This window comes from Saccostrea echinata, unplaced genomic scaffold, assembly GCF_033153115.1.
Source record: "Saccostrea echinata isolate AGI-Se365-2 ecotype Australia unplaced genomic scaffold, CSIRO_AGI_Sech_v1 ptg000001l, whole genome shotgun sequence".
NCBI classification, from domain to species: domain Eukaryota; kingdom Metazoa; phylum Mollusca; class Bivalvia; order Ostreida; family Ostreidae; genus Saccostrea; species Saccostrea echinata.
Genome location: NW_026889750.1, coordinates 2081290 through 2153378, shown reverse-complemented (window position 1 = coordinate 2153378; position 72089 = coordinate 2081290). Strand labels below are relative to the sequence as shown.

The 72089-nt window shown below is 32.3% G+C and overlaps 3 protein-coding genes across 6 annotated transcripts; 1 reads left to right on the top strand and 2 right to left on the bottom strand.

Annotated features, from left to right (window-relative positions):
• Positions 1-16081: 16081 nt before the first annotated feature.
• LOC133182885 (transcription factor GATA-4-like) lies at positions 16082-32604 on the bottom strand. Of its 4 annotated transcripts, none has more exons than XM_061317743.1 (7): positions 32416-32603; positions 30594-31503; positions 20717-20889; positions 20144-20254; positions 18674-18799; positions 18376-18478; positions 16084-17387 (listed from the first exon to the last, which is right to left on the bottom strand). In XM_061317743.1, the coding sequence occupies exons 2-7, from the start codon at positions 31330-31332 to the stop codon at positions 17071-17073; spliced, it is 1569 nt and encodes a 522-aa protein (XP_061173727.1). In that variant the 5' UTR covers positions 31333-31503; positions 32416-32603; the 3' UTR covers positions 16084-17070. The 4 variants fall into 4 exon arrangements, with proteins under 4 accessions (XP_061173735.1, XP_061173727.1, XP_061173721.1 ...); XM_061317737.1 differs by having other exon boundaries at positions 32420-32603; XM_061317758.1 differs by lacking the exon at positions 20717-20889 and adding an exon at positions 20941-20996 and having other exon boundaries at positions 16085-17387; positions 32420-32603.
• Positions 32605-49533: 16929 nt separating this feature from the next.
• On the bottom strand, positions 49534-60959 carry LOC133204511 (uncharacterized). Its single transcript, XM_061340592.1, has 2 exons — positions 60851-60959; positions 49534-49975 (listed from the first exon to the last, which is right to left on the bottom strand). Exons 1-2 carry the CDS (start codon positions 60915-60917, stop codon positions 49629-49631), a joined length of 414 nt encoding a protein of 137 aa, XP_061196576.1. The 5' UTR covers positions 60918-60959; the 3' UTR covers positions 49534-49628.
• Positions 60960-65255: 4296 nt separating this feature from the next.
• Positions 65256-71090, top strand: LOC133203525 (solute carrier family 35 member B1-like). The gene is made up of 8 exons (XM_061339630.1): positions 65256-65693; positions 66100-66235; positions 67322-67425; positions 68007-68131; positions 68242-68436; positions 68671-68797; positions 69422-69528; positions 70186-71090. Exons 1-8 carry the CDS (start codon positions 65609-65611, stop codon positions 70384-70386), a joined length of 1080 nt encoding a protein of 359 aa, XP_061195614.1. The 5' UTR covers positions 65256-65608; the 3' UTR covers positions 70387-71090.
• The last annotated feature ends 999 nt before the right edge of the window (positions 71091-72089 follow it).

Sequence of the window (72089 nt, the reverse complement as noted above, 5' to 3'; positions counted from 1 at the left end):
ATATTCATGAAATCTCTTTGTACCTGAAGACTTCCTAATTCGAGCTTTAAAACTTTGAGAACTATACTTTCCTGTTCATAAACGATACTTCAAACTTTGATCACATAGAGGTAAAATGTAAAATTTTGGACGGTATTAATATTTTGAGAGAAAGTCGGAAAGACAAAAAATAAAATAAAAAATTTAAAAAAGTCAACAAAAGAACCAAAGCAAATCCAGGAAACTATAATTCCTTACCTGCTGAAATAGATACAAGTTAAGTATGGTTATAGAAAAGCAAAAGATCCAATGATATGGACATTCAAAAAAATAACACTGTTAAAGTGTGCGCACGTGCCTATGAATGACAAAATTCGTGATGCCTGATTGTGCTTGACATGAACACTTCTAAACTATTTTTATATAAAACTACATTGAAATCATACTGAGGTAGCATGTGCTTTTAAAGAAATATAAAATATGAGTATCTTAAAATTGAAACAAATCATCAAATGCAAAGACATCAAAATACCTACATGGAATATTTCTACATCTGTACATATGCCAGATTCGACGACAAAGACAACAACGCAATCAGCAACTCCAGGAACAACCAAAACAACAAGTTTATTGCCATCTCCGGAGACAATCATGACATCAACAACAGCTGCATCTACTTCATCTATCCCTAAATCTGCATCAACTACGTCGTATTCCTCAGAATTAGTAACATCTACATCAACATCTGCAACAATATCAACAACACCGATTTATAGCACAGATAATGCAGCAACGACCATGCTTTTCAGTTCAAACCCTCCAAGTGCACCTTCAGGTAAAAAGGCTTCATATTTGTGAAATCATATTCCTGTAGCTATATTTTCGTTTTGCGCTAAACTGCATCCTGTTTATAAGTATTGTAAAAGGAGGATAATTTATACTGCATTACAAGTAGAGCTTTTTCAAAAAGCTTTGCCGTCTTAAGCAACAACCTTAAAAAGTAATCACCTATAAGATCGTATTATTCTTGAGCATTTCTTGGCTATGTACCGGTATTTCTTCAACAGCTTTTTACTGACATAAGCCCTACCATGTGAAAGTTTAACCAGAAGTTAGACTGTCTCCGTAAACTCCGACTCTGCTGCCGAGATTAGAAAGACAGTGCAAAACAAAGAAAAAAAGAATAAATACAAGCTGCTAGCATGCAATAAAGAACATTTCTGATTACAATGGAAATATAGAAACGCTTTACAATAATTGTTGTAAAGAAAATATAACGTTTTATTTGTTACCGTATATGATTTACATTAGATTTATTTATTGCAATTTTCCTCTGTTCATTTTGTCAATTTTTTTAGATTGAACATCTTGAAAAATTGGTTAGTCGTACGAGAATTACATCACCAGAAAATTAATTCCTTTGGCTTGAACAGCATTTCAACCAATGAAATAATTGAAAATTTTCAAATCATGCAATTTCTACCAATCACAAAAGAGAGGAAGTGCATAGTCCGAAGACTGTAAAATACTTTAACTCTGTATACTGTCTTCCAAGGAAGGCAGTAATACACAAACCTTGAATATCCGTGTTTTGAGAAACAAGGAAATTCAAAGAATTGTGGTTCCCCTGCTTTTGGTGTCTATTAGTGGTTTAGTTTGCAATGATTTATGGCATTTTGTACATGTAACAGTCTTATTTGTGTGTTCTGTCTTATCTGAACGATTAACTAACTTTGAATTGTAAAAGTTACTGCAAAGATTAAAGTTCTTAAAACTGCATCAAACTTCAAGATCAAGGTCATGTGGTCAAATATCCTAATACAATCAGAAAGGTCTTGTCATAAGTAATGCACATGTGAACAAAATATGAAAGCCCTGTCTCTTCTGCAGAAAAAGCTACGACCAAAGTTAAATTTTTTGTTAAGTAGGTCAAGCTTAAGGTCATGAGGTGAAGAAAAAATGCATTTTAATGAAATCAATAATGGTATATTTTATAGACAATTTCAAGCCTTGTGTAAATACAGACTGAAAATACACTAGGAGTAAATTTCCTGATATGTAAAAGTTAATTTGCACCTTTAGTCTAACAAGATGTAAATTTTGCACTAGGAGTAAAAATACTCACGTGCAAATCTTGCTTAACCCGCACCCCCCCCCCTCAGTTCACACTTAGGTCCTTCTAAAAGGTGTTGTCGTAAATAATGTACTTTAAATATGAAACCCCTATTTTGTCTCATTCAAAAGTTATTACAAATGTAAAAAAAAAAAATTAAAATGACTATTAAAAGGTTAAACTGACATTGTGAAGATGTTCATCAAGAGAATTCTTTTTACCGAATCATATGGATATTTTTGTTTGTTTCCCATATTGTAATAGATACGGTAGTAAGATAAAACGTGCAGTTTTGTAATTCAAACTCTATAATATTCGATGAGTCGCGGATCGATTAATCATTCTTCATCATTCCATATTAATAGATTTGTCTGCAAAAAATTTTCCTCATAAATTTTGAAAATGGCTTATTGTTAAATGGCACTATGCAAAAGACATGTCTAGGTGATTTTGGTATCAACAAATATTTGAGAAATTTAATATTTTAATTCAAAATATCAAAAACTTGTTATTTGAATTTTAAATTTCAGCTCAAAGATCTTAATTTTAAAAATTCTAAACCATTCTAGAAATTTGAATTATTTAGTATTATAATACAAATTCCAGAGATTGTTCATTTATTGATTTGATATATCTAAGAATTGCCCCTTTTTCTATTGGTATTTTATTAATTTAAGCAATCAGGAAGTGTCACTCATGTGGAGATGCTAACAACTCCGTTTCCTGTGACACAAGAACAATTTACTTGGGTAATTTACAAAGTTGCGGATTAGGTGAAGATTTCTGCATGACTGACATCGTTCATGACGGATCTCCCTATCCGAAAACCTACAAGAGGTAATAAGATTTGATAATTTCACGAAGAAAAACGAATTAAACATTTCACCAAAAAATGCATCTCTTCATTTGTTATTAGATCACCAAGCGAGCTTTTCTGATCGAAAAGTGTCAGGCGTCCGTCTGTCTGTCTATCTTGTATGTCTGTAAACTTTCGCATTTTCGACTTCTTCTCAAGAACCACTTGGCAAATCTCAAACTTACAACAAAGCATTCTTCTGTGAAGGGAAATCACGTTTGTTTACATGAAAGGCCAGGTCGTCCTCTTTCAAGGGGTGATAATTAAGATTGTAAAATTAATGGCATCTTCTTCTCATGAACCACTTCTCCAGAAAAGATGAAAATTGTGTGAAAGATTTATTACATAGTGTAGATTCAAGTCTGTTCAAATATTGACCCCTGGGAGTAGGGTGGGGCAACAACAGGGGATAAAAGTTTTGCAAAGGAATATCTAGGAAATATCTTTAAAAATCTTCCCAAGAACAGTGAAGCTAGGATTAGTCATAATTATACAGAAGCATCTTCATGTATTGTAGATTCAGGATTGTTCAAATCAGGACCCCATGTATAGGAAGTGGCAAGAACAGGGGATCTTTTTTACATAGGAATATATACATGTACGAAATGTTTTTAAAAATCTTTTTCTCGTGCAAAGCAAACCTATTATTAGTGATATTAATATACACTGAACCAAACTTCTAAGTGTTCACCTAACATTTTTTAAGTTATGAAGAACAAATGCATACAATAAATAATTTCTTTAATTCATTGTTAATGATGCTTATTTCAGTTCGATGTTGCGTAAATTTCATGTAAGTATCTCGTCAGACTTCAAAGCAAAGTGTCAAGGAAATGATGAACCCTCAAAATGAAAATTCACATAAAATAATTTCTGTGGCGTAAGACCACCACTCGCTCTAATTACTGCAAGACATCCTTTTCTCATGGATTCCATGTACCCCTGAACAGGAGGTTTGCATATCTGCTGCCACACCTACTGCATGGATCTTTCTAAACCGTTGAAATTGTGTGAAGGGGGGGGGGGGGTCTTTGACATTCCTTTTAAAAGTCCCAAATGTGTTCAATGAGATTCAGATCCAGGGATTTAGCAGGCCATTGCATCACACAGAAGCGTCTCGCACTAAAATATACCTCTTTAAGGATGATTCAGACTGTTTAAATTGATACTGGTTTGCCATGAGCACAAATTTGTTGCCATTTTCGTACTATTGAAGTTGCTGATTTAAAGTTTCTAAAGTGGTTCAGGACCATGTAACAATCTTTTAACCTGGTTTTAACCTGGTTGTGACGCAAAACCTTGGCCTCAGACGAAGATCCAGATCACTTCCGGTTTGATTAAATTTTGTCCAAAGCTTTCAAATTGGGATAAATTGGCGATAAAAATATCGCACAACCTATAGAAAAATGTGTTTAAATGGATTTTTATTCACGTTGTTCATTTTTAAAAGTAATATGAAGGACAAATAAACACTAAATTAAAAGTGAGTAAAACGTGTCGTAAGAATGATCCAGATATCAACATTCCAAAGGCTCTCCCTCCTTCCTCAATGGTCATTTTGCCCATGTTTTGTGTTTTTTAGTTAAACCACTTGTTAAAAATTGATAATGGTCACAAAAAGAAGCTGATTACACAAAACATGTGCCGCAAAGTACAGATTTATTGTTTTTAAGCTTCGTCACGGAACATTGGTTTTCATCGGTGATAACAGATTTTCTTTCGACAATTGTTGAGAAGAATCATTGGTTATAATAATTTGAAAATATCATACCATTCTATCATGTAGTTTTTAAATAAATACATTTATTAGAGTGAACACTTAGAAGTTTTGTTAAGTGTAGAAGCATCCTGGGGTAGTCGAATTTGTTCAAATTATGATACCAAGATAGGTGGGTTGATGGGGGAGATGGTAGTCGACAATAGTGGATGAACAGTGGATCAAAGTTTTACATACAGTGTAGGAATATTTAGGAATCTTTTTTTTAAAAATCTTTTTCTTAGGAACAGCAAAACTATGATAAGCCATACTGATACAGAAGCATCCTCAGGTAGAGTTGATTTTACTCTGTTCAAATCATAACCCCCTTTGGTAGGGCAGGCCACAGAAGAAGGTCAGACTTTAACATAGGAATGTAAAGGGGGAAAATCTTTGAAAATCTTCATATGAAAATCAAGCCATGATTAGTCATATTAATAAGGAAGCATCCTGGTGTAGTTTAGATTCCAGTTTGTTCAAATCATCACCCCCAGGAGGTAGGATAGGAGCACCTAAATATTGAAACTTTTCAATACTGAACTGATTTCTGCTTTTCTCTAGCCAGAGTGTTTAGGTGAAACATGTGGCCCATGGGCTTCTTGTAATTTTTAGAAATAGTTTATGCAAATAATTTAAATTAAAATGTGATAGTAACAGGTATTTTGAATTAGGTGTGTAACGGAGGAGGAGTGCCGAAACAAGTGGCTCCACCAGACATCAGATCTGGAATACTGTATCAACTACGGCAGTGTCCCAATGTCAGGACAATACAGCTGCCACTTCTGTTGTGTCTCCGACGGATGTAACGCCGGGCAGGTGCCGGATAAATCCACCTATTATTCTAAAGCCTGAGAACTATTCATAAAAGTATCACCATGTGTTCCTGAAATCTCAATGAAATTATGAAATTGAAAAAAAGCATACGTTTAATTTTGAAAACTTCAAGGCATTAAAATACACATAGTTCGCAAAAATAAAAATTCTTGTTCTGATTTGTGATTAAGTAGAAGGATGCTTCTTCAAAAATAGTTATTAATTTATTTATTTATTTATTTACTGACTGACTGACTGACTGACTTACTTATCTATATATCTAATCTACTTATTAAATATTTTTTTAGTTAGTACGTTATCAGTGGTTTGAAAGAGAGAATAGATCATAATTAATATACCCTGGGTTGTTGTTATTCATGGGTTGATTGCTTCACTGACGTTGTGCAATCCGGTCACTTATAAAAGCGGTCTCGGATTAATTAGCTGCTTTTAACTAGATTTATTTTTAGAAGTTTAACGTGTCTTAGCTAGGAGATTGATTCAAAAGTATAAGGCAGACTAATATTCCACAACTAGTTATATCAAAGTTGTTTAGATTAATTCCAATCTTCCACAGAAACAATTAAACAATGGCATAGCACTGAATCACCCTGATTGTGTAGATTTGTATTTCTTTAAACTTTTCTATTCTAGAGTCATGTCTTACATTATGTTTTTTAATTACGTGAGGTTTAAAAATTTCTCATCAGATACCGATAAAAATTAATGTATGGATTGATATGAGGTCTTTCATCAATTAGTGTTATTTAAACTTTATATATTCATTAATTAATTTATGTATGTCATAGCCTTATACAGAGATCTCCACATTTGAAAATTTAACCATGGAGGAAGCTTCACGAAAGGGAAATGTGATTGAAAGCATGAATGCATGCTGGACTCTCAAAGCTTCATTAACCAATGATTGATTTCATAAAACTTAACCACTGCAAAAACAAAAACAAAATAATTGATTGATTGATTAAGGTTTAACGCCGAGGCAATATTTCAGCCATATTTCGGCGGATAAAAAATTGAAGAAAAAAAATCTACAAAAAATTGAGAAAAAAAACAAAAATTAAACAAAATTAAAATAAATGAAAATTAAACAATAAAAAGGATTATATATATTACTTTACAAAAGTACCAAATGTACCAAATTGAACCAAAACTGTAGGAGTGTTTAAAAAGAATTTCATAACTATTTTTCTTTTTATAATGACCATTGCAACAATGTTCGTCGAATTTTGTTCAGAAACTAAAATACAGAATTGTTCTGGCCTGTTGCATGACAAGTTTTATTTCAATAGGACGAAAACTGACGAAGGAGTAGTATTTTGAAGAAAAAAGTTTACAGACACACAAACGTACGAACACACGAACGAACATTGACATCTTTACATTAAAGGCACTGAGAATCTAACAAAACCCTGAGGAAGTACTGAGATATACTGAGAAAACCTTGAGTGGTACTGAGTCTGCTACTGCGTAGACTGAGGTAGTACTGAGTAGCACTCTTCGGATACTTCAGTTTTTATAAATGCTCTTTATTTCTACGGATGATGCAAGCTGTGATTTGAGATTAGCCATCATCATTAGGTGACGTAAACAATTCTGACTTTTGATAGCATGAAGGGCCAAGGGTTTGTGAGAAGAGTAGCAGATCAGAATCCTTTGCTTGCAAAGATGAGCAAATGCATGTCACATAAATAAGATGAGTGAAAGGATTGTGATGGAAAAGCCACTTATTTGAAAAAGAGATTCCAAGTTCCTTGCATTGTCCTTCTTCTGAGGTTTATTCATGCTTATCAAATGACAAAAATGTTTTAACAAGTGTCACAGTAAAGATAGAGCAGCTGTTAAAAATTAGAAATTGTAAGAGATAATTTTTGTAAGAAAAGTGTAATTTTTCTTTTCTTTTCTTTCTTTTTTTTTTTTTTTTTTTTTTTTTATTGAAAATAATGAAAAAAGTACTTAACTGTATAATTTATAACAAATTTTTGATACTGCTTGCATTCCTTTTTTACCATATTATTTAATAGTATGTGTCACTAAGGTTGAAATACATGAAATCACATCTTAAAAATTTTATTTCAGTTCACAAGTTTTAGATGTATTTTTGGAATGGCAACCAAGATATGCAGAATAAAAAAGATTTAATCATTTTTTTAAATTTCTCTCAGGGTTTTGTTCACCATTTTTTTTACGTCAACTATTAGATGATATATCCATAATAATTGCACCATTTCAAAATTGATATATACTTGCAATTTAAGGCAGAATTATGTACTGATATGCCCTTGACCCCCCTATGAACAGAAGTGTCAAGGTCAGTACTTAATACAATAATGGTTTGTTTTTTTTTAAATACATTTTTTGGCTCATATCTTACTTACAATATCATGGTATACACAAAAAGTGCCTAGAATGAGCGATAACAAACATATACAGCCAAAAAAAAATGAAAATGTTGTTGCTTAGCAACCACTTAAATGTCATTAAACACATATTTGAATTAAAATGGTGTATGGATATTGCAGTTCTGTATGATGCCTTCTTGAGAGTATATTCAGAATTTTCTATTTTAGCATCCATTGTGTAAAATTTTACCAAGAATATTGAAGGCTTGAAAAATTTGACCTTTGACCTCCTAAAATATTTCTAATGAGGTCAAACTTTAAGACAATTCATCTGCTGTATATCCCTTTTAATTTTATGACCTCATATCTGACTTTAAAATGTTCTGGAATGCATAATTGTGTCTAGGACGAGCAAAAAAAAAAAAAAAAAAACGAAAATTACTGCCCTAAAATTGAAAAATAACCCGTTGCTAAGCAACCCCTTTAAAGTCATTATATGCAGAATTGAGAAAGAAATATGTTATTAATGTAGTGCAGTATAATATTCTTTTGTGAGTATATTCTAAATTTCCTCTTTCAACATACATCATTGTAAATTTTTAGCTTGAAGATTAAAAAGTATCGAAAAATTCGATAAAATTTTGCACTTATTTGACCTTTGACCTCCATTTCTACTAATAAGGTCTGTCGTTGGGTACATGTACCTGAATAGTCATGAAATATCATCTCTAAAAAATTCCCTACAAAATGGTATGCAATATGCATAGCTTTCTCCTTGGATTAAAAGGTAAGAAATAATTTGATAATGCTATTTCAATACGTCTCCAAAATCACGTAAAATGCGCCAGTAGAGAAAGGATTAACAAAATTGTGAAATTCATGGTCCCAAGATCAGGGTTTCTAAAGTAAGAGCGGGTCTCTTATGATCATATAATGAAAATGCAACGATATACAACCATACAACAGCAACGTTACTGTTTGAAACGATTGAAAACGTTTCTGACATCGTAAATTTCAAAACGTTTTTCAGAGATCAAAAGTCTAAGCATTTTGGCGGTATATTGGTCTTAAAAAAAAGTATCACAATACGACATTTTTGTATCGCCTGCAGAGCAGAGCGGCACTTAGGGATCACTTTACCCGGAGTCTGTCTGTTTGTCCGTCTGTCAACCCTATATCTCGAGAACTGTAAGTTGTATGGATTTGATATTTTGCTCAAATATTGCTTGGCACTATAGCTTTTTTGAATAACCATTACTGACCTCGTGACCATTGACCTTTGACCTTCTTTTCAAAAACAGTTCATAGTGCCGATATACAGGATATTTTTGACATTTAAGAGGTACATTTGTAAGTCTATGCTATCTAGCATATGCACTGTTTGCCATAAGATATTATGAAAAATACTAGCATTACAATCCACTTGACCTTGACCTTTAACCTACTTTGCAAAAAATACCGCGGGAAGTTTAATTTCAATTATAACTTTTGAATTTTAAGAGGCAGGATATTTTGATTAGCATTTATGCGTGATTATGAAATCGTGCTATTGTACTTTGAAACTGTATGATATTCGGTGGTCTGCGCATATATTTTCACGCAACTCTGTTTCAGACGCGTCACAGTACCCTTGATTGCTGTCACAATTGAATACAATAATCGTCACAGTTAAAAGTGCGTCAAATTGCGCTTAAATATTTCGCTTTTCTTGCATACCTGGTATGTCTGGACCGTGCATATTGAAAGCTCACTAATTCTGGCAATTCTATTAATTTTTCGTGTTTTAATAAATAAATGATTTAATTTAATAAGCAACTGTGTGAAAAAATTTATTGAGAGATATTTTTAATTTCTAAGTATATATTTATCAGTTTTATCTTATTTTATTTTATTTTTTGAGTTTGAAAAACCACTGCAACCAAAAGTAAACACATGTAGTCTTTCTCCTTGAAATTTTTATTTACTAATTTTACTGATAAATATGCATGGAATAGATTAACTTTAAAAAAAATTCTATGAGTCATTTAAATGCAGCCAAGAAGAAATATATTATTTTTTTTACATATTAATTAACTTTGTTTGTAATTTCATTGCATTTAACCCCCCCCCCTCTTTTTCCACGTAAAACAACGTTGTGTGTTAAATAAAATAGAAAAATGGAGATAAAATTCTTTCGTAATGTAAGAAGCATTTAATTTTGAGAAACATATACAATACAACAATCATTTGCTGATATTATGTAAGCCTACTGCGACTTATAAAATATCTTAGATAAAATATTAAGTTCTATTTTTGTGTTTTGATATGCCCCTTTTTCATTACAATAATAGCTACATGTACCCCTAATTTTATTTTTATTTTTTAGTTGAGGAATGGATATTGGATAATATGTGTTAAAAGCACAACATTTCACCATTTATTTTTTTCAATTTGTCAATTCTGTTGTTTATCAGGCAGTTTTAGCATTGAATTGTGTGTAAAACCACGAAAAATGGTCCTTATTTTGAAATTGCCACCATTCCACTAGAATCAAGGCAAGGTAACAAAATTTCAATCTATTTTTTCATAGCATGATACATACAAATATATATCTAAAATTCAAAAATATTTACCGGCCCGTTTTCTTATTTTCCAATTCCAACTGGGCCTCGTTAAATACTATGAAAATACATCTGGATTAGTATTTCATATGGATCATGTATACTGACAATTACAGTAAAGACTGAAATCTCTTTTGAAGGATTGTTGGAAACATGTATTGATAAATGATGAATATTAGTAGTTATTTCTAATTATTTCAATTTAATTATTCATTTGAGGGTTCGGGAACCATATTTTCTTTGATTGTCAGATTCTAATGCAGTCTTATACTATCCATGGATGCCATTTTTTCTTGCAGGCAAATGCAGGAACTAACATGCTAATAGGGAAAATAAGCTGACCACTCTTAGATTTATTTACGTCTTTAAGGAAACTACAAAGCAGGCGACACATGTGTTCCTTTGAACACTCTAGTTTGCCAATGAATCGTAATAGACCGGTAAATCGGTATGATTGCGCAGCCCTAATCAACTCGATTTATCAATATCTATGAATTTTTCAGCAACAAACTTTTCATTTTTCTTAGAATAATAAAAATAGACTCATATCATTCCGAATAGATATGTACGTTGCCGATCAGTACACGATTTAGCTTCTTTGAGGCCACGGATGTCCATGGCCTTACTTATGATATCACTTTCTTAAAATCACAGTATTTATACCGAGGGTATATTATTTTTTAACATACTAGTAAATTGCATGTATGCAAGTTAACTGTCACTTTATAATTTTAAACATATCATAAGTAAATTTAATTAATTTTTTTTATGTATTGTTCTTAATTAACGTTTATATTTATCTTTTTACTCTGTAGCGCTTAAGGTCCCACACAAGGAAATAATTTCACTATATGTTACTATGTAGCTTTAATAAAATTAATTAATTAATTAGACTCTCAGCAGATAATTCATGAAAGAGAAAATAAAGATTAATGCTGAGACAAAAATTTGAGATCAGAAAAAATACGCCTTATGCGGCTTTTAAGAAAGAAAATTGAGTGTAAATATACACGTGGGTTTCACATGTTGACAAACAGCCTACACACCATCCAGGAAGTTGCATCATGCGCATCTAAAAAAAGAGTTCCCTATAATTCAGTGGCACAATTCTGCTAAGAATATGATATTCTAGTACATGAGTCCAAAATTAAAACTGTAGACCTAAAAAAAAAAGTTGCCGAAAATAAAAAAAGAAAAAGAAATTGTCTCTATATATATAGAACTACAATTGAATAAGTTCATTTTGATTGGCTATTTCCTTGCGTAAGACCTTTAAATGCAGTTATCCTTAAAAGAGTGGGTTACAACCCCGTAACCCCCTCCCTTCAAAACTCGCCACTATACATGTAGATACGTTCATACGAATCTCGCATGGTACTTGATTCTAACACAATGTGTTACAATACTTTTTTGTACAGTTCTACATTTTTTGCACACTCAACTTCAAATGTGCTAGCATTGCCAATCAAACTCAGGGAAAAGGTATGTAAATTAGACTGAGAAGCTTTTTTTTTTTCATAATGCAACATTCGTTTTTTTTCTATTGATATTTTTTTTACATAGAACTAGAAAGGAGAAAGTCGATACTATCGTGTATAGACTGGTGTCAATTCTTGGTATACCAAGCACCTCTTTTTTGATGTAAAAAGCTTCATATTGTTTAAAGACTTTGACACTAGCAAACGACAAAGGCATTGGTAAAGATTTGAGCCAATCACTTTTTGTGCCACTGATATCGGAGGTCAGATGTGTATTGATTTCGTTCTTTTGGGTTATTTTTTCACAAATGTAATCTCTTCACATGTATATTTTTATGAGAAGAAGTTTGAAACTTTATTCATAGAAAATAAAAGATATTTACGAGATCGATTTTTTTTCATCAATCTTCCATTTTTCTTCACGAAAATTTATTTGGGTAGGGTTCCTAAAAGTTAACTTTTCTTATAACTTCTGAAGACAAAAAGAAGACTGTAATTTATTTCACGAGTGGGACAGGATTTTTTTATATATATATTTTCACGAGTGCGAAGTCTAACGAGTGAAATAAATTTCATATTCATTACAAAACATTGAATTTTGTAATTATTACATTTTGTTTGATTTCCCTTTGCATCTGTCTTTTCATACGCTATGACCTCATAGTTGAGCGGTTGAGACGTCATAGCGATTGAGAGATTGAAAGACGTTGTAAACATGGATTTCTTTTATAACATATTTGGAGAAACTTTGGCAGTTTTAGTCTCTGTCAGGATGGTTCATTTACTCTCTCTATCTTATAATAGGACAGGGAGTTTTTTTTTTTAAAAAAATACTTTTCGTGAAGGGAAGGAAAATCGAGAGTTTTGCCGCACTTCTGGTATTCTCTCACACTGTGAGAATACAATTTTGATATCCTTTCACACTATGACAGAATATCACTTTTATTCAATAAATAAATTACAGTATTTCACTGTTGAAAATGTAATAAAACAAATCAAAGAATGTCCATATTCTTATCATAAGCTGTGTGATTTACATGTAACCCTTATGAATTTGCCTAACAAGAATTTTCCTACCAAAACCATGCAGTTTGTTTGTTTGGTTTTTTTAATCAGAAATGACACAGGGTCATTATTCTACAGGGTCATTTTTCTACAGTCCACATGGATAGCTAACAAATAAACTATATGACATATTCTTGAGAAATACTGTACACCGTTTTACCTTGAGTACATGATCAAGTGACAGTTGTAATTAATATTTTTTATTATTTTTTCTTATGTTTTTTTAAAACCTGATTAATTATATCATAAAGGTCCTTACTTGAAATGAAAGATGAATTATTTACATGCTCATCTAGTTTGTCAGCGAACAAGTATAATTCATTCCCATGCAGAACGAAAAGAAACGTATTTCCCTTCTCTTTCCCTCCTTCGAGTCTAAATGTGATTTTCAAGTTCAAGCCTCTAATCATTTTTAAATTGCTTATGTGTTGTTGTTTTTTTAACTGAAGGTACCACTACGACAAGTTTGGGAAGGATGAGAAAAAACTCTGAGAATGGCAAATATTTCTATATTTAAGTTAAGTCCCGGGCTATTTCACCATACGGAGGAATGGTTTGTATTTTGCTAAATTGCATATCGGTCATATTGTTTCAATATAGCGAATTTCTGTGCAATATATTGTACAATGTATAAGGAAAAGAGATAAATTGTCACCAATTTAATTAGAATAATTTCTTCCTTTTTCGTTTCTATCTCTTACTGTGTCCTGGATCGAAATATAATTCTTTTGTTTACAAAATGACGAAAAGTTGGTTCCTTTTGAGTTGACAAATCTGAAGCGGAGCTTCATTACATTGATGTAGAGAAATGTGAAGGAGCTGGGGTCATTTTCTGGCAGATTTCTTCATCTTACGCGAATGAGTTGAAGTTGTACCTGTAGTTTCTAAGAATATAACACTAGTTTAAAAATGATCTTGATGCTTTCTTTTGGACTTGACAATCATGTTTAGGCCAGAATTTTTTTTTAAAGAGTGAGTCTTCAAGTGGGGAAAATACTGGGATTTTTACGGCCCGTGAAAAAAAACACTTGATATGAAAAAAAAAATAGAGGGCTTGAATGAAGAGTTGTTCCTCTTTCTATAATGAGAAGAATTAAGATTATCAGAAGCACCCAACGTCAGAAATGACCGTGAAAGCCACCATTTATATTACAATTCCAAGTCACAGTCTGAGATTTCGGGCTTCCATCGAGATATGTACATTGCCATACGAACACTAACAGGGAAATCATTTTCAAAATCTTGTCTATAACTTGTTTATTTATGCATTTTTTCCTGTAATTTTGAGTCAATTTTGTTCAGCTCGTACATGTAGCCTGTTGCTTTTTAACAAGATGAGTTTTTTTCTTTCTTTTTCAAATCTTTCTCTCAAGAACAGAAATGAATAAGAAATTAAAATTAAAATTTGCAAATTAAACTCATCGTGTAGACTAAGTTGAGTCTTTCAGAAGCGTTACAATCTGAGTTCAATCTTTTACGAAGCAATTTTTAAAATGTAAGGTTTTTGAAGTCTTGAAATCTGAAACAGATTTTTTTTTTTTTTTTTTTTGAAAATCTTAATATGGAAAAAATGTAGTATACATCCTGCTGGGAATGCTTTGCTACGATAACGAATATGTAAGATAAATTAAGAAAGACGCCACAGCAAAGTTATGGGGATGGTGCAAACTTACTGAGTACGTATACCGTATGAAGATTTGTATAATATAATATTTACATTCCACATGTATTGTGCTTATAAAGTTTGAGGAAAGCTACGGCATTCAAAACACCATAACACGGACAGGTGATCAAAAGTGTTAAAGTATTCGTTTTATTTTGACGTCAAAAACGTTGAACGCCGTGGAAGTGCAACGTCATAAGCGAAAATCAAAATTCACGCTCACATTGAACAGAAGCTGTTGAAATGGCTCTTCCATTAATTGTAACTTAATTACCCGAAGGATAATGCGGGGATTTTGAATTATATAACACATTTGCAGTCAAAGCAAGGAGTTAAAAATGTAAATATAAGCATTAAATTATTTTTTTTAAAGATATATTCTCATAACTGCAACGGTGTGTGCAAACATATATATATATATATAACGCGCGTTATAATTTATCAATTTGTTTGCACACACCGTTGCAGTTATGAGACTATATCTTAAAAAAAAATAATGATTCAATGCTTAAATATGATACTCGAGTAAGAACTAGACTAAAATGAAAATACTTTATTTCTTTAAATTTACATTTCAAAATATCCCCCCTTAAGATTAATAAGGAAAATGTTCATTTTCTTTTGAGTATGAATAAATCGTAATTGACGTCAAAACTATAGTGCAAACTGTTTTGTATCTGAAATGATAGATGAATACATAAATTTGTGGCAAGTCATTAGATAAATAATGTAAATATAAAATATGAATTTATTTTTTGAAAATTTATAAGGTTCATGAAATACATCGCTTCACGACTGCATGCCGGCTTGAAACGTCGTAGTTCATGTCCTCTTGAATTTTCAAAAATTAAATTCATTTTTAAATGGTATTATTCCTTGACTATGTGAGAAACTAGCATCTGATTCTTTCCAACAAAACAGGGTCCCCCTGTTAATACCTGAACATGCATATTGTAGGCAATTTTGTACAACCCGCTATGTAGAGCTTCACTCCTTTATCATCCTAGCGGTTATATATTATAGCGTCTTTTGTGCTGCTGCTTGTCCAAGAAATACGCTAATATAGGATTTAAAGAAAGAAATATTGAAGCTTTGCTCTAAATGTGCTAATTTATTACTACGCCATTATGTTGATGTGTAACATTGCGCTAAATTTTGGGTGGGCTGATAGTCCTTGAAACTAGGCGATATGGATCCTGAACATATTCCGTCATCTTGAGGTGCTCCCTGGTGATTCACTTAGTTAAGTATACAGACGATTGACAGCCATAGTGATAATAATTTATCAAAGATATTACATGCACGTATATTTAAGAAAAATAACTATTAAGTTCATAACCTTTTTTTCAGCAATAACAACAAAATTCATTCATTTTTTTCTTCTTATTTTGTTTAATCATGTTAAATATGGCAAGAATTGTATTACAAATTTTCTTCAAAGATCAAACACACATCGTAAAACTAAATTGAATTGCAGTAATCAGTGAGTTATCATTTCCGTTTGGCCCCATTTAATCTATTGAATTATACATCTACTTCATTTTACAATTTAAATTTCATGAGGTTTTGATATGCATATTGAATTTTTTACACATAATTCAAAATATCTAACTAGATAATCACAAAAAATACGATAAAATTATAACATCAGAAATATTCTGATTGTCGACTAGCTTTCATAAGGTATGGCAAACCGATTCACGCCCAACTATAGCACCTTTATGTTCACTCACTCGCGTTTACAAACAAACTTGTGTTGAATGTGATCTATACCCTGATAATTACATGTACACTAAGTCACGTGACAGGAAACAGGGAAGGCAAGATCAGTTTAGCTCTCTTTTCGATAAGGCTCAAGTATTGTTTCTGAGTATGATCACCGGGAATGGTACCTGGTGAATGTTTTATTTTTTTAATCGACTGTTGAACATTATGTACACTATTTAACTATGCTATGTAAAGTTTACAGGGATGGATGTTCAATGAAATTTATTTCACATGAACACAGTATGTTTATTGTGAGGTAGTTGTAACGTTTTTCATATTTGATTGACTTTTTCTTGTGGGGTATAAATTTGGTTATTTGCTAATGATTATTAAAATTCATATCTATATAACAAATCCCTCAAATAACAAGCAGTTTCAAATACATGTTGTAGCAGACATGCATTTCAATACAAGTATATACATTTCAAATCTATAGAAAATATGAGACAATCAACAATTTCTAGGCATAATGTATTCCCTAGAACCAACATATGAAAATAATATAATAACGTATAAACCTTCATTTTTTATATTATAATAACTTATAAAAATCTATAGTCAAATGTTGTATAGATTGTATGAATACGTTGTAATGTCTGCGAGATTCGGCTCACTTCCGGTTAATTGGCCCCTACAGTCACAGCACTTAGTGACCCGGATTCAGAATGAAGAGGTCCCCCGTGTCCATGGAGACTATCACTTTCAGTTTTGACCAGAACAGCTTTAGGTGGTGACGGTGATGAATAATGCGGGACGGAAGCTAAGTTCACCGGGCTCCCTAACCCGCTCTCATGATCAACTCCGACGGAAGTGAGGGTTGTCATTGAAGAAGTGTGGCCCATCACATTGGAACTGTTAATGGAACTTGCTAAGGCGTTGTTCTGGTTAGAGGAATTGTTGTTCAAGGTGTTGGGCGAGACGGCTGGTTTTACATCCGCTAATGAAGAGAGAAAACATGTTAGGAAAGCATGGTCACTTAAAACTGTAAACACGATAGCAACACGAGAAACGTGTAAGTGGCTAATCGTAAAGGCGATCTTCAAATCGCTGGTGATGACTTATTAAATAAATATGAAGTTCGGGTGATAAACCAGTGATAAGCATTACAGGAATTCTTGAGTCTGTGGTCAGACTTTCAGCGCCCACTTAGCGAGGAATAGTGTTGACGCAGCTGAGTGCATGTCGTTGGCAAATTAGCAAATAATATTTCATATGTTTGTGAAACTTGAAACTTCAAAAATATTTAACCACATTTGCTCCCAAACCCTTCGAACAGACATATATTTAGATGGGCCAGAATACACATTCAGCATAGAGTTAACAAGCCAATTTATACAATTTCAACTTGTATCGTAACCGGAAACAGACATCGTCAAAGAGAATTAAATCTAATTTTACCAATGCTGTAGCTGAACGAGACCAAAGTTTTGTTTTGAGAAGGTAAATGTACCAAAGTTAATAAATTCAAACTAAAAAATTAACCCCATCTGCTCGATTTCACGTTAATGTAAAAGAGGAATATTAGATCTCTTGCAGTTTTTTGCTGGTTGACTGTTTGTGCACAATAAAGATTCTGAAGCTGTAACAAGTAACGACCTGTAGCCGAGTAAATTAATACTTTTCTTATGGAATCAGAGATTTTTTTTATATCCACTCTATGTCATATCTTCCAAAAGGGGTTTATTTAGTTTTAAACTCTAAAATATCAGACCCATACGAAGTCATACTATTATTATCCACTTATCATTTTTATTAGAAATTTCATATCATGGTCATTTCTATTCTTGTATTGACATACTCAAAACAGGCAAAAGTAAAACGTACTTATTTCTCTCACATGAATTTTTGGGCAGTTAAACATTATATTCACAAGTAAATAATACACAATTTCAAGATTCTAGATCAAGATAGTGAGATGTAGTTACCATTTGATTCCTGTTTACTAGAATTTTTATTCTTGGCAAGATTCTTGGGTTTTCTCTTCCGTGTCTGAATCCCATCTTTCTTCATGGCAAGAGGTCTGTTTACCTGCAAGTTACGATCATTTTATAGTTTCGCACGAAATAGTCCCTCCAATTTGAACAAAATACCGTCTAACTAATTCATTATTTCAGTTTTTACTATTTTCCTGAAGTTTCTCCATCGCCATTAACTTTGACATTTTTCGCCCAACAAAATGGTGAAGTATGGGTTTACAGCCATTTTATTGTTAACTAGACTCACCCCATGTAATTTGTAGTACAGTCCGCATGCGTTACAGACTGGTTCACCTTCGTTGTTGCGACGCCATAATGTAGTCGTTGTCGTGCTGCAGTTGGCGCAAGACAGACCAACCCTTCTGGAGGCTGACTGCAAAAATAAAAAGATCATTTTTATACGGAAAAGTCGTCATATTTCTGAGCATATTATAACAGTTACAAGAACTATTTGGTGTCCGAGACGTTGCTAAACAAACGTTTTCTTTCCTTTTTTAAAATTCCTGTCTCATGCCTTATCAATCTTTTCCCAAGAAGCAGCTGGGTCTGTTGTTCTAAAGAGAATCGATTAAGTAGCCTTTACAAAGAATTGCTTTTAAGGGGAGAGTTTTCAAATTTATTTGAACCAACATACGAAGCGTTTAAGGTTAGGCTAAATATTGATGACAGATGTGGCCAAAAGAATGAGGTTTAACGAAAAGTCCCCTTTGCAACAGAAGCATGGAATAATGAAAGAAACGAGTTTTCCAAAGAACAGTTATTATTATTATTAATTTTATTTATTGATTCGTTTATCTATTTTATTTTGCTTTGTTTAATTTTGTGTTCGTATGTTTAAACTATGATATATTTTTTAAATATCTTTCCAGTAATAATTTAATTTGTTTTTCTAGTGCTGAATTTCTATACTTTTACTTATATTTCTGACAAAATCAATAATTTAAAAGAAAAAGTATATAATTCTAATTTTGATCTTATTCTCAGAGAAAAGCACTGTACATGTATAATATCCAGCATCTGAAGCAAGATAACAGGATTTTCATCATATATTTAGATTTTGGTGATAAAAGAAACCAAGATGTGAACTTGTTCCTTTCAAGAACAGTTAAAAACATGTCGATTCTAGAGTTTTTACTGTGCTTCGTTACATCGAAGGTAATTTGTAGAAGTTTAAGAACTAATTACATGAGTGTTTTTATAACCCAGTAGCTCATTTGTCAGATGGAAAAGAACACCGTCTTTGTTCACAGAGCACGATGTGTATACTTCCCTTCTACCAAAGAACACACTTGTTATGTAACTACTAGCATTTGTTGGATAAATACAAGAAGAAATGTTTATTATAAGAAAAGCCATTTACAAACACGTTTGCATTTTCTGTTCCAGATAAAGTGGTTAACCCAGAGTCGATATGACAGAATCTCGTCAGCCATCGCTGGGAAAAAGACGGAATCCATCAGTGAATTTTATATTGATGCCATTACTTTTAATCACTTTAGAAAGAGACAGCTTCCAAACTTTCATTTTCACCACACACAGCGATGACTGTTCAAGAGTTTTTTTTTTTTCATCGTAAAATGAAAACATCAATACTTTCAATGTCCGAAAAAAACATCGGTGAGAAGTAAGTACAGATTTGAAAAGTTTCAGGTGTCATTTCAAATGTTCTTTTGCAGAAATTATTTTTGAGGTGCAAGTAAGGTGACTGTAAACCTACTCTTGATTTCCCCAGTCCTTTACCACCAGTGGTCCAAGGCCCGAACGCCTGAAGAGTAGGATCAGCTGTTTGATATGGGGGCGTGGCAGGATATGTCTCGCCGAACTCTCCCTACAACACATTGATGGCAGTGCTTAGTTTACGTGCTTGGGGTTGCCTAATTTGTTATTATTGTTAATTAACAATCAATAAAGAAATATAAACATCTAAAACAAAACAAGGAACACAAAGAAAAAAACGCCAAGCAAAATTTCGAAAATGGTGCCGCCCCCGGAAATACCACCCGAGCATTCAGACTAACGCGGTCCGGAAGTCAACAGTTGGTTAGTATTCTAGTAATTTAGTGTGTCAGAAAAAAAATCAAAAATGCAAACGGTTTGTAAAATAAAAAATAAAAGAAGCAAAAATATACTGCAGCTACACGAAAAAGGATGTAGAGAGTGTTTTCCGTTATAAGAGAGGCGAGGAAAAATGGCAGGCATTGAAAATAGCGCGCTTCAACCTACAACGGAATCCATTCTCTACATTCGATATGAATACAGTAGATACAGTTACGAATATTTAAACACTAACCAATCGCCTTTGTGGTTTTATAAGGGGGCGGTTTATCCCATTCATCTTATGATATAATCCACAGGCATTACACAAATAATGACCGGTCCCGTCCCGGCGCCATAAAGGGGTGGATATTGCTCCGCAGTTCACGCATTCCCGACCCTCCAAATCCGCGAAATAGTCCTGTCCATCTAAACAAAGAAAAGAGCTATCTTAATATAGAATGCAGAAGGTATACTTACATAATGTATAGGGCTATATTCCGGATACATCATGCCTGGTATTCCCTTGGTGTGATCTGTGATGCAAAAGAAAAACACGTCATAACACTAATCAAGATTTGACATTTGCTAAGGTGACACATATAATGGAAAAGTCTCAACAACTTTCCTTTATTTTAGATTCGAAAATAAGAGTCTTGTGAATTCCTAATGTTTACTTATCCCATTTTGTTTCTTTTAGATCTATCTTTTGGGATAAAATCTTTTCTTATTATTAATGTTTTAGGGAATATCTAAAGATATCCTGTTAGAAATTTTCCCCATATTTTAATTGAGAAATTTCAAGAGAGCTAAAAGTGCCCCCAAAATGTAAATGTCCAACATAAAAAAGCTTATTAGATTGAGACTTGAAACATCATGCCCTTCGAACCCCTGCCATCAAAGTCTCGTTTCTCTGGTTACCAGTTAACGCAAGGAATTTACGGTCAAGACAAGAGGCATTAAATTACATATTTTATAAGATGATTACAACTCTATTAAACATTTCTTTAACCCTTTACTCTAACGTTAACCGAGGCACATTAGTCTTAGGAAATCTGTCAAGTGATTGGGTCGTGGTCGTTCTACGTCACGACTAGCTCTGTGAACGGCGCCGGGGTAAAAACATACCTGATAACGAACTTATTAAATTGTAAAAATATCAGTGTAAGACACTATATCAAGACAAAATAGGCAGAAACTACATGTTTATTAAAATTCATAGTCACTGTTGAATTAATTTGTTTTACGATGGCGCTCTGTCCTAGTTTCGACTGGCTTTGCAACGAAAAAAAAAAGAAAAAGAAAAAGCAACAGTGCATCAAACACATTAAGAGACCTAATAAACATTTTGCATCTCCAATATTAAAAAAAAATTCAGGTCGCTTAGGTCATCTTTAAAAAATTGTTTGCCCTCTCTCGACCGACTAAAGACTTTTTATACACCTCTAGAAAACGATTTTTGGGGGTGAGGGGGGGTGGGGGTGGGGGGGGGTAAACATTCCGATTTTTTTTCCATCTAGTCAACAACAATTTTTTTTTTTAATTTTACAATCGCAAATACTTGATCATTATAAATAATCTATAATCAAATCCATTTAAAAAAAAATCCCTTACTACATACCCATTTTTTCATCCTGAGTCGGGAAAGGGTCTTATAATGTTTTTTTTTTTTTTTTTTCAAACAGGCAATGTTCTTGCCTTTTTTAGAATTTGTTAAATCTAAGCTGACATCTGTGACATCTGGATAGATTTTAAAAGGTATGCAATGAATTTCCCTAAGAAATTTACTGGAGAAATAACTTTAAATTTTTTGCTGAAGATAAAATTTTCATAATGAATATCATATTCTATACTTATTATTTTTAAAAAAAAATACTTCTTTTGCAGCAAAAAGATTAATTTAACGATTTTATCTTTTGTAATGTGTGTAAATTCACATCTGATAATTTTTGTAAATTTTGGTATTAGTGAGATAAAATTGATTAAGATTCAAAAGTCAATTTTGAATTTTCATTAGATTTCATTCAATACTTAGGAGTGGAGAAATTACCATACTCTTTAAAACAACAGGAAATTCTTCACAAATTGGTCGACAAAATAGATAAAATCGTAGGGTTACGAGCAGGGATGGAAAATTTCAGGGCATATATCATCAAAATCTTTTTCGCAATCGTCAGTTACAGATAACGAAGCAGAGGATACACAGCGAAAAAGTAAATCGGAATCCCTTTCTTATCTCGGAAACATTTTTATATCAACGAGATTTTACGATACTTCAAACCCCAGTGAATACATGTCACTTGGTGCTCACTTGACAACACGCGCAAGCACGCGCGAGATTATCACGAAACTCTGGACGACACGCTGATTTAAATATAAACATTTAATACATATTCTCAATGTGAAATATAGCATCCGTGCCCTTAGCTTTATCTCATTTTTTTTATTTTCATTTTTTTTTCTAAACTAAGATGGGAACTGATAAAATGGATAATTTAGAGCTATCTGATTGTAAGTGATAAGACTTTAAGTAAACGAATTTCAGTATTTTATTCTTAATGAAGCGACAGATAAGATCTAGTGAATCAATACGAGTCGGCTGCTGGTTTGGTTGATAGTTCTAGAGGGGAACTCCGACATCAAACAGACAGGATCAGGTAACGGACTCACATTCTTTAAAATGTTGGAATCAGAAAAAATGGTCATAACTCGTCGTGCCGACTATCCTAATCTTAAGATCTTGTGATGTCATCAATGTATCATATGATATATAGATACCATCTCGGTTCATTCATGAATATTATTCATTCGCCTGCCATGATCCATCATCGTCGCACTTGGGACAAACGGTATCAAAGTCATTTTTTTCACAACCCTTCTATCAATGTTTAGATTTTTAAATACCGATTAAAGCCGATTTGTTTTTGCTACTTGATGTTTTTTGTTCGGGAGTCTCGAGCATTTTATCAATGAAATTACAGAAGAACTGTACGGTGTCTCGGAGAAAGAAAGATGTAACGCGGCCTTCTGTCCACGGTCGTGAAAAGTTAATTCTGTTGAATCCTTTAGGTGATCCTTTGCTTTTAACAGAGATAACCTTCTTGTACAGGATTATTCTAAGTCGAAATCAAATTGATAAACTTGAATGTCAAATTGGCAGATTTAAAAGATAAAGGCAGAAGCAACAGATCATCTCTAAAGCTGGCGTTGCTGCTTTTCCGCTGTACGCGAGGGGGTCGGGACCCTCTAAAGATTGCTTAATGCCTCGTTAACCATTACATTGCGTCATTAAAAGATTCTAGATATTATCTAAGAATTGTTGTTTGTAGTCATTGTTTTAAACATATCAAGTACATCCCCAGTGACTTTTATTCTGTACATTTTAGGACGCTTCCGTTTGTCTCTGTGGATCGTCTTTGGACACATGCACAATAGATTCTCCTGTTGTGTAAGTTAAAAGAACAGAACAGCCAGTCATTAACATTCCGTCACGATTTGGAACCAAAAACCACACTTCCAACAGACGCAAACACACAAACCAAATATTGCTGAATTGAAGCATTTAATAAACCGTCCAGCGGAAATGAGGCCTCATATTAACCATGTAATTTAACTAAAAAATTAAAAAAAAAAAAAAAAAAAGATTGAAATAAAAAAACTGTTAATACCATTATCATTTAGGTACTGTACATAGAAGAAATAGGGTATTCTCTATTACACAGGAGTCTTCGCTTTTCAGAATTTTGTTCATTAAATATTTTTGTCTTCAAATTCACAAAAAAAGTGATGCTACATCGCTCAAATAAAAAAAATTCGATGTTCCCCCTCATCAAACGTGAACTATATAAAAATTGGACCTGATTTCCTTATCTATTTTGATGTAAAATGCTAAGTTTCATCAGATAAGCCTCGCGCTCTAGGAAAGCCCCGCACCTTGCAAAGGTAAATGTCAGCTCTGGGACAGACTCCCATAAAACTCATCCTTCTGGTCCTCCAATAGCAGAGAGCTCAGCGGATCTCTATATTTTATTTATTTTTTTCGAAATGAATTTCTTATCTCTTTTGCATCATTTTTCTTCTTATCAGATTGGTCGGTCGTCTTTGGATATTTCTCAAAAGAGAAATGAGGTACTTTACTTTTCGTTCTGTGGTCGCGGTGTTGCATGCAGTATTTATTTTTATTTACATAGGTTTACGCTACAAAAATTATATAGGCTATAAAAATAATAAATAAATGGATTTTGAATATCAGGATTTCTGTGTCTATGGAATCCGACTACATAACAATATGATTTATGAAATAACAAGAATTCAATAAAGTTGCTCTACCAAACTGAGGTTCATTTGGCTTCATTTTCTGTTGGTAAAGTTCATTCTTTTGCAAATAATTTCAATTATAAAACTACATATATCTGGATTTTATCTGATTAGAAAATTGAATGTGTTTACAGAATTTTGCTTGTAAATATTTTTATCTGATTATTTGCTATTTGATGTTATTGTAACTTTTCAAACAATCGTATCAGTTTTGACAAATAAACTTAGTCTTATCAATTGCCAAAACGCAATGAACGGGTCATCGGGGAGTGAATTTCACGTACAATTTGTAACCGCTTCCTATGTTTGGTTATACCCCTATAAATAACATTTTAGGATAAAATTAATTGGCAAAATATATTCCTACCGTTAGATACATGACGGGCTTCGCGGCAACCTTAGATATTTGTGCTTCAATTTAAGCGATGGTGTAATACTTTAAACCCGAGGAGAATGCTTAAAAATCAATTTATTGAGTTAAACTTGTGTGCATGGCAGGTCTTATCTGACCTCTGGGGTGATTTTTGAATCTCGTGTGTTCTCTCGAGATTTCAATGTTACCTTTGTCTTGATAAAATATACCTACTCCATACCTCCGAATTATCAGATAATCGGTTTATTTGTTAATCTTTTTACTCCACAATATTAGATAAAATGGTTTCCCGGGATCACTCTTTGCAGCCCCGACACTTCAGTAAGATTAAGTGTGGCGATTTTGTCACAAAGAGAGGTAACCTGACAAATTGGTAATAAATGATTTACTGCCATGTAATCATGAGCAAATTATGGAAAAGAACAAGTTTGTACGTCCCTCATATCACATGTTAGTAAAAAACAAAACAATGATTTTATGATAAAGAGATCAACTTTACGAAATTGCGATATTTATTGCGCAAAATATTTATTAAGAAAAATGTATTGCACAATTGTATACTTCACACTGATAATTGACAAGGACTGTCTATGATTGGAGAGAGAGAGAGAGAGAGAGGGAGAGAGAGAGTACAAACAATTAATAAGATTTATTATTAATCTTCAAAATACTTAAATTATTTTATAACTCTAAAGGGCGTCAATTTAAGCGGACCAAATCAAACAGAACCTTTGGTTGTCTGTGGCCACTTATCTGTGTTTGATCTAGAAGATAACACTAGAGGTTTCTTGACATTTTCCCTTAGCTGGGTAGAGAAGGGCTATTTTGTCCCAGGACCGGGTTCGGATTCGTTCAGGTTATCTTTCTCATCATATTTAGGTTACTTCGAGTCATCGTGTCGGTTTCAAGTGCTAATAGTCATGATGGGGCCGTACAATATGGCCAAAAGCCTCAAGCCTTAAGATGAGAATCACGATCTTGTATTCCAAGTCAAACATATACTAGGAAATATAATACCCACCTCTTCTACTTGCCAAGTTCTCTGTTTTATTTTTATTTGTACGAATTATAGAACTATGCGCATTCCCGTGATTTGTGCAGATGGCATGCATCGGGGCCCAATTTTACCAACATCTCCCTTCTGACACAAAACAAGTGTCACTTGTACAAAAATTTGACGAAAACCAGCGTACCCAAACATTTATACTCAGCAACGCAACTAACAACCCAATCAAAGCTCACGTTACCAAAATAATAAATGCAGAAACTCGTCCATAACGAGATTCGGGATTCCGAGAATGGGTGTCTGCTTCCACACGGGTCAATTGTTACTAGATTCGCGTGAAATGTTCAAAATTTTACGCTACATGAGGAAACATTGGGTTGGAATCTGCAGTGAAAACAAAACTTGTTGGGTTTGTCTAGTAATTTCTTGTACCCTATGCTTGGTCAGTTCTGATATATGGGGGAACATGGCTTTATTCTTCAGACATTGACACCATGCATCGCAGCTGTTGGTCGTTAGTACAAAATGCCCAGTTCCTTTAATACAATTGGACAACATGCTGTCTCTCCCCGCAATTAACTCTCCATGTCTCGTTAATAAAATAACTATCATTTTGCATAGGAGTTTTCATTTTACATTCAGATAGTTGTTTTTTTTTTTCCAGTAATTCATGAAGTTGTGATAATCAAAACACGAAAATAAGAATTTTGCTATACTTTTTCTTGCTTTATTTACAAAATCACAAAGAATTCGAAGAAACTCAAGATAATAAATCTCGCAAAATTGATTTCATTTCATTAATTATTTTCATTCATAGCGTATTTTTTAAAAATCAGAAATCAAGTAGTTTTCGTTTGTCGGATATTTTACTCGCATAAAAGAGATATCGCCTCTTGACATTATTAAGGGAGTTAAGAGTGGGTTGTAAATCCTAGTTATACCGCTGTACAACCTTGTGAACAACTTCTAAGTCATGTTTTCCTATACCGAAGAGTACAACCAACAATATAGAGCAATAAACAGCTTTCTTCAGAAATAGAGTTTCGGGGTGTGTTCAGTATAATGTTAAATTATATATATATATATATATATATATATATATATATATATATATATATATATATATATATATATATATATATATATATATATATATATATATATATATATATATATATATATATATATATATATATATATATATACCCCATTGTTAACGCTCAAATTCCATTGTGAAGTTTTTTTTAAATATATTTAAGCATTTGTTTCAAATTAAAGAAAATCTCTACAATTGAACAAAGGAAATAAAATCTCTTGGATAAATTGCAATGTAAAACACAAAGAACAAAATTTATCAAAGAACGAACGAATTTAGACTAGAATAAATCGATTTCCAAATTGGATCGAACTTTCCTTTCACAATAGAAGACAGAAGTCAAACATTTCTGAGTGACAAAGGTTACGAATGGTATGTAAAAGAAAGGTAATTTTTCAACTGTTCCATAATAGATCCAACAGTTGGAAATATAGCTTATTGACTGCTGTGTGTAAGGGATCTGCGTCACTAGTCTTTAAATCACGGAAAAGCCCGCCTGGAAGATAGCTTGATGAATGAACAAATGATAAAGACCAACCAACCCGGGACTAGTGTTTGCTTAAAGACCGACCAGCAAATCATGGGGTGTACGCTCTTTTGAAAGCTCGACTGGAAAAGCAGTCCAAACGACACACGAGGCGTTCTATTCCTAGCAACCCTTTGTTATTACGAGTTTTCATGTTTGCCTGTTTTGTTCTAAGTCGACCAAATACTCCCTAAGTAATATTGACAAATTGTCATAAATTTCCTCCGTCCAATAAAGTTTTGAGGCAGGTATAGCGATACCGGAATGTAACAACGTTGACCACAAGTTCTTGTAAACAATGCTTTCCCCCCAAAAGAAGCTTTAAAATCGTAATATTCCCATCATAATAAATCCCTCCAGTCAAATTTCTCATTAGTTCTTGAAATTACAGAAACAAATATTTCTTATGATTCTAAACTGCTTAACTGAGTAAACAGTGAAAATGCTGAAATAGGTAGTTTTGGGTTTGTCTTGTGAAATAAATTTTCCGAAAAGTGTGAAAGACTGTCAAATAAAGAAATAATGATATTTCTGTGAGCGGCTCTCTAGCTTGCTGGATCTGCAGACTCAATAATTTATGTGTGTTCTATATTGTAAATACGTGTTTCATTTGGCGTTTAATTTCAATTTTAAGATTTGCAGTGTTTATTTTAAATTTTATTTCAAATCCAATAAGACATATCTCCCTGACACTAGAATTTACGACACAATTATATCCTTGTCTTGTTTGGTTTCTCTTCTAATTAAGACGTTCTAGGTCTTTTTTCTATTGAAAGTGTCAATACCTCTAAATGACGCGGCAGAGTTTCATTCCCAATCCCTGGCTAAATATTTCTAAACCTACCCCCCTAACCCGTTTCTCACCGCGTCCTTTATGACAGTTCTATTTTGGTAACGTAGGATTTTGCGGTGGAATCCCTGCGTTGGCAAAATATTAAAGCATCATTTTATTTTGATGGACTTAATGTTCTCCTTAACAAAAACACCTTGTTACGTCCACTGGACAAAGAATTCTACTTTCCTCTGTTTCATGCTCTTGAGGAGATTCCTAGATTTCCACGATTATAGAGCAGATTTTTCCAATATTTCATGCGCATGTTTGTTCTTAGAATTAATCAGTATTTGTTATTCAATGTTTCGTACATTAATTCAAAATTGAACGTGCAAAAATATATTTGGGAGTATGGCTTATATTGTTGAGGAATCATCTCTCGTATTTGTTTAGCATTTAGTCTAGCAATTTTGTCGTGTAATAGTTTCATTCATAGAAATTTTTAAAGGTATTTAATACGTGAAGCTTTCCGACAACCAAATTGTATTAATTCTTAATTGCACAAGTTATATTGTCCTTCCGTTTTATACAATAGTTTCGTGGAATAACTTATCTGTGAAGATATTTAAATTTTTATATTGAAAGTTTGAAACATGCCTTAATATTATTTTCGTTTTTGGTAAGGCATAAAAAATACTCATACTGCATTTCACTTAAGTGTACAAATATGAAATCCAGATTTTCTGTCCTCTTTTTGTAATTTGTATCTACATTCATAATCTTTGCTTATATTTTTTTTTCAAAATTTTTTTTTTTAATTTCTTTAAAAACAAACAAACAAACAAAATTCACTCCGAATTTCATTTGTCTCTTTTATTTATATTTATTTGTTAGTTTATTATTAGCATTCATAATACATTTCTTTTTAAAATTTTCTTATTCTTATTATTTTTTCCTTAAACCCCATTTATTATGATTCACTCATAATTATTCACACTTTTTTTTTTTTAAAAAATTCTCCTCTTTTTTTATTCTATTTTAAACATATTTTTATCTATTCCTTTATTTTTGCCCGATACATTTTTTTTTGGTAGGATCTCTTTGTTCATTTTGTCCATGAGGGTGTTATAATGGGCGTTATTCCCTCAAAAATAATCTTTCCAGGAACATCAAACTACAACTTTAATCACAATCACCATCATTTACTTTCTTTTTTATCAAGCCTATTGCTGTGATAAAATCTATCATTTTATAACCTTTGGTCTACTCGCATGCTTGCAGAGTAAACAAAAATTAAAATTAATAATGAATTTTTTTTTAAAATATCTGCATAAATATGAATATAGTTGATTTAGATATATTCCAAAACTCTGAATCATTAAAAAAAAATTAGAATTACAACAATATATTCCCTGTGTTTTCACAACTATAATTGATAATACTCATAAATTAACTCTATACACACGCTTTGATAAATGTGCCTCTTTCTGATTGGTTATTATTGCAACATTGTTCAAAATAATTATTGAGGCACAATAGGATAGTAATTGTCTATATATCATATTTGTAGCATTTTACCTCACCAAATATGCTTTGTTGTTATTTCCAGATTTTTATATTAATCAAGCAACTTTAAAATTGTACAGAATATCATATAATACTGCTGAATCTGTGAATGGAAATTATGAAATTATCAAGATAACACGTTAATTGTGTAACTCATGATTTGGCCCAATAATTAATGTAAATTTCGACGTATTCGAGAGATGTAATACGAAACAGATACGGACATTGGCCGACAGACATTGACAAGGGCTGAAAGATTTTGCCACTAATTGGACATTATAAGTCCGTGTTTATGCGCATGTATTATATTGGCATTTGTGTATTTACAATCTTCTCACTAAATTCAATAGTTCCTCTAATTATCTTGGGGGAAAGCAAGCAACTATAGAGAATGAAAAATACAGATTCAAAGTAGATAAGAAGATAACGAAAATAGAATCAAAGAAATGGTAGTCAAAAATGTAAAACGATTCCTACCTGCCCCGGGTCTTCTGAGGCCTTGCTGCAGTGCCATGTTGTAGTTCCACGACAACTCGGGGCTCCATGCGGAGTAAGGGCTGATGCCGCTTGGTCGCAGAGAGGGGTTAAATCCAGCCTGGTCTGCCCTCACCGTGGGGGAACTAATGGGAGAGTTAGGCGAAGGAGCGAAGGCGAACCTCGGGGACACGGAGGGATGGGTATTAGGGGTACTGTAGGAAGGGTCAGGTTGCATCCACATAGCGGAACCTCCACTGGGATTAGAAGTTGGCTGTCCAGACGCATACTGCATAGGGAGTACAGCTCTAGTTGTGGGGACGTACACAGGACTGGAACCCGCGTGCATAAAACTATTGGCCCCTGCGGTCTCATGGTAGGTTGGGGCTGTAGCGGTTGGAAGGGACATTGCGTGCATACTGTTCTGAAACATGGTATCTGACTGATGCTGAGAGTTGTCTAGTTTGGAAGACTCACTATCTCCAGCGTTTCGCGTGGTTGAGTTTTCAGTGGCGCTGGGTCGGTCCAGGTGATTAAAAAATACTTCGACTTCTTCGTTTGGCAAGAGTGGGCTGCTCTCCTGGAAATTAAGCATACCCTGCTCCCGGCGAGCAGATGATTCGTCCGAACCGCTAGCGGGGGGATCGGTAGTCTCGTAAGAATGTTCCAAACAATCGACTGGCTCTTGTTTGATATCCGTATACCCTCTTGCACTAACCCAGGAACATTCGGAATATGCCATGAAAATTAGCCATGAAGAGAATTCCCAATTTCGTAGTTTCTACACACGGGTTACTTTCTCCAAATTTGGAAGTTACACACGCTGGTATATCTATAGTCCTGAGATACTGTGCGTAGGAGTGCGCGTGTATGAGGCAGGTGAAAATGGTTGACGTCTGCTGACCAAAAGGTTCTACAAGATAAAAATAAATTCGTGAGGACTGGGACATCAAAATCGTCTTGTTGTAAGACGTCTTTCTTGAAACCTCAAATCAGCTCATTGCCGTTTGATGTTTTTCGGTAAATCGAGTATATTAGCGGTTCTTTGGACTATTGATGTTTATTTTACAATTATAACAAAGACAACAATAAGAAGCCGTTGTTTACAATCACTTACAGAAATCAAACCGAAGAACAAATAACTTAGCCGGATTATGTGATCAGGCTGTCCCTAATTAAACAGATTATTGAAGTAATTTGTAGACGCAGGTGATGCTTTATTAATTAACATTTACTTATATCGAACGTTATAATATTAGAACTGAGGCATTGGCCTGTTTTACATAATTCATAGTTGGAAAAATCTTTAAAAAATTCTCTTCAAATATTTTACTGTAAGGATTGATTTTTAAAATGTGCTTGCTGGAAAATTAGGATTTTTTTAAAAAAAGAAAAATATTGCACAGAATGTGGTAGTACAAGTTTAATTAAAGTTAAAAAATAAAATAAACAATTAACCAAAACTTTGAAGTAAAAGTTTGTTTTACAAAAAATGTGTCCATAAAATTCCTTGAAGTCCTCAAATTAATAATAGTTGATAAAAGTTATTCACAAGTCAATGATAGTTTAATTAACTGATAGCTTAAGAGGAAACATCTCTCAGTGATTATGATATAACACTTGAAACGCTATTATTTTATCATTTTATCAAAATAATAACATTTAAAACCAATATGATAATAAGCCAGCACGATAAATACAATTCGTTTAGAACTAGGGAATCCTATCTTCATTTCGGAACTTTTATCTGTCAACTATCTGTATATCACATAAACGTACCCCAATTATCACAACTCACTAAAAAACCCGATAAAAGGAAACTTACATACCCTCAACGATTTCGGAAAAGTGCCTGTGTCCGGTTTGAATAATACACTTTAGACCATCAGAAGATGAAATGGTCAGTTGTGGATGAAATAGTCACAAAATATGGCTTTAGAAACAGAAAAAATTGCTTCGTTCTTATCACTATCGCTTCGTGCATTTACATTGAATTTAGTGTTTGCATTGGTATCAAGAAAAATCCCGAATGATAACAAAAAGGGGCGGGGTTTAGATTTACATCATGGCAAACTAGCCTATCAGGACCCTATTGCATTGGGGTTCATGTAAACAAGTTACAACGGACATCGAAAACTTATTAGGTGGTTCAAATTATGCACAAAAAATTCTTTAGTAAAATGTAAGAAAAACAAGACCTTAAGTAGGTTGAACATGTCTACCAAGATATGTGTAAAATTCCTCGGAGCTGCCCGTGTATTTTTTATCTGATAAAATCTTGGGGAGTAGAGATTACAATCTGAGAGAAGTTGCGGAGGAGACTTCGGCACACATCTGTATCTATCCTGTAAAAAATCCTGGTGTCATTCCAGCATGTTTTGGTCTAAAATCGTGTTTCAGGTCCTTGCAATATCTCATTAACCCTTACGCAAGAAACAATAAGTTCAAGGCACTGCTTTGAAAGTGTCAATCTTATCTAACTATTGGATAAAAACCTTTTCGTGGGAGAATTCAGGGTTTCATTTTTTATATGGCATTTTTTATTGTTTAATTAAACGGTTAAAAAAAATTCCAGATGCTATAGATTTTACACGTTCTAAATTCCCGACCCATTTTTTATATTTTTCTTTTTAAACCCTAGGTATATATTTTCTCACGAATTCTTACGCAAAATAACGCATTAATTCTAGAAAGCATATTACAAGCTTAGAAAATTGTATTAATGATACATCATAAACCTCTTTTTATTTTTTTCTTCATTTTAAGGAAAAATTATCAACTTATTGATCAGTAACTAATTCAAAGACTAATTTCAAAAGTGTTTGTAATACGTGAATGATATAAAGTGCAAACTTCTACAGAATTTTAACTTTTGCGTCAAGCTCTCTCGGAAGTGAAGAAGAATCAAGAAAAAAAAAATAGAAAATTTGTTGCTTTCGCATAAATCACAAATTTACAATTTTGACGAATTCAAAAGAAAATTATCACCATTATCTCACGAAAACAACGTGAATTTTGATAACGCGTACAAAGTGCTTTCTGTGTGTTCATTTTCAGTTGTAGTTTCATTTTTGATAGCATCTTGTAGTGTAGTTTTTACGAGAATAACAACCTTATTTCCTGGCAGAATTTAGATCGTTGACCAGGTCGGGGATTTATTATGACTGTCAAAATTTAAATTGAAATTTACAATCATATATGGCATATACTGACCACGCTTGAGAATATATCGTAAAACAATAAATCAGTAAGCAATCTACCGGGGACTTTAGGGTTGTCAAGCACCCCACGGCACCAACTCGGACAATAGCATATATTCAAAGTCTCAAATAAATCTCGGGACCCGTGTCAACAGCATTCAAGAAACCCGGACCCTAAGCAAACTGGGGGATAATGAATTTCGTGTTTATATTTCTACCTATGCACTGTAGACGTTTTAGCGTTACCTGGAGATGGAACATGAAACTGATAATACGTTGCTAGGGAAAACACAAAAGATCAACGCTATTAGCGAATCCGCCATTTTATGATCGGCGAATATTTATCTGGCAATAGAATTACGGTTTGCTAATTAATAAACATAATAGGTTTATGCGTCAGCATTATTGGCTATATACTTCCGCTGCTATTCTAAGCCACGGTCGTAAATGCAATAAAAATTGCATAATAATAACATATTAGAATGTGACACATTCCTGTGCCCAAGTTTGATTCTAAGACTCAATTCCGAAGACTAAATTGAACTTTTGGGTGGACTTTAATGCAATAAAATCTTCATTGAATAATAATTATTTAAAAACAGAAAATTTCTAACATCATTCAGAATGCAGATATAAATAATTAAAGTGTAAGATTTTTTTTTATTTTCATCTGAAGTAAAAATATTTTTATTGTTTGACCGTGGTTTGGTCGCCGCACGTGCACACTAAGTAATACATTGAAGGATACGCCTGCTAATGAAGACTGCTAGAAATTTCACACCATCCGAGATTAAAAGACCGACCCTCCCAATGGGGTACCGAATTACCGATAGAAGCCGATTACTTTTCTACATAAAAGTGATATATAACCCCAAGTTTATGTTCATGTAATTTGCAGGAATTTTTGCCAATTTCCAAACACTTCTTATGAGGTAATAGTGACTTTGGAGTGATTGTAGATTGTATTCACAGAATGCATATCCATATCATCAAGGTTTATCAACAAAAATGCATTATCTTCACAGTTTACATGGATTTCAATTCTCTTATTTGTTGATAAGCTAATAGAAACTGATAGGCAACTTTCATGCTTGACGATGTTATAAACATTACATTATAAAAGTGAAATAATGGTAAGTAAACGGTTTAAAACATGAGGTTTTTTTAAAAATAATTATTTGATACGATTTTTTCTACTTCTAAATCTGTATTTTCCTTTTGTTATTCATGCTAAAAGTTAATACTAGAAACATTTAACGTATTGATTAACACCCAATTAAAAAAATTACCTCAAATGTTGTCTGTAGCTAAGCAAGATATTGGAGAATGAAAATTTAACTTTAGAATTGATTTTAATGATGTTTGAACATTTGAAGTTTCCCTTAACTTCCTGTAGTTATGTACAGAGAAGGGAGTAAGAGGGCTCCAGTAATCACACCACCATATTTCACAAAGAACTCAACCGGAGAACATGGAATGTGCTCCTTATTTCTTTTTTATTGTTCTATAATTTTTTTTATTCGTGTTTAATTGGTAGAAATATGATATGGATTAAGAGTTAAGTCCCTTTTACAGAAGGGGTCTCTATTGTTACTTGGATGACGCGGAAGAATTTGTCAGGTGAAGAGGAAACTGAGATAAATAGTTCCCGTACCATCAAGTACTCTTAATCCTATCAACTTTATTGGAAGGGGGAAAAACCAGGAAACTTCCTGGGTTTTCTACACAGATGAACCCTCGGGTATCTAAATTTATAAATTGCTGAGGTAATTGAATTCATGTATATGACTTCTTGACGAGGGAATACCTTAAAGGACTTATTATATGCTCTTAAAAATCGAAATTTTATGAAAAATATCATTTACAACATTGTTTATTTTAAGTATATTTTAATTATTGAGAGATGAAATTCAAATACGGCGATATGCATATATGTACAGCATTTATATGAAAGTTATTTAATTTCATTCCTGAAACTATCTTGTTTAAAGCTTTTAGATCAAACAGCTTTGTCTGATATTGAATACAAAATAAAATGTAATGTAATATTAAAAAAAAAAAACAATGTAATAATTAATGTACACACACGTAAATAAAAGGACAAAGTAAGCACATTTTGTTCGATAAAAATTGAATTGCCATTTCGAATCATGCAGAAATCATTTGAATTTTTTCTATGTTTTTCAGATAAAGTTGTTCAAAGTAATGAATATCAGTAAAAATCAACGGAAATGTTCTAAATAAAACGTAGCAAACGACTTCATCAAAATGTCAAAATTGTATAACAAAGTTGCTATCATACACTAACTACCAATACAAAACTAACTAAGCCAAAAAATAAGTGTCAGAAAATCACCACAGTAAAGCCTGACGTACTTTTTTATTTCGTGTAAATGATAGGAGAATATATATAAAAAAGGTTTTGAAGGGGTATGATTGAGCCTGAGAAATATTCGACATAGCAGTGATGCCTGCCTTCTCAGCTGAAAAGTTAATTAGAGGGACAGGTGCTTTAGAGGGCATCAGACGTGAGAATACGAGGTACTCACCAAAAAAAAAAATCATAGGGTGTAAGTTATCAATGCGATAAATAAATAGACAAATGAATAAATAATTAATAAATAAATAAAGAAATATATAAAGAAAGACACAGAGAAAAAAAAAGAAATAATATAGTTAAATAAGTCCTTTTCCGTAACAAAACCCTTTAGAACTTTAAAAAAAAATGATTAATGCATTCAAACAAACAGAAAGCATTTATGAACCATCCAACCTTGTTCGTCTTTTGCGCAAACACAATGCTCCAAGATATGTACGACTCATATGTACATATATTTCATCTCTGGGACAGTTCTATTACAATATGAAGCTTCATTTGACTTTTGTAAAGCATATTGTCCTTTACAAAAATTCTGATATTTTCTATGCAAATTTGTACAATTCAAATTTTGTATAAGAAACATCAAACTTTTTGTAAAGGACAATATACATGTACATACACTGCAATCTGACTTACATTCGCAATCTATTGTACAAAGTACATCAAGCATCTTCGAAACTTATCTGCTTAAATGATTACTTACAAAATAGTTGTATACTCTACATCTAGATCTCAAAAGCCTACAATTAAGTAGGAATTATTATAGATATTACCTTATTTTTCTAGAAAAAGCTGTTTCCTCAATCAGTTTTGACTAAGTGTGCAAGAACAAGTGTAGAGGAGACAGAGGGAAAAACAACAGAGGCTGTGAATTTATGGACTGTAAATTTTCCTGGTGGTCAGATGAATAATTATTGTCCACATGTCAGTTTGTGTCAATAAGGCGACATTTTACTTTTCTTGGTCTATACGTTTTTCATTCATTTCTTTATCAGTTTCACATTGTTCGTCCGTAAGATAAGTAGGCAAAAACAAACAGACCCTGATATGATTACGTCACGCCGCTGGCCCCGTATCAAGTAACGGACTACAATTCGGTGGGCACCTGCTTCAACTTTCTATTTTCTGTGTAGATACAACTGATATGTATGTAGATAAAACTCATCCTGTTACCCAACGTTTACATATTGTACAACTTGTTGAAAAATGACAGAATTGATGGAGATTTGTATAAACATTTTACAATTTTTGCATGTATACATATTCAGCGATAAAACCTAACAAGTAGTGTTATGTTATGTTTGATGCATATGTCATGTTGTAAATTTTGAATTTACCGGCAAATTCAAAATTTACAACATGACACATATATTGTTATTTGTTAAGGAAGCACCCAAAATGATTGTAGGAAAAACTTGTCATTGCGAGAAACCACTCAAAAATGAAACTAGAGAAGACAATGAAACGATGAAAAAAGGGGGTCAACTCAAGTAAAGGAGTTTATTATGAACCATTTTAAAAGTTATTTTAGATAAGTATAATATAAATAATTATTTATAAAAAAAATATTGTATTGATGACAATGTTAATCCTTTTGAAAAATTTAACGCTCCAAAGATCAATCCCAATGTTTGATAAACAATAAACTTTTCATTAAAAGATTTTTCGCGAGAAAAAAATGTTAGATCTTTTAGAAATTAGTCTCTTTAACATAATTAACTAGTAATTAAATCTTAATTACACCTGATGAAGTACACTGCACATTGAATAAAAAATCGACAAACCCTCACAATTCTCTTCGGATACAAGGAAATGGGTGGCAAAAAGTAAAAACTTTACTTTATCAATGATTTAAATTCTTGATCAAACAAACTCTGGAGCAGATTTTTTTTTATAAGAGTAATATATGTATCATAAAATATCAAACATTTATAAGGGTTATACATGTATCATATAGATTATCAAACATTAATGAAGATTATTCATGTATCACAGATTTTCAAACATTCTTTAGAATATAATTACTGTATTTAACACACTCCCTTTGGAAAATACCAGTAGAGTTATTCACACAGTTTTTATAATTTAATAATTAAAAAGTCATGTCAACATCATTTTAACCATATGACAAAAAATTTGACAGATCTTTGAAAAAGTTTGAATCTGATTTTATAAACAAGAGGATCAAGTTTTTATACATTCCTATTGTCTGATTTGGATAAATGTTGTCTTACAGACACAATAAGTACAGATAAAAAAAGTTTTGGGTCTTTAAAAAAAAATAACTTGAAAGCATTGCGATAGAATTTTACCAGTACCTAGTAGCATATTTCAATATTTAAAACGACATCCATGTAAAAATTACTGTAATTTGATTAATTATTATTGTGATATAATTAATAAGACCTCTTCCCAATTACGTTCTACCATGGCCGTAGGAACCGGGGGGGGGGGGGCACAATAAAAACGTCTGATGACCTTCTTTTTTTTTTTTTTTTGCTTGTCAGGAAATTTTTGGTAGTGCCCCCTCAACTGTCAACTGAAAATGTATGGCTGTGCCCCCCAAACTGAATTTGCTTCCTACGGGCCTGTCTACAATAGACATAATATAGATATCTTTTCTTTTTTTTTAGTTTAAAAGGTAGACACATTTTAGTATTTAAAAATTATTTTTGCTCATTGAAACTCATTCTGTTCTACGTCAAAAATGAAAAAAAAAAGTTCTTGGTTAGTTTTAAACTGCGTACCTCATCCTTAGAAAAGTTTTGTATTCTCTAGATCTACATTTTAAAGTGTAATTTAGAGGATTGTTAATGTTTAAAACTGATTTCCACAAAAACCGTTTCAATCTAAATTATATTCAAAGTACATTTTTTTACTTATAGTTTTATTTCTTAGATACATTTTAGAACTAATTTTGCCTTGCGTGTGTTTCTTTATCTTGATATTCATACCATTTCAAAATAATATTATCTAAAAGACTACATACTGAAAACAGTATGACGTGTTTTTATTCTAAATTTGAGTCTCGAAGAATTTCTATTAGCTTATCTGACAGTTTTTAATGATTGTTGAAACATTTTATGTTTGCAGTTTAGTTCTTAAATTACTTTGTAAAGAAAGCATTTTTTTTTTCTTTTTCATAAATTCAGTGTTCGTGTTGATATACAATTTCAATAAATGTGTCTGCAAAAAAAGGATATGTTGTGTAAAAACGATATTTTTATTTCGAAGACCTAACTGCCATTTTGAATCTTTTCAAGTTAATAAAAAATCTGTAGAGTTAGCGCGGCAAAATATTGTCTTCACAAAATGTTGTCTTCGAAAAATGACTTTGAAATCAGATACAATTTATCTAAAAAAATAAGAAAACATCTTAATATAAAGAATAAATATTTTCATTGAAAGGAGGTAAGAAATGAATTTCAAAAGATCATAGTAATAGAGATGTTTCTGAATATGAAACGAATCCGAATCTGAAAATGAATTTGAAACGAATCTGAATCGGAGGGATCTCGATCCCGATTTGAAAATTAACACATGTATATTATACAGCTGTCCATTGAGACTATGATAACTGAATTTTTTTTTAATTTGGAATATCAATCTGTAACCTCTTTCAAAAGTTTAATGTGTTTGCCCCCCTCCTTCCCCCCTACAAAACCACGACCATATCCTGGAAGTAATTGTACTAGTTCTCCAAAAAAGCCCAACTCTCTCCAGACGTGAAAAACCAATCTGTGTGTTTGGACTTGTGTAATTCTCCTCGACCAACTTGCAAGAGGCCTCTGTTTCCCAAGGAAGGGGGAAGGGGGGAGTTCATATTTGCTTTCTATATTACATATAATTTAATAAATCTGACAAATGGGGGGGGGGGGACTACTTTGACATTGACACCTTCCACCACTTGATCGCTACTGAACGGCCTTTCAGTTTTAGTCGTTGGAATTCATTGTATGACATCAGGCTCGTTAGAACTGGGGAGATGTGTAGCCCACCCCACCCTATCAATTTTGCCATTATATACTACAAAATATAATCAGATCAAAATTATCAAAATTACGGTCGTGTCCCTCATAAATAAAGATTGTAACTTTTCTTTTTTGTCTCGTTTAGAAATTTTTTTTAGTTGCGCCGAATTCCCGTACTGTAATTACATCCTACAGATCCATATTAAATACTACATGTAGTAACAAATTTCTTTTCAATACATACGAAACCTATCAGATTTTTTTATTATTGTATTGATTTCACTAGATATACTTGTTCCTCGAAACAATTTTTTTTCAATTGTCAGTAAATGAAGACACAAGGGGCAGGCAAAAATCTTTGAGATGTAGGGGACAAATTAAACTTTTTACACCTCATTTTAACAAGTTAATCATGGAAATTTTCCGCAAAGTGAAAGGATCACAGAAAACTTTCGACAAAAATTTTGTCTTTGAGAAAATAGCCATGGGGTTGCTGAAGAAGTTATTTATTCGACATAATTTTCAATTACAAATAAATATTTAAATGTACTTGTATGTACACATTCACACAGAATATTTAAAAAAAAAAAAAAAAAGAGTCCAGAACACGATTCTTGCGAGGTAAAATATTTATGTGAGTAGGTGATTAATACAACAATAAACTCTACGAGCAGGTTTTCCCGTTAATTTAAAAGGTACCTGTTCTGTTATCCACTCTATAGAATTTGACTTTTATATCATCCACTTTTTTGGTCATAATTGTTACTTGACATTTTTAAAATGACATATGAAACTTTATTTCGCAAAAGTAATTATGAACTACTTAAATTCAGAAGGAGGAGGCTCAAGCGTTTTTTACTTTTAAATTCCATATACAAATATTTCTTGTCATCGTAAAAGTGAAAAATAAATCACAGAAAAATATTATAATCATATATTACTATAATTATACTTCATATAATTAAGAAATTTTCGTGTGATGATATCTTTTACGGTTTTCAAATCGGGATCGAGATCATTCCGATTCAGATTCGTTTCAAATTCATTTTCAGCTTCTAATTCCGATTTATATTCAGAAACACTTCTAATAGTCAGTTTACATGTACATGTACTTAAGTACAGTATGTATCGTGAATCAGACATGGGGTTAAAGACATTAAATGTAATGCATTACATTATAGTTACATTGGAATTTTTTCATAACAATTAACACTACGCATTCTTTTATGTAGAAGAATAATTGATTGAATTACAATTACTTATTGTTTTGCTAAAGTAAAGAATTTGTTACATTACATTTTAAATAAATGAACTTTTATGAACAAATTATTTATTTTGAATTAACTTTAAGTCATATTGTGAATATTGTACATAGTAAAAAAAAATTAATTGAAAACTAATGGTCATGAATGACATTTTCATGAAAGTAATGCATTACAAAACAATTACTTTTAATATGCAGCGTTCTGGCCTGACAACTTGCCTGTAATTATGAAAAAGTTTTTCATCTAAGGGCAGGTAAAAAAGCGAAGCATAATTAAAAGTAATGGTCGTTAATGACATTTCCATGTTTTGAAAAATGGATCCAACACACATTACACCTCATTAACTTGAAGAAAAAATGTACTGATTACAATATAATTACCATTACATTACCATTACACATGCGTTGCCATTACCTCAAGTTTGTATTGAATTAGAAAAGAAAATTGCAAAAAACAAAAACAAATTAAAACAAAAACAAAAAACAAAACCAAACTAATATATTACTCATATTATTACAATATCTGCATGTATAATAAACCATGCAGTACCTTAGATGATTTTCTCTAGCAAAGTATATGGATTTATTTTTAAGAATATTCTTTTTGACTGTAGACCGTGTTATTTTCTAATCGTCAATGTTAAGTGTTTGAATTTTTCAATGCAGAAATTTTAGTTAAACTTCTGCTTGCTGTTGTTTTCTATCTCAAATCTATCTCAAATTACTCATTCAAGCTTTTTGTGAAACACAATTAGTTATTGATGGACAACTATTCTTTTGTAAGTTTCAGATTTAAAAAAAAAAAGTCCGTTTGTTTGTTTGCCCTCTCCCAACCGACTGACTAAAAACCCGACTTAAAACTCTCCAGGAAACAATCATTTTTTTTATTCATCCCAAAGTTTTCTCATCCCATTAAGAACTATTTTAACTTTACATTTGCAGGTATATTTATTGTTCGTTCAATGGCAAAGGAAAGGAGAAATCCTTTTTTTTTTCAAGAAAAAATGAAGACTACAGATATGTATATTTTTTGAATATCAGGCTCTTACTTTAGTCCGAAAGGATAGAAGTGAATGAACATGTGTACAATCAAAACTGAAAAGATACATGTACGAGCATCATTTGATGAAACAAAACTTAAGAAAAGCCCCGAGAGAAGTAAATATAGAGATGTTTTCAAAGAACAAACCAGAAATACCTCTTGCTGATGTGATACAGAATATAGGACGCTAATGGGACAGGTGGAAAATGTTATGTCTACTTTTTCAAATAATACATCTGTCCATCGTCACGAAGGGACCACCATCTTATCTCAACCGCTGGACATAGATGGCGCTCAATGACAATCATGTGTTACTTATGGGAGCAAGCATGTTCAATTCTATGAAATATGACGACGATTTGGTCTGTAGTCGATCCCAAACATCGCTGGATATCCAAGGGTTATCTCCAGGCAGTAATTCTTGTTTCTTGTTTTCGTAAAAGAAATGAAGGAATTTATCTGCATAGGATAAACTCTCTCAAAATCGCACGATACCATATCTAAAGAAAAGATATTGCGAAAACGCATTATTTACGGTAAACAGAGTGACAATTTATATATTATTTATCTCTGGGCAGATAGTGGATCTTCTTATTACAGACCCTAGAGCCCCCCATTATCAGGGAGGCATTTGAAAATGAAGTATACAATGATATACATCTTAAATATTTTTAAATTTATTACATTTAATTAACAAAAAAGGTTAGTTTTTGGCCCTCCCCGAGCTTGTCCGCCCCTCACGATAGCTATCGATCATCGAATTAACTTTGAAATTTGTCTTCATAATCAGGAGATTCTATATTGGCCTGTCAGAGTTTCATCTACAGATGAAGTTTTATAATAATCAAAAATGCTGTATATTAATATTTCTTATCATTACGTTGACGGCAACCGAAGTTTTGGGGGTGATATGAATTTTATATGATGACAAAAAAGTCTAAAATTTTTGAAGATGTGAATGAGAAACCTTGTAATTTATAATACTAAATAAACCCTGGGAGAAGATTACGTGATAATTTGTGGACCTCGAGATTTCACATTTTTAGAGTACCGTATCACATGTACGTAAACTAGCGAAGTGTGGCGTAAAAATGATAGGGCGCCAATTACCCACCAAAACAGATTTAAATTCTAATGAACAGATTAGATAATACCGCCCGACGAAATAGTCCCTCGATAAGACTTTGTATATTTGAAGAAGACCGGAGAAAAACCTCCACAAAAATGGTGATAAATCTATTCAGCAAGTTCCAGATGAAAAGTCTTTTATATCACAGCATTAGAGAATCCTACAATGCTAACAAAAACAAACTATTCAGCTTGAAGTTGAATTTTATGAAAATTTTAATAAATTTTGCTCATTTTACATTTGGCAGACCCGTAAACTTTTTAAAATTCTTATTCGTATGGGTGATTATTTCGTTAAAAAAAAAATTATGGTTCAATGAAAGCATTTCTCCCCAAAATGTATTACTTTTCGATAGTCAATAGAATTCAAATCAAGTTCTAATTAAACATAATCAAAGAAGTATTTTAACTTAATCCCTGATTTCCCCTAAGAATATTAAAGTATCACCCCGTCCCCCCCACATCCGTGAATTTGTTAGTTAAAGAAATCGTCCAGCAATCCAGCGCACTAAAATGAGTTCCAGTAGTTACCAGAGCTATCCAAATGCAAAATGTATTCATTGTAAAACACGTCTGTGCTTACTTTTGACAAATGAATACCACTGGTTCTGGCACTCAACTGCGACTTTGTTCATCTCAGTAGAAATTATTAAACTCAGTTCAATGCTAAAAACTGGTATTTTATATACATATATGATGACATTAGTTCAAAATGCTAAAATGACCAAGTATATAACTTCTAGCATTTAGGTTCTTTGCTCAAAGGAATGTCATATAGATAATACATTTGATAAAAATGTGTTTCTCATGTTATCATTTTTTGACATCACCAGCAAATACTTCCTCATTTCAGCATCTCTGTTCAGGTGAACAAATATCAGTTGTATACTAAATATGATAAAATTTATCATTTACTTCCTGAAATGACACGGATGGACAGATAATTTGTATTTGATTATTTGAAACAGGTTACCTCACATATATATAAAAATACACAAAAGTGAAAGGCAAGCAAAATTGTTTGCTAGCTATTTTTTGTGTAAATTGTATTAAAACAATGACTGGTGACAAGGAACAGCCGTTACTATGACAATCGGAGTCTGGAGTACCTCCCCTGTAGGCCGACTTATTAATTGCCAATTCCTAAATCACGTCTTATCTTGAATTTAACCGCCATTGTTTGCCGTGAGAAGCAAATGATCATATATTCAGAAATTATAGTTTCATAAATTAAGCCTGATTACAAGGTTTTTGTGGCTTAATCAAGCGTCTGATTAGCTTTCCTGCATGTCACGGTGAATTTTCTCGGGCTCTGGATTTCGTCTGGAGAGGCTTGTAAAGCCACACACGGTTTTGCAGCCGTCGTTACACATTCTGTTTTTTCCCCAACACAACAGACATCCTCCTAATGTTACGCCCCATTTCAAATGCTTTCATTCAGTTTCATGTCTTGACCCGAGGTTTCATCTGCTTTTTGTTTTATCAAAGTGAATTTCTCATTGAAGCCAAGTTTTCTGATCCAACAAGAACAAGAAAAAGGTGCAAGGAACCACTCTCTTGTTCAACAGTTAGACTTTTCATGTGTGTTTTTTAAAACATGTTTTTAATTTTCTGAATAAAAAATATTGTCAAATCTTCAACGAACTACGGAAGAAATAAATTATCACATTTGAAATGACAAAAAAGATAGAAATACGAACATAAACTTCATCAATGATTAAAGAGATCAGATGCAAAACCCGGGGACAGAGGGACCCTCAAGAAGGCTGGACTAACTTCCTGACTAAATGTATTGGAGTTTTGTCCCCTGATAAGATAAGACGCGTAAATAAAGCGACCCTCCGAATCAAAGGGCAGGTCAGCAGGGGACTGACAAGGAGCTACATGATGATAGGTCAATCGGGTCCAAATTTAGATTACAACCATACAGACTGGGACACAAAGGTTCAAGACAATGGACAGGTTTGAACAATATTGAGGAAACTGCACCCAAGAAACTGCCTTTGGGAAATGATATACCTGTCAAGGAAATAAAGGGTTCTTGATGACAGGAAATGCAGTATTAACTTATCTTGTTTATAAATTTTATTTATAAAATCGTTATTTTCCTTATGTTGACTTTGTTGTTGTAGATTATAAATTTTATTATTAATTCTGCATTATATAAGGTTTCTAAGATTAGAAATATTACATACACATGTGTGTTGCTTAATCTACATGAATCTAAAGAAAAAAATTACACACAACTCAATGTTTACAAAATTACTACTAAAAAAATTGTTATGATTTGAAAAGCTTGCACCTCTTCGCTACATGTAGTTCAGGGACATCGAGAATATTTTTAGAACTTGAAATCCCTTTGACACATCGTCAATAAAACACGTTTAAAACGTAATCATCGCAGGTAATAAAAGATAAAACTTTAACATGATTTATTGATATTCAATTGTTTTATCGTCTTATTAAAGTGAGTGTTACCTTTATTTTACCGGTATTAAATAATATGCCATACATATTATACCTCTATCATTTATTTCTTGATACAAGTCGAGAATAACCTACAAGTATATTCTATTTAAAATCAATCCCCCTCTTTTTCAATCTGAAACTTATACTGAATTGCAATGTTGATTCTTTTTTTTTTTTTTTTTTTTTTTTTTTTGTTAAATCCTAAGTATATGAAATGTTTGTCTTGATCAAGATTGATAAAAAGGGCAATGTTTGTAATTCAAATACAAGATGGCAATAAGTCCGCCCATGCTCATTAGGTTTTTTTAGTGAGTTTTCATAGCATTCACCGTAATGATTCTTGTCAAGAGAAAAAATTGGAAATAGCGTCTACTATGTTATCAAATTGTGTGTAAATAGCAGGTTTAATAAATACGATACTTATTCCCATGTTCATTTAGCTGGAAACACATTAACATGTCGGATGCACAATTTTACTATATGTGTACATGTATTTAAGGAATGAATTTAATAGCTACCCAATTTATACGGTATAAAGTGGGTTGGGTCAGTTTACTCTAAAAACCGCGAATTTTTTAAATATAGATTAAAAATTTTGCAGTTATTTAAATTCGTTTTTAAAAAGGTTCGTTCTTTAACGTTTATCACCCCCTCTGTTCACTCATATAAAATTTTCCTTTAACGCTACTAATTTTTTTCAAAAGAAAACTAATTTGTCATTGCAATGTTTTTAATTTAAGCTTACTTTGCGGGCCATCAGTTGACAAAACGGCCTTGCAATTGAAAATTTTATAAAGGAATAAATTATTTCTCGCCGTGAGAGCTGTCTCTCTAATCAGAGGGTTAATAAACCGAAATGATATTCACTTTTATAATTCTTTGCCCCCCCCCCCCCCCGTTAAAAAAAAAGTTTTACTATTTGCATACTGCTAATTCAGTCTCCTCTTTTATTTAATTTTTAGATATTTAGAATACCAAATCAAATTAAACAGATATCACTTCTAGAAAAAAATAAGTAAGAAATAATGAATAAGACAACCCATTTATGTCAGTATAGCATTTTAGTTATATCTATCTCACCAGGTGCTGTAAAATAAATACAAATCAGTTTGATACATGTACAAGTGTAACAAAGTACGTAGTAATACAAATAATCTTGAACGTGGATAACAACCCCCATGTAATTTCAAAACACATAATATTTTACTGTTGTTTCCCGTAACAGTTAAATCGTTCCAAAAAAAATTATAATAATTACATGTAATTTAAAATTAATAAAATCAAATAAAAAGTTCCAATTTTTATTCACTTTTTTTTTGTTATATAATATCATGTTCCATGTTCATGTTCTTAAAAACATTCTGACAAGGAAAGTAAAAATAAATGCTAAGTAAATATCATTAATTTTATTTCTCTCAAGGTCTTGCATATTGACAGCGAGGAGTTTGGAATTTTTAGCAGATTTTGAATTCATTTGCAGGGGAAAAATGAAATTAAGGTAGGCTATGTCGTTTATATTCAGTGATAAACTTAATTTTTTAAATAGTCTTCCTAATGTCTTACACTTGTTTACAATTTTTAATTGTTAATTAGTATCATGTACTCACTAACTATTAAAAATGTAAATAAGTGAAAGACACTAACGTTATATTAATTGTAGACAAGATTCTCAAATTGTTTCTAAACAAACTACATGCATATAATTATATATACCAAATTATATATTTAAATACTGTTAACTTAATGATAAAAATATATCATCATCTGTTTGTTTAACTATTTTAAACTAAAGCTCAAGTATATTTATTGTCGATATTTTGCTTTTTGAAGGAAAAAAAATTCTTTGATACATACACGCAGTTCTTTAATTCATATTTAATTCATGAGAACTTCATTTACGTGTTATTTGTGAAGATGTGACTCTCTGGAAGCTATAATAATAAATTAAATAATAATGCAAGTATAAATATAAACAAAATATCTTTTGGCGGTGACTTGAAAATTATATCTTGCTAACTAATGAAAGGCTACATTACAGCCATAAAGTCACACAAAATACAACGTGATTATCATTACTTGTGTACTTAAAACATTTTTTTTCTCATGAGAAATGAGTTCTTTGTGCGGATTGATCACGTGTTCGAATCGTTCAAGCAATTCTTTTCGAACATTTAGCCCGTATTCTTACTCGCATTGTCTATTTGTTTGATTTCCTACATCATCACCGATAAGATATACTCTTTTTTGCTGGCTTGTTAAACTTTTAAGGATCTCTGTGGTATGGCGTCGAAGTCGTCTCGTTACAAAATGACTGAGCTCGAATACACCATTACAAAATTTAAAATATTTCACTTGAAGTCCAAAGTAAGACCAATTAAAATTTTACTCAGGTATAAAAGTATTTCATTTCTTTTCATTATTACTTGAAACATGACTGGATTGTTAATTATATACCTCTTTGTGCTTCATTTTGATTAGAGTGTTGTTGCTCTGTCACATTATTGAAATTAATGACACCTCTCGCTTGCAAGGATAAGAAAAAGATACCGGGTTCTTTACCAAACGCAAGAAAAGCGAAGTGCGTATCTCGCTGTAACAGATAGGACCCGTATATCATCATCATTTGTGGTCTTTCGCAGTTAATAATGATAAAAAGGATAAACTGTTCCTTGATAGGAACTCTTCAATTCAAGGAAACCAGATATGTACTATCATATATATCCAAATGTTAGCTTATACATATCTCTCAACTGATATTCGAGTAAGTCCTTGATTAGATTACTTTAAAAATCTAGCTCTTCTTTTTACTTCTGACTTTAAAAAAAAACAGAATTATTTCATGCAGTGATTTTCCCTTTAACATTGAATTGTTTGAAACACAGGAAAATTAATTTTCGAATTTTTGCTTGAAGAAAATGTTTCAATATGGATCCGTACTATAGGTCTTATTTTAATAAAATTATACAATGAAAATTTGAACTTTGAAGTGACATTTTTATTTTTATACCATATTACCATCGAGTAAACCCTAACATTCCCTTAAGTCTCCAGCCCTTTTAAATCATAACAGCTAAATGTAAATCTAATACACCATTATTCAATATTTAAAGACAAGGATTTCCTAAATAGGTTGAATTCAGAGAGACCAGTCGTGATTAATTTATAACAAATAGGTAAGGTTTGTGATGGGTTTCTCTTATCACTCGATGACCTGCTAACTGTCCACCGACAACAAAGCTACCCAGATAAGACAGATTATGTCTGATTCCAATAAAGATTTGTAATGACTTTTATCAATCTAATGAAATTTGATAGGTAATATCTTGGAGAATGTTAAAGATCTTTAACAATTTCCCATATTAAGATCTACGATTATTTGTCCGAGGACAACTTTTTTTTTCATCTGACGTACTGGATCTCAGACTAAGAGTTTAGTTCTTGTCTACGGCGAATTCGCAGTTGTAAAACAGGATGCTTTCACTGCATTCAGGTTTTTAAGACTCCAAGAGACTATTTTCGGAAATCCCTTTTCTGAATGCTTGAGACAAACACCGCACCAAACAATGAGTAAACAAGTCTTATCTTCAAAGGTTAAACTGTGTTGGAGTCCTCTTATGTAACCCAAAGATAACTAAAAGAGTCAGGAGAAGTCCCTTACCGCAGGGAGGAAATACATAGTTTGAACACCAAGTAGACAGAGCAAGATGAAGTATGTTGTGTACAAACCATGCCTTGGTCAGCGAACCGACATTTTTGTGCGGCTTGGTCCGGTGGTGCTGGACGTCTTTAATCACTGTTATCTTGGACCTGTCCCTTATTACGGGATAATTGCCGCGATTCCTTTGCCGTCTTAGGTGTGATTCACTTCCCAGAATATTATCCCTCAAGACATTTTTCTGTCGCTGATCAAGCTGTTGCGTTTCTTTTAGGTCTGAAAATATATTTTGATAAATTAAATCGAACGAAATAGCCACAAAGTTGAACTCTTTAATTAAACCACATCAAAGGTAAAGTCTAATAAATAGTAACTATCTACATACAAGTATAAAGGAGTGAGTTTTTTTCCTTGCCATAGTTTAAGACTGCTATTTTAATTTTTAAGTAAATAAAAATAAATTTTAAAACAAAGCAGAAAAATAATGACAATACCTTCCAAAAGATTGCAGAAATGTTTAAATACAGAACACTGCAGTTGCTGGTCTTTAAGCAGGATGATTTGTAAAGAAATAATGTGCATGTTCGGAAAGAAGTTTCCCGAAAACATTATAAATTATTGTCCAAGGCAAAACAACCAGAATTTTTTAGATTGTTATAAGCTTCTTCAATGTCTTCTATAATACCTTATAAGTTGTGAAACATTTTTATAGATCGAGGCCTTTCTTATTTTATGAGAATCAGTAGAGGAACTGTAAGCAGTTTATGTCTCAACTGTAAGCAATTCTTCGCCGACACGATCTTTTTCAAAGAGGTGTATTATTGTTCATTATATGCAATAGAAATTCAAATTATTTACATGAAAATTTCAAAAGCAATTTACTTTCCCTTATTCATAATTAAAAATTACCATGAAAAATGTAATGGCAAAGTAAACAAATTAATATTTATCAGGGAGGTCTGGTTAAAGAAAACGATTATGAAACAATAATTAATGACGGGGAAAATGTGCTCACTTTAAATGTTATTAAGTACATATTATTAAGTCTGCACTACAAAACTCCAAAATGTTATCAAAATCATTTCAATCTCTGATTGCTTGAGATATGAAAACCATGACTTCGAGGTTAAAATCATTTTTAAAGTCCATAAATCAAGAAATTTGACTGATTCTGATTTTTATTCAAAATAGCCTCTTCCAGGTTTTGATTTTCCTATTGGACAAAATTTGATTTAGCTCTATTTATTGCATATAAAATATTATGTCATCTAGTGTGAAGTAGACATTTATCAATGCATGTCAATTTGTTTCACAGCGTCTTATGATGCACCGACACGGATTCCCCGTGTAACAGGCGAAGGTCAAGTACGAACAAGCACTGTCCCACTCCAAGATGGCGCCAGACGAAAACGAGGCACCGCGGGTGACATGCTTTAAATCGACAATTTAGGCAAGAAAATGGTGTCAAAGTACTTCTACTTTGTGATATAAATTTTATCGTTATTTTCTTGTATTTTTCTGTACTAAGCCATTTCAAGCAAAAGTTATAGCGAAGCAATTAATAAGGCTCGTTGGTCGTGGCCAATTTTAGACTATTTTAAGAAGATACCTTAAAAAAAAAAGAGGGGGGGGGAGAAATAAGTTGGAAGTTGCATTAAATATGATTATAGCTGGAAAACGTGTTTTTTTTATTATGCATAATATTTTATTGCTATAAAAATCATATTTCATATTTTTGCAATTTGTTGATCAGCCAGCCTCCGTAAATGCCAATATTTCTTGATCGTCATCTACTCAGTACAAATGATCGATGCTTCACAATGATGAAGAATTCTGAAAAAATAGTCAAAAAACTTTTCAAAAATTTAATTTTTGATAATAAAATGGTAAATCAAGGGAAATGAAGTTTAAAAATTTTAGCTAATGTGTAGTTACAAAACATTAAGAGTGCAATACAAGCGGTATTTGCCATTTGACATGACAAAAAATATTGATTGACACAAACGAGATTTCTCATTAATAAAAATATCCCTCTTTTTAAGCATGACGGAATGAGTCTTAATAAACCCGAGAATGGATTCCCTCAGTCGCCCACTAGGAGCTGCCATTCCTAGAGTCAGTGTGGGTAATGTAAGTGGACAAGTTGTGAACTGATGTAGGGAAATTAGGGACACCGAACACACAATATACAAAGACTTGAAGCTTGTAGCATTAGGTTATTTCAGGACAAGTTCTGGCTGAAATAACTTCCTTTTGATAATCTCCTATGATAACTAGCATGATCATTTTTGATGAGAGATGTGTACATTTTCGTAAATCGGAAGGCACCAAATGTTTGCAGCCGGCGAGGAAAAATGGGTATAAAATGGCATTGATTTATCGAGATGTCTGGGACAATCTTTTTCTTAAATGATATCATCTTATTTGTTGTATCTATGTGTTCTAGGATGTCGGTGACGTATCCACATTATCAGTGCAATCAAAACACACAACTCACAATCTTGTTACACATAAAGGTCGCCAACAGGCTACATTAAAAAAATTGCAACACACACTCTTCCACAAATACTAGTCCAAAACAAACAAACAAACCAAAAAAAGGAAATTACAGAGATTATGACAAGAAGTTACTACAGAAACCTATTTTTGTCTTCTTTTTAATGTTAATTTAGAGAACCTGTAGTAAAAGAAAGCGAAGAACCCCGTCAAGTATAATAATTGTACATCATTACATTTTGAGGATATTTTGTTTTCTTTTCTTTCATTTGAAAGAAAATTTGGGTGATTATTTTCCAGAAATGAAGGATGCCACTTGAGAAATATAGAGCTGCAGTATCTAGCAAGTCTTTTTAAGATCAAGACATCGCCATATATTGACTGAAAATCAGCTCTAAGTGGCGATCCTTTATCTCAAACAACTGTCCAAATGTCGTTATTAAAGACTACTGATTGATGGCGCTTTATCTTAGCACCACTTTACCAAGATAACAACCAGTCGAGGCAAGAACGCTCATCGAACACTCGCTCATCCCTCCTTATTTTCGGGTATATTTTCGTTCGATTGGTTTCTAAATATTGACAAAACAAAACACTCAAGTTTTGTATTTTCAAGTGTTTCTGGGCTTTGTCACACCGAACAAGCCATCTACCAGATTTTGAAGACATGCCAATAACTTTTTTTTCTGAAGTGTTTGCATATACATAGTGAATATAGATAAGATAAGCTTTGCATAACTTTTGTGAAATTTTATCTAGCTTCTTACTCTATTTGCTACCCTATTTTCCTGCCAATAAAGGGGTCTCGACATTTATTAAAAATGAAGATCTTAGAGGTCCTTTCAATATTTTATGAATGAGTTTTATCACTTAAGTTCACGTTTATGTTCCAGCAATGATCTGGTCTTGTGGTAATAGTGTTCCTCTTATCTATAAAATTCCCTCGCAGTTAGGTATACGTTTTACGATCGCATATGAATGATTTCAATACTTAATGTAAAACATTATGTAGAGACGTTTTCACGGCAATACTGATAAGATAAAATTGTTGCGTAAATTTCCGGCCGAAAATGAAATGTTAAAGACTCGAACACTCCATGCTTTTCTTGGCGGGGGTTTGTGCTGTCCGACTAGTAAAGAATATTTAAATTCTACTTTAGTCTCGATTTTTAAAATAAAGATAAGCTTTTATTCAATTTTCATAATGGAAAATATTCATTTTGAAAACTATATGGTATAAGTACTTTTCTTCGAGGAAGTTCCTATGATACATTGTCCAAATCCCAAAAGAGATCGATTGTAAACAAATCAAATCTGTAAAAACTTTATTATTAAAAAATGCATAATATATTACATATTTTAGTGCACTTGTAGTTAGAAAATTGTCCTCTAACAAAGAAAAAGAATTCCCAAGGATTCTTATAAATATTAATATTTTATTTTTTTTATGCTTGATACGTAAATTGTAGCCTTGAAATTCCACTTTCATTCAAAAAGAGTAAAATCGTGTACTATTTTTCTTTCTTTGCATTGATCCAGAAAGACAACCCATATATCTTAAACATTTGCACCACCAAAAATCTAGATTACGTGTGATTATGCGATCCAGGTTTTGTAACCTTTCAGATTTGCACGTTTGGGGTTAGATATAAGTTACATGCATAAAATGAATTCGTTTTTTTTAAAAGATAAGAACAAAATCGAGTTTCCAAAATCATATGTCGTGTTAGCTCAATTGCAGATGCAAGTGTGAAAGTGTCAGAGGCTGTTTATCTTGAAGAAATAATTTTTATCTTAATTAGCAATGTTTCATGTAAAACTGGTGATAAGAATTAACCAGGGATATTGTCATTAATGTGGGGTTTGTCATTAAGGGGGTTGAACGTCACATCGAACACAGAAACGCCTCATTAACTTAGAACAGGGCGAAGAAAGTCAGCTATGTAATAAGATAGTTGGCTATGTTCTCCACATTCTCTAAAGTTTTCCGCTAAACTTGTTGAATTTATGGAATGAAATTGCACAGTTTTATCCAATTCATGTATGACATTATTTATACAGGAAGTCAAAATAATACTTCAATAGTTCTAGTTTTGATAAAGATTATTATGAACAAAAATTGGTTTAAAAATGCATATATATATATATATATATATATACCTTTTTTGGCAAACAAAAAAGATGAATCTTTGCAAATTGAATAGGTTGAATTCTTGTATCTCTTGGGCGAAAAAGCCCAGCGCATCAAAATTATAATTAAAAGAAGAGGGATAAAAGTGCTGGGAAAAGAAACATACAAGATGTTAGCAAAATTCCAATGAATGTTACTATTTATGATAAAATTCAATTTTAACAGTGACTTAAAAAATAAATATCATTCACCAAAATCATTCATTTACGTGTGAAAAAATTAGAGTAACAAGTCCTATTTTGGTCACTTTATTTGAAAATGGCTCCTTTCTTCCTCCTATTGAATCGTTTCAACAAATTTCCTACAGACGTGTGTTACACTGCATTTGAAATTCACAAACAAGAATCTAAAGAAATCAAAACTGATGTCATGTTTATCAATAAAAACACAAAACCCAAGAATATAGACAATGTTTTTGGAATTCCAGGACAAACACCGTGTGTTTTATAGACAGCAGATAGAGATATGTATCCTACATTTTTTTCTTTTGATATTTAATGCCTTATTTTAGTTTTCAAATTATGTGTTTGTATGTTTGTATGTAAACATTAAAAGTTTTCTATATTTCATATACCAGTACATTAACTTGTATTTATGATGTACATTATATTTTGTATAACGACAAAAGAAAGAAAAATGAGACTTCCAAATTATCGACCCAAATACTTGAAATTTCTGAATTTCAGACTTTTCAAAAACGCAGTAAGTTAGAAAAGATGTCATAGTCCGCTACATGAAACTAAAACGTTTAACATGCACGTAATTGAGTGTGACAAGATAAAATGAAGCAGACACCTGCTATCATCCATACGAGTTTCGTCTACCAGGTGCTCGGCGAACTACTCCATGGGGACATTATACCTCAAAGAATCATCTCGGACAGCATTCAACATTACGATTTCCGAACGGCGAAGACTGTCAATTTAAGGGGTACCGAGGGAGACGCTGAATTCTGAAAGGAAGAATTTTCCTCATTATAGGACGGCGGACGTAAGTGTATAGTAATTCTGGAAAAGTCTTTGAAATAGATAACGGGAGTTAATTGGCAAGTTACATCACTTTTCTTGAAGCATTACACCATGCAACAAATTAAGAATCTACATCCAGGACAATTGTTTGCAAGGAAAAAATAAACCATCATTTTCTTTTGCACAAACTCAGTTGAATATTTATTTTGACGCGTGAGCGTTATCCGTTTGCTCTGCGGTTGTTTTAATAATTTTGCTCTGAGTGCCAAATCTATTTTATACAAACATTGATATTGGTCATTTTCTTTGTCAAAAAGAATGTTTTGATGCTCCTATTATTAATTTCCTAGGGATTTTTTTTTTTTGGTTTATTTCCACCGAAAAATTATAAAATGAAAGAGAACGAAATCAGAAGAAAGGGGATGATGTCGAAAACACTGACATATGAGTGCTATTGATCTCCGCATCCCCCGGTATCGTTATAACAATATTTAGTCACGGCATGTCTTTCCCCTTTGAAACAATTGCTCATAGCGAAGCGTTTTGACGACGTCATGTGGTGCAGGGCGTTTGAGGCGTGAACGCCAAAATAAACTACCAAATAGCTAATCAACATCAGACATAATTGACGCATCTTCTTTCCAGGGGGTCCTCTTCTCTGTTCACGAAAAACCGGCATACGAGGGGAAAGAACTCTGTCTTCAAACTGATGCTTGTATTCTGGGAATATACCAAATCTAATTCAATATAGAGGATTAGGCGTATACTAAATTTATTAAATTTTATCTTAATGCTGTTAACATTTTAATTTTTTAAAACAAGGTTTGTCAATTCAAAGAATCGAATTTAAAATACATGCATTGCAAGCATTCTGATACTCCGATCCTCTGTTAATGAAAAGTGTTCTCTCTGGTAAATTTCGACACTTCTTTTTTCAAACGTTTAACTGCCACGTTGAAATAAAAATCAGTTGCCGTGACTTTTACGCGCTTTATAATTGGATTTCGGTCATGTGGACTAATTAGAAGGAATTTCGGTTATGGACTGTGCGTGTTTATTTCAATCTCCTTCTCGTTGCCCCGTATTTTACCCTTGCCACCAGTCTGTATATAAGTGTCACCCATAAACCATGAAAGTTCATTATAAAAGAAAATAAAACTACAAATGAAATCAGCATCACCGACCTCCCTGTAATTTAAACGACAATTAAACGTCAATGTTAGTTTATTAACGCGGGCACTAATTTGTCCTAGAGCTCATGAAACCTTTCCCCTGGGAACCGCTCTGTGTTACCATGTTCTGGCATGTGTAACTACAATATGACGATTTATAAAACTAGACAGATGAAATTTTAATTAATGGATAATCTTCCAAAACTTGGTGTATTCTGTTGTACCAGCACATGTTTTCACTTTCTGAGGATCAAGAAAACTAATTTTTACAAGGGTTGTGAAAAGTTTTCCAATTAAATAATGACACGTTTGGTTAGCGTTCCTGAGAAAACTTTTGAGAATATAACATGCACGCAATAAAAAGCCAGTTTTTCCACTAGCTACCCCACACAAGGTGCTTGTTACGACAAAGATTTACGGTAGCATTTTAAAAGTACTTTGAGGGAAGTAGACGGAACGTTCTTAATGCTGTTAAGATTTTCTCATCTTAAAAATACATGATGAGAATGTCTATCATCTACATCATAATAATTGGCAAGAGTTGAACATAATTTTTAAATAAAGAAGGAGAATAATTGTGTTTTATTATAAAGCTAATAACCCTATTTTATACGTTGAATATCGTTCTAAATGACAGCTAGGTTTCTCTTATTTGTGCTTTGTGGTAACTTCAATTTATAAAATTTGCAAAACAAATGTGAGCCTTTGCATTGTCTGAAAAAAAAACAATGTATTCCTAAAATCTAAAAATACAATCATTGATAGCTGTGGTAACCGAATGTGAACCAACTATAACTACATAAAATTCAAGACTACCTTTTAATTAATACTAACATTTTTTCTCAAAATTCCAAAAGGGCATTTTCTGACGTGTAAAATAAATACATTGCTTGATTATCATCGAACCTAAATTATGCAAACTACTGATAACTTTTGTGCTTGATAAATACATGTATAGAAACATTGAAAATTAAATGAATTATGAACTTATGTATTATAAATATGTCCTCCATAACATTCAAACAAAGAAGATTCGAAACCTTATTCAAACACCCTGATTTAAATAAGGATCAGTGATATGCTCAGATTCAATAGATAATTTCTTTCACTTCGATATCAACACCTAAATTATTCATTAAATGCAATCATCCCAAACAAAGTTCATTAATTGTCAATTGACTTTTTTAAGCTTTTGTTTATTGTTGTTTATTTCTTCTTCTTCTTCCTTTTTTATTTTTTTTTTTTAATTTGCCTTTTTGGAGGGGGCAAAATTTTTGTATACAGGGTGGGGTGGGGTGTTTTTTTCGACCATTCAAACACCAGGCATATCAAATACGGGAAAAAAAATTCAAATGTTTTTCTACTGCTTTCACTAATATATTTTTCTCAATGGAAATATAACATGTTATGTTCGTAGGATTTGATATATCAGTAATGTATATAATAGCCAAAAAAAAAAGATTGTGTTGAAATACTAGTATACTTCAACCTTAGCTGCAAAGAAATATGAAATGTTTATCCTCCTATTTTCTTCTTTAAAGAAAAAAAAGAAAGAACTGTTTCTGAATTTGAAAATTTTAACAACTAGATGTGGATAACTTTAGTGTACTAGTACATGTATTTATGATTTTTTTTTTATATGGAGAAAGAAAGTGTTTTAAAATTGCATTATCTATATTTATTTACATTGTATTTATATTTTTAAAATGACACAATAATTTTCTGAGAGATTGTTGTGAATAGCATTTCCTCTTATTATCTTAGATCTAAATTTAGTTAAGTTTTCGTAGTTGCTGTGAAAATTCTGTATTAAACTAACAAAGGATGTTAATAACCCCTCGCCATGATTAATATCAATGTTGTACATGTTCCACTAAATAGGTAGCTATTTATCAGTACCTACAATTGTAATGTTATCTGCTAGACAAATATTGATAATTGTCAGGTGATTCTCATTTTCCTCTGGTTTTTACGGTTTATCTTCCCACTTACATCTACAATATATTACTGTTTATCTTATTCAAAATAAATATATAAATAAATGTTATTATTACATTTTCAACAGTGAAATACTGTGATTTATTCATTGAATAAAAGTGATATTCTCTCACAGTGTGAAAGGATACCAAAAATGCTATTCTCTCACAGTGTGAAAGGATACCAAAAATGCTATTCTCTCACAGTGTGAAAGGATATCAAAGTAAGTAAAAAAAATAATTTCTGGCCTGTCATAAGATATAGATAGTAACTAAGCATCTTGATAGAGCTAAAACTGCAAATTTCTTCCTAAATATGTTGCTGAAATCCATGCTATGTACATAATGTTTTCAATCTGACACACAACTTATAAGCTATGACGTCTCAACCGCTCAACTATGACGTCGGGCCTAAGACACTGTGTTAAGAAATAACAGAGGCAAAGGAAAAATCAAAGAAAATGTAATAAACAGAAAATTCAATGTTTTGTAGATGAATATGGAATTTATTTCACTCGTGAGACAGGATTTTTTGATATTTTCACTCGTGCTTCGCACTCGTGAAAATATCAAAAAATCCTGTCCCACTCGTGAAATAAATTCCATATTCATCTACAAAACATTGAACATCCTCTATTTATATCACTATGTGCTTTGAAAAGTCTTATGATTGGAAGTCTTAAATTTATTTAGTTTTCTAAAATTTTGAGGTGAAAAAAGAAAAGTTAATTGACTTTATACATGTATTTTATAAAACATGCATTTATTTACATTTCAGTGTCTGAATATAGGATGCTAGTACGTTACTTATTCATTTTTCGTTGTTTATTACATCTTCTAATAAATATTTTTAATTTCAATTTTATCATTTATAATTCTGTAAGGAAATGAACAATTTATTCCATCATAGAATATATGTAAATGAATCATAGTGAACATATTCTTAAATATAAATTTCATTTGCAACGTTTGGAGAGAAAAAAATCGATCTTCATATTTAAGCTTTATTTTTCATTTAAAGGGTTCCCTTAAAATTGTTTTCTAGCTTTTTTCTAGCACTTAATTAATTGGAAAAATAAAAATCCAAGTTTCAAACCTATGCTTGCCACATAAATTCTATGTAAGTTTCATAATAAAAAGTTATAAATATGCTAATACAAAAGTTGCATGCATAATTGATTGGGGAGCAATTTCGGCACGCGTTATTCGTCTCGTTTATAATGCCTTGGCATAATCTATCGGCGATCATAGACAAATTGAAAATTACCTAAGAAAACAAAATAACCGTACCAGTGGTTCAAGGAAATTTTACAACTTATTATTAAGTTGGTTAATGGGGGGAGTGTTCGAAGAGACCAGACAATGGTTTATGTGGCGGAAAAACACTAGTTATAACAGGCCGGCGGTTGACACGCCGATAAGAAGTTCTGATTTTCTTCATAAAGTAAAGTTGTATTTACACTTCTAATTCAGATTTGGACAAGCAGACTAGAAGCAGGTGACCTTGCGATCTGGTTCAGTTCCTGTTGCCTAAATCGGAATATAGACATAATTCTGTTGAACAAAATCTCATGATTCCCTAAAATAGTTGACTAGGAATTGTATACATCCTCGTCTATTCGCTGAAAAATAATATTTGAATATATTTATAAATCTATGACTTATATATTTGCATATGGAACTTGCATTGTTTATGAATATTTTTATTTATTTGTACTTGCATTAGATATGCAAGAAAGAGAGGCCAAAGTAATCATACTCAAGTAAAATATCTCAGTACAATGCATGTGTCACCGGTTAAAACATGAAAACAATTTCTTGTGTTAAGACTCTTTCTTTCTTTTTTTTTTTTTTTTTTTTTTTTTTTTTTTTTTTTGGTAAATATTTTGAGATTTCAACGAGAAAAAAATTCTAGATTTGAATAATAAGTTTATTAAAAATCTCCAGAGAGAACCTTGTATTTTTTAGAACGTTTACAGTAGGTTTTTCACTACTGATGCTGATGTTATTCTGGCGAACATTTGAGGGAAAAAAAATCCAATCCTGCTATCAAATTTTAACGTGGGTGTATTAACACCATCCAAAGAAAAAAATCCAAATCACAATACAACCGGCCGGTAACAGCTTTACAGTTAGTTACGGTTTATCGGGGTTGCTCCTGTATCGACATTGAAAAGACATGCACCCTGTTTGTGAGTTCGTTGAAACAAAAACATGAAAATTTTTTTTACCCACATGGTTTTAACATGTACATAATAATTTCAATGTCAAATCCACTAGCTTAACACAGCAGAATTCATTTTGATAATCATACTGAAGACTACTTGTACTTAGATTAGAATACTTACGATATGCCTCATGCTCCGAAAGAAGAACGTTTTTATTCCTAAGGAGAAAATAAGGTAATTTCAACATTAAAACACATTAAATATATTTCATTGAAGTAAACATTGGGTGCAAATGGTGTAGGTAGACTGAAACTCTGTGTAATAAGCTTGGTTTATCGGCAAATTTGAGATTAGAGGGAACAGAGGTAATTCGAGAGAAAGATAAAGGGGAATAAACTAAGACACATAAGATACAAAATTGATAATTTTTATCCGGAACCTCTCTATATTCAAGCGCATGTTATAATGCCTCTTGTCAACAATACGATAAAACGTTTGTATTATCACTAGAATGGGTATATTAGTCAGGCAAGTGGATTCCGGCAGAAGATTATGGCTTTTCCGAAACACTACTGTATCAAGCGGCTCATTACAGCGTGCATGTCGCGACATCCTCTATAAAATGTTATTACCGACTCCATTAGATATCAAGGAGAATATTCTTTTTTATTATCATAGCAACAGATAATCTCCATGTCAAAAAAATAACCCTTAGTGTTAGCACTGGAAAACATCATTGAATGCATGGGGTATAATATTTTATGGAAATAACTGGAATAAAAATTCCTTCAAGTATATTTCATTGAGAAATTTGAGAAAAATTTATAATATATATGAAAAGATTGATTTGATTTGAGATTGACGGACACAGCTGTGATACAAAAACTCTTCTAATTAATGTATGGGGAACAGTGCCGCACGCCGAGGAGGCTCTCCGACAGCCATTACAGATCCGTATCTAATGTTTATCGAAAATATCACAGTATCGCACACTCGACGCATTTATCTTAATTCCCGCCGTTTGATAGTTGTTTTAGAAACTTGTAGATATGTGGAAAGATACATTTAAGTTTTCGTTAAGTCCGTGCTGTCTTATCGGACCCTGCGTTAAAATCTTACCACCTAATTCAAGAAGGGAGATAAGTGCACATGACTGGTACTGTTTCCGAAAGTGATTAGCATTAATGTGAACTACATGCAAAGAAAGACAACTCTTACTTGAAATTACCTTGTCTTGCATTAAAAAAAATCTGCTGCAAAGCCCCACATTATAAAAAAAATATTTTACAAATATTTTTTTCTTCATTAATATTTTATATACAGATAAATCAAAGCAATATGCAGACAAGAAATTTTAAAGAGTGGAATTACGTAAATATCACTTTTCTGTTAATGTCGTTTGATCGGTTGCACTGCAGCAGAACATCGTTTTGTTGTTGACGTAGGTCTATCTCTGACACAGTCGTCTGACACGAGCAGTGTACGTTCTTTCAGATCTCTTTTTTTTATCGTCGCTTCAATACGAATTCACAAATGTATCATTAACTCACCCACACAGATAAGATGAGAATCTTGCAATGGAGGAAAACATTTATAAACATCTCATTATGACAAAAACAGATGCGTAAGATTCAGTTTCTATTCTGAAAGAAACATGAAAGACCCGCCTGGTATAGAATGAAGGAGAAAAGGAATATCACACGGACTCTTGGGAAACAAAAACGAAGATTGAAATCTTTTTCTCACGTAAGATGACGAGATTTCAAAACTCAGGGTAGAAGTTTGTGTGTGATCTCTTTGTGGGAGAGCAATTGTGGAAAAAACACGTTTTCAGTCGGTTTTTAAAGCAATACATGCATTCCAGTGTGTAATGTAACAGAATCTCTATTACAATGTACACAATTTATTTCTACGGCTGATTTAAGAGCGGCCCTACCTCCTGCAAAAAAAAAAAACCCGTTTATAATTAAAAAATATTGCATTCTTAAATAATTTTCATATATATATAAAAATATTAATTCATACTTACATTTGTACAGATAATTATACACAATGTAATATTTGAATCCCCCCTCCCCGAAATGTTTACTGCTGGATTCCCTGAATTTTGAATGCTTTGCCCCAAACATTAATTTCAAATTAATTCCAATCAACTAAAAAACACATCAATCATTATTTTTGCTTATCCTCTACACATCTGTTTATAATTTTTCAGAATTTGTCCCCATTTCAATTTAAGAGAAATCCGTGATGAATTACTAAAGTGCAGTTCACTACAAAAAGACAGAAAGTTGTGTTTAACAGATAAACAAATAAAATTAAAGAATATAGTTATAGTTTTAAAACATTATGAATAGTATTTAGCACTGCTTTCTGAGAAAATTATGTTCATTTATAAAGAAAATAAATGAAATTTTCTCCGCGGTATAGAATTCCCATTCTTTTCACATTTATAGTAACGCACTGTTTTTGTATTTTATTGTTCACACATGCCTTATTTATCTAAATTACTTTGTATTAATGATCTACATGTTCTTGTAACCTCTATATACTATTGTAAAATGGTGATGAGATTTAATTAATGCATAAAAAAGTATAGAGAAAAAATATCCAATACTAAGTCACAAATTTTCAATATAATGTTTTGTTTTAATTATGTCTGCACTGAATAACATGATTCTAACTGATACAATGTATGATCAAATGAAAATGCCATATCATATATGGTCTGAAAATACTATCGCCATACCTGATTATATGTTCAGTACTTATTGGATTCAGGTTATATATTCTACGGAAGATTACTTGTATAAATGTACTAAAGTAAACGCAATGAAACTGGAATTTATAATAGAGTATTCCAAGGAACGGATACAACTGGGGAGGGGTGGGGGCGTTATGTGGAGGATAGGATCTGGGAGGACCATTCCTAGCATTTTCAAAGCTATTAAATCTACATAGTTAGGTTACCAGAAGAGTATCATATATATATGATGGAAAACGTAAGAAGTGTCCATCCAACACCCTTCACCACTCAATGTGGTTTTCGCACTTGGACATATTTTTCATGAATGTTTTTGAGTAAGATTTTTTTTTGCTTGGAGTGGGAATGGCCCGGACCCCTCGTCCCCCAACACCTAGGGTTTTTTGTCTAAATCCTTCATTGATTCCTCTCTATACTCTGATCATCATGCTCTATACTCTGATCATCATGTAGCGGATGGATATAGAAATTTGTACTAATTTAAAATTTTTTTGACTAAGCTTCTCTGCCCATGCGGGATGAGGTATAAAGTGTTAAAAAAACTTAACTTTTGAAGTGGAGATTTTGTAAACTATATTACCATATACTATAATGTATGTCTCTAGTCAAGAAAAAGGTTTCGATATAGAACTTCGTTATCTCAAACTTGTTGGGACCAAGAAATATTGAGAGAGGTATCCGGGGATTCGAGATATTGAAGTTAGAATACATTAAAAAAATGATTGGGACTACCATCTGAATTCGAAATTTATAATTTGTGATATTGATGTTCGAGATACGAACTTTAATTGTACATGTATAGGATTTGATATACTCAGTACTCTGTCAGTTACATAAATGTCTACACAAACTTGGAAACAAGTTTTACTAGGAAATATTATTCATGTATTAAAGTACGTCAGACGACACGTACGTTCCTCAATGATATATGATTTTCCCAATCAAGATTGAAGTATTGCTACTTTAACAAGTTTCCCCACCAAAAAATTGAGGTACATTACCAGGCATTTGTGCAAGATACCAGTGGATGGTGTTTCCTTTGAAATCCTACATGTATTGGATATCACTTGAATCGCTGATATTACAATTTTTGGTGTTTATATTTTTAAGACATTATGAAAGCAGTTAAGAAATCAAAAATTAATAATGAGGATCAATATTTTTGGTATGTTAACAAGAGATACAAAAAATAAGATATTCGAGGGATATGTCTTCAGTCCTTAAATTCGATTTTCCCATAATTTGACGATAAACAATGTCGTAGTAATGTTACCACTTGTTAATAAAAGCAATTATGATACAAAATAGATATTTGGTACGGTTTTTTTTTCTTTGTAGGTTGGACAGTTATAGTTAAAGCAATTGTTATATTACACGTGTTATACAGTGAACAAGCAAGATTATTTATTATAATAAAGTTTAACACAAATGTCAAGGCATTAAGACGAAGAAGAAGGTTTGTCTCGGTTAATTAGCATTAAATATGTCATACTGCAAACTATGAATTTAATTGTATAATTTATCCTTTCTCTTTTTTTCAACAAATTTTATTTTAGATTAATTATTTTCCCACCTAAATTCACCAATACAACCTACATTATTTATTTTTTTTATTTCATAAAGAACCAAGCAATACTATTATACTAGTATTTTAAAAAAAAAATAGATATACAGATCCGCTCAAAAGCATATATATCACGAACTAATTAGCAAGACAACTTCTGACAGATGAAGGTAGTATGAATTTCCTGTTACCTGTACGCTATATCTGTATAGGCGTCAATAATTAAGTCTCGTTGAGTTTCTGTGTTCGTGAATACTTAACAATCAATGCTTTTGATGTGATTTTGTGGCGACATACTTGAAGGTTGTAAATCTCCATAATTTATACAGCAGCTGGTCAAGATGATCATTTTTTGCCTCTACATTACAAATTGAATTAATTAACCGGCCGTGACTTGACACGTGTCGTTTTTCAACTCCTTGGGTTTTCCTTAACCAGAGTTTGTATATTGTGAAATGGAATCATTGTTATTGTTCGTGTGAATTGAACCTGCATAAATGAAAGGTTCGTTAATCAATCTTTTGAAATTAGATTGGACTTTAAAAATACATCTGCAGCTGTTTTTATAACCAAAAAAATAATAATAATAAAATTCTCGATTTAATGCTGCATGTGCTTGGTAGAAACAAACGTTCCCGTAATGGAAAACGAAAAGCAACAAGAAAACGGAAAAGTCCATGCGGTCAGTGATGAAGGTTAGTACACGAAGAGAATCAAAGGAAAACACCTTCGATCTAATTTTATTATCCAATCAAATAAGGTTAAGGTTGTAAGAATAGGATAAACCTCGAAAAATCCTGTAGCGTACCTCTCGCACCTTTAATTGGTTATTGCTTAATTTTTTGATATATTATTGTAAAAATTTTATTTTTTACCATATACTGAAATAAAATCATAGATGTTTTATAAATTAAAATCACGTATTTTCACTGATAATTGATAGTCACGTTAAATATCCTAGAAATTGAACTACTTTTACCCAAACCTATACCGGAAGTAATGCTTTCCAAGTGGTGTTTCGAGAATTCGACACGTCATGAAAACAAATTTATAACGAGTAAAGTGATAGACAGTGTATGACAGGTGATTCTACGATTTCAGGTCCGACACACGTAGTCACTATACCTGATAAGACAAAACACGTGGACATGACAACGGGAAGTCGGAATAAACTACTTGTGTGTGCAGCTGGAACGTTCCTCTGTTATTTTTATTATGGAATTGTTCAGGAGTCAATGTGAGTGCAAAAATTAACACATATTGCATACTTTTCTTAAGAAGATAATTCAAAACATAAATAATATACTAAAAGATTCAACTATCCTTAAATATGTTAACTAGTTTTGGAGAAAGATTGTTGATATGGTTAACAGAAGAGCTGTACAACAAAGACAGGGGCACGTGTTGAAAAAAGGGGGGTTGAACTTTCACTTTAGATTTGGTTACATTTTTACTGAGGCCATGAAGTATTTTAAGTGCTAATCCAGTGTGGCCATCAATTGCTCTGAAGTGCATAGTGACAACAGATACCAGATGCATGTACATGTATTTCTTAAATTTGGTTACGATAACATCACTGTCAGTTGAAATATTTCCCATATGTTTGCAACAAAGAAAAACAAATTGGACTGGTTATCATTCAAAATATTATTTTAATGATATGGCATTTTTAAATAGATTTCTTGTCAGTTAGCCCAATTGAAATACATACACAGCTATCTGATGCATTTTCAACTTCCATGGATTTTGCATGCAGAATTTAATATTCATCTGCATTCTGAACCAATTAGCCCCTTCACGGTAACTGCGGTATTACTCTTTTGCAGGGCAAAATAATAACGTTTGGCGAAGTTTTTGTTGGCAGATAATCAAATGACGTATATTTAACAATTACTTTTACGCCATATTTCACCAAACTATATCATTTTGCCCTGCAAAAGAGCAATACAAATGTACCGCAGTTACCGTGAAAAGTCTATACAAGTGTATTAGCAGGTCTATAAATGTACATTATTTTATTTGGCTGGTCAGATGGCTTATGGAGACTTAACATTACATGTCAAATAATTGGTTTAATTGCATGGCCCTATATTGACCACTGAGGGTTAAAATTATTGGTTCTTCTGCCACATTCATTTACATTTGACTATAGTCATTCTTCAAAATTTACTACATGAGTTAACCACCTTTTTCTTCTATTTCTCCCAAACAAAATGATTTATATGTACAAAGACTGTAATTTTTATAATATTCCTTGTTATTTTATCATGAACACTGTACATTTGCAGTATATTATGGCATCATTTTGATTTTTTTTTTCTAGAACAAAAGGAAAATATGGAGAAGGAGAAAAGACAGAGAAATTTAAATACACACTTGCCCTTGTATTTGTGCAATGTATCATCAATGCCATTGCAGCAAAAATTGGTATGGAATCTCATTCTATGTAGCTACCTTTATACCTTTGCTTATAATTATTTTTTTATAGGGACATGGACACAGTTTTGATTAAAAAAAAAAAGAGAAAAAAACGTAAATATTTAAAAGTATTTGGTACATGTAAACACATTGCAACAAACCCAATTTTCAAACATTGACACAAAGATGTTTAAAAGATACGTTTTGACAGTTTTCTCTGATGATATGAACATTATAAATATTAATATAACTTTGTTTTACAATCAGTTAATTTTATTTCCACCATGTCCCATATGGTAACTACATGTATTAGAGTAAATTACTCATGCTTCCTTTTCTTAAGACATGCAACTTAATAGCTTAATTTCGAAATGATTGTGCTATATCAATCTTCAGGATAAAAAATATTGATATCACTATATACATTAGAAGAATTTTTGCACTTTTAATAAATGCTCTCTGTCATTGTACTTAAGATCCACAGTAAAAAATGATATTAGAATTTTTTTGGGTTAACAATCACAGTTACTGTACTTGAGTATGTACATTGTATACTACCAAATCCAGTGTGTTTTATTATTGCTTTGCAGCCATGTTTTGGCAGAAGGAAAGGGACACTACTCCTGGCAGAATGTTTTCATTTTGTTCCATGTCCTATCTAGGAGCTATGTTAGCCAGTAACCACGCACTGCAGCATGTCTCGTACCCAACTCAGGTAATGAAAAAATGGCAAGTGCTTGATTAAAAATGGAAGTAATTACATATATTAAATTGTCAATCCTTAAAGAATTGACTTTCAACTTCAAAATTTGAAACTATATTTAGGTTTTGGGAAAGTCAGCAAAGCCTATCCCAGTGTTGATCCTAGGGATTCTGTTTGCGAGGAAGAGATACCCTGCAGCCAAGTTCTTGTTTGTTTTAATGATAGTCCTGGGAGTGGCCATGTTCTTGTACAAAGACTCTGGAAAGACCAAAAAATCTGAACATGACAGCATAGTTGGTGTGGGAGAGCTTTTACTGGTGAATTTGAAATTTATATTGATGAAATGCTGCTAAATCACATGAATTCTTCAGAATTTAATTTTTATTGTTAAAATTCTCAATGCAGCGATTTACAGAAAGTTTATCTTATATGAGATTATAAAGAAAGTTGTTAATTTAAAAATAAAGCAATGATGTTATTTTTAACCTTATACATTATTTCCCTGTGCATACATTTGTATGTCTATATTAATTTTGATTATTTCCACCTAGTTGGTGTCCCTGTCACTAGATGGTGTAACAGGAGCAATACAGGAGAGAATGAGATCTGAACATAAGACAGGAGCCTTCAGTATGATGTTTAACATCAATATATGGTCTATATTATGGTTAGCTATAGGTAAGACTACAGTGTAGTTTAACATCAATATATGGTTTAATATATTATGGTTAGCCATAGTGGTCTGTATTATGGTTAGCGATATGTAAAACTATAGTTGATATCAATATTGTCTAAATTACTGTTAGCCATAGGCAAGACTAGTTTTACATCAATATAAGGTCTATATTATGGTTGGCCATATATAAGACTAGTTTAACATCAATATATGGTCTATATTATGGTTAGCTATAGGTAAGACTAGTTTAACATCAATATATGGTCTATATTTTGGTTAGCCATAGGTAAAAATAGTTTAATATCAATATATGGTCTATATTATGGTTAGCCATAGTGGTCTATTCGTTAGCCATATGCAAGACTAGTTTACATCAATACATGTGTATGGTCTATAGTATGGTTAGCCATAGATAAGAAGTCCTAGTATTCTGTGCATGTATTGATATTTATATGTATGGTTTTTCCAGGAAGACATCACGTAAAAAATGTGCTTTTAAATGCAGATCATGTACTTAACCCTGAGTCCTTCAGACTTTTTAAAAAAAATATCTCAGTATTGTTTGTTAAACAAAGAGAACTCAATAGGACACAAGAGTACAGGGGTAATGTTTTTTTCTTTTTCAGGATTAGTTGTCTCAGGAGAAGGTTTGGCATTTCTAGGGTTTATGGAGAGACATCCATCTATACTACTACAAATGATAACATTTGGTTTAGCTAGTGCTGCTGGTCAGGTAAGCTTGAATTGGGTTCAAGGCTTGAAACCCTTACTCTACACAGATCTTAATACACATACTCATCACCTCAACACATTTTCTATGGTCATTCTGAGATTTAAACCTGAATTAATTGCTCAGATAATTTGACCATGAACTTATCTGGTTAATCTCTCTTTCCACAAATCTCATAATTCTAGAATGAGTAGGCATGCTTGTTTATTTTTTTTTAATTTTGTGTGTGTGTGTTGGGTGGGTGGAGGGGGGCGGGATTATGTTTCTGTTGAATCTATATTTTGAAAGCTAGAATGTTTCCCTGCAACATAACATTCTGTGGTATTCTTCATTCATTGTAAGAGATCAAACATATGTAGATCCTCAGGTACATATCCTAAGCTGTTTATAATTTAACAAGAGTTAATTTTCTTACAGTGCTTAGGTCAGAAAAACATCAAACTGAAGTTATCACCCTTTTTGATTTTTCAAGGGTCATTTTGTTTGATCTAGAATTCAAAAAGGGCTTAAGCTAGAGTATTTAAATTTGCAGCAATGATAGAGGACATTTTGCTGTGTGGTTCACTGGGTGTTCAAATTTTCTTAAACAGTGCCGAACTACCTTAAAAAATCATGAATCATTTATTATGAAAACTTGAAATGTTTTTTTTTTCTTTTCAGACATTTATTTTCATCACTGTATCAACATATGGACCATTAACATGCTCCATCATCACAACTACACGAAAGTTTTTCACCATTTTGGCATCGGTAATAATTTTCCAGAACCCCATGAACAGCAGACAGTGGATGGGGACAGTGTTAGTGTTTACTGGACTGGGATTAGACAGTGCTTATGGAAAAGAAAAGAAAAATAAGTGAAGACCCAGAAGTACGATTCGAACACACCACTACAAAAATCCTGAGCTGGACAGAAATGAAAAAGTTAGGGTTTATCTCTGAAGAAGAGAAAATATTTTTTTAGGAGAGAGATATTTTTTTGGGCATTTGTGGAAGTGATTGAAATGCATGATTTGTTGCATTTTCTCATGTTCATTGAGTGATAGATAAACCCTGGCCTAGATGATTCTGTGATATTAATCAAGTCATTGATTATACACACTTAACTGTTTTTTGATGTGGTGCTTGTATTTATTATATACAAAGATCTGAAAAAAAGTACGAAATGTAGACAGAGTGCATGTCTATGGCATGATTTAAAACAGACTAAGGGAAAATGTACAATTGATAAAGAGTCTACGCAGTGTATTGTTCAAAGAATGATAATACATTTAGCAGAATTTGAACAAATTATTTTTTATAAGGATTAATAAAACAGACATTGTTTATCGGTATATTGTTTATGGAAACCACTTCATATCATTTTCATCAGTGTTGTAAGGTGGTTATTGTTTCAAGTATTTCAGGTTTAAGGGATTTATAAAATTTATATTTGGACCATTCAGATTTTGATGTTTTACTATAGTATTAAGCTGATATGGTTGGGCATTCAAAGTCCTCCATATGTCAATACTGTATTCTTAGTTATATTTTCTTATGAAGTAAAAGTTTTGTTTTTGCAAAAATCTTCTCTTTGTTCTCTTAGCTATTCCTAATCACCATAAAAAGGGTATGAGAGAGGGTTTCCCCCTCCCATGGGTGGGGATTGGGGTACCTCCCCCAAGAAATATTTGTTTAAAATGGCTCCAAGATTTCCAGCATTTTTGGCCACTTTTTTAAATTAGTTGTTTTTCAAGGCTGATTGACACTATTTATCATTTTAAATGAACATTAAATGTGTTACAAGTCAAACTCTGAGTACCAAAATACATTTACAGCTGATGTGCAATTTTTTAACACTTAGTAAATTTGGAATCTATGTAGAAATCCTAATTACTGCTTTTCATCTAATACTTGACAATACTGTAAATATAATTTGGATTATAAACAATTAATGACTTTTAATATTGAAGAATTAATTTATATAAATTAGTTTGGGGAATTGTTGAAAAAGGTATTTTTGTTTATTCAATTGGGGGGGGGGGGGGGGGGTGGTAATTATAAATTCTTACATAAACGCACTCTTTAATTTTGTTTTTTTAACAGATTTTTGGAGGGGGAAGGGGGAGTCTTGAAAAACAATCAATCAAAAATAAAATGTGGCCAATTCTTGCTGTAACAGGGCCTCTACTGGACATATACCTATAAGTTTCATATAAGTTGGATAAGAAAATTTGATCTCGTAAATATCTTTGATTTTCTATGAATAAAGTCTCGAACTTCTTCTCATAAAAATATAGGGAAGATTAAATTTGTCAAAAAAAGAAAAAAAAAACCCACACATATGAATGGCTCTATTATTTTAAACATTGGGCGCATGATTGATAGTGTATTGTAAATAAGATTGGCTTGTCTCCAAATCATGCACTGCAGTTTGGCTCTCCATGTTGCTCCTGTCATATAAATAAAGCCTGCGGACATTTTTTTTTTTTTTGCTTCTCAAGGAATTCGGAATTTCTAACATGTTCGCTCCCCCTCCAACCCCGGTCCTTTTTATAACTTAAATTCTTCCTTCAGACTAAGAA

What these genes read in the sequence shown, in the direction of transcription:
- LOC133182885 (XM_061317743.1), bottom strand. Translation starts at nt 31,332, where the DNA reads ATGGCATATTCCGAATGTTCCTGGGTTAGTGCAAGAGGGTATACGGAT. An exon ending in TAAAACCACAAAGGCGATTG is followed by an intron (nt 20,255 to 20,716) that starts GTTAGTGTTTAA and finishes AATGTGTTGTAG; the next exon opens with GGAGAGTTCGGCGAGACATA. An exon ending in TGTACTACAAATTACATGGG is followed by an intron (nt 18,479 to 18,673) that starts GTGAGTCTAGTT and finishes CGTAACTTGCAG; the next exon opens with GTAAACAGACCTCTTGCCAT.
- LOC133204511 (XM_061340592.1), bottom strand. Translation starts at nt 60,917, where the DNA reads ATGTTGAAATTACCTTATTTTCTCCTTAGGAATAAAAACGTTCTTCTT. An exon ending in TTCGGAGCATGAGGCATATC is followed by an intron (nt 49,976 to 60,850) that starts GTAAGTATTCTA and finishes ATATATTTTCAG; the next exon opens with ACCTAAAAGAAACGCAACAG.
- LOC133203525 (XM_061339630.1), top strand. Translation starts at nt 65,609, where the DNA reads ATGTGCTTGGTAGAAACAAACGTTCCCGTAATGGAAAACGAAAAGCAA. An exon ending in GGAATTGTTCAGGAGTCAAT is followed by an intron (nt 66,236 to 67,321) that starts GTGAGTGCAAAA and finishes TTTTTTTTCTAG; the next exon opens with AACAAAAGGAAAATATGGAG. An exon ending in ATGTCTCGTACCCAACTCAG is followed by an intron (nt 68,132 to 68,241) that starts GTAATGAAAAAA and finishes AACTATATTTAG; the next exon opens with GTTTTGGGAAAGTCAGCAAA.